The following is a 72,089-nucleotide window of genomic DNA, read 5'->3' on the forward strand; positions in this document are numbered from 1 at the left end:
AAAATGTTATACACCCCCAATAAGGCTACATATTTTAATTTTTGTAGTTAAATTTTTTTTTATGGGTCTATATAATGAAATGTGTAACAATTCATTCATATAGGCCCGATCTTAGGAGATGATCAACATTGAAAATCCAATAGATTCTTTTTTTTATTATTTGAGTGTCATTTACAGATTTATTTTCCTTTATCGCATTCTATATAATTTTTAAATATAAGAACATGGTTTTTTGAAAAACAGAATGCTAATGTCTGTTTACTATGGCAATTTAAACAAAATGTCAAAAAAAAAATATGTAGGCTTTTAACCCATCAATAATATTTTGCTTGATTCTAAGCTGGAGTACTACTTAATATGTTTATCTCAACTAATATCTTTATTGTAGATAAAGGTTAATGACAAAATTACAAAACTGATAAACTCTAGGCAATAGTAAAAAAGTCAATATAAAAAATGGTCATATAAAGGCGAATACAGTAAAGTTGAAAACGACTGCAGTGGTTCTGACTTGGTACAGACATGTCTACCAAGTATTTGCTGGTTGTCTGCACTCATATACACACACACAAAATATTAGCGGAATATATGCTTTGATAAAGTGGCTTTAATAATTTATTGTGTAACAACAAACATATAAATTATATATATATATATCTTTAAAAATTAATACATACTCGTGTGTACATGGTACATTTACATTATTTTTCATGTTTATCAAAATGTATAAATAAAGCACATACAAATACGTCAAGATTGTATCCATGGAAATGTTTTTACTAACTAATTTGGTACCACATGTAACATGTAAATCAAATGTACTTTGAACATAAACAAGTAAATTCATCAAGTAGCACTCCAGCTAAGAATCATGCAAAAAATGAAACATGGTTTGAATTAAAGCATATACATGTTTGTTTTTAATATTTTTGTTTACGATATTGTAGTAAATAGAAATTAATATATTGCTTTTCTTTTAACCCTTTGTCTAAGGAAATGAAATATAAAATATATAGAATTGGTTGTAGATTTCATATTTAAGGGAGATAACTGTGTAAATGACACTGAAAAACAATAGAACCAATTGGATTTTCGATATGATTTATCTCAGACCAGACATATTGGAATTAATTATAATAAATTTCATTATACAGACCTTTACAGCAACATAATAACATACATAACACGATTGCTATGCAACCATATGTCCCCTGCCGCCAAAAACAGGTGCAAAATTCCCATAATTCCCGTAATTTGTCTAATCAAAATGGCGGCACAATATAATCATAACATAATCCATGGGCGGGTTCCGATTAGTTGCTCCCACAAAGTTTTCTTATAGTATAGTTTGTACAAATTCAACAATGTCCCATAACTCCTGTACAATTTGTCGATTCAAAATGGCAGCTAACTATAATCAACAACTTATATTGATAACCCTACAGAATTGGAACAAAATCTGTTCAGGGGTTTCCGAGTTGTTGTGTGCACAATGTGTGAGGCACGGACACACTGACACTGACACTTTATGTCCTCATCCTCGTAGCGGCAGGGACAAAAATGTGTAGCCTTTGTCGAGGTGAATCACATATGACAGAATTTGCTTGAGTCTTAACATTTTGATGTGTAAATACTCTCAAATAATCAACGACTTTTATTTGTAGGGTATGAAATTACAAAGAAACAATCTGGTACATTTGTTTATGATTTAAATTATGTCATACGTGAGATCGGGCTTTGTTAAAATCTACCAAACTGTTCCAAACCAGTGTACAGGATGCATTAGACTGCAATTTCCTTGAACAAAATGATGACCTTTCTAAATCAGGAATTACCACAACACTTATTGACTTCATATTTGAATCACAATCTTACAAGGATCCTTTTAAAATTTATCTATTGTGATATAATGTGGCTCAAATATGGTCATTATTTATTTGAAAACTAATCAAGAAATATATTTAATGAAATGGAAACAAGACACATGCTTACCTGCGTATCCGTTATTGTTATTTTTACCACGATTTAAAGTAGTTCTTCTCTGATGAAAAAGCGTTATTTTCATAATATTCTGAAGTTGTTATTGACATTAATTGCTTCAATTGCATTACTTCAAACTTATTTCATAGAATCAGCAAAAATCAGCAAAAAATCAGTAGAGTCAAAACAACAAATTTGGCAGCTAATGCATCTTTAATCATTATACAAATATAACTATATTAATTAATTTTAGCGGTTAAAGAGAGGCTACCCTTGTGTATTTTATTTCAATTTATTTTACTATGTCTTTAACATACGGGAGTCAATAAAGTTTGATTTTCCATTAAATACAATATGACAATCATATACATACTGTACGCTTCAAGAAGTAACTTCTTCTTTGCGGCATTAGAACGACGTACTAGAGAAGAAACATTGAATAATCAATTTTACACAAAAAGTACATGAAACCAAAAAAGGAAGTAAAATCCAGCATCAATGAGTTCTTCCGAAGTATATCAAAGGAGATTGCATGTTGCATAAACAGTAGAACTAGTTTTAACAAAACCTCCTATCCAGTGAACTACCATTTGATTTGTTTGGGGGAGCTAGGATGAACTTTGACATATAAAAGCCTGATCATAACTTGTTGTCACTACAGACGTTTTATGGTCGTCATCAGGAACTCGTGGATCGTTACGGTGTATCCATCTGCACCATGAAAGCTGATCTGTTCAACGTTCCCTTGCCTCTTCTGACTACCCCAGAATTGATTTTTTTATTAGCAACTCGACTGGTGTTTCTAGAAAGCAGAGGATACTTACCCTACTGATGCACCATATCCATGCTCTCAGTTTTTAGTGGAGTCCGAGTTACTTATGTGCTTTTGTTACTTTGTATGTATTATTTTAGTTACTTTATGTTCTTTGTTGTGTATGTCTGTTATTTGCATGTCTGGTCTTTGTCCCCGGATTACATTCTTTTGGTTACCGCTAAATTCTCGGTTCCCTTGATTATTCTTTTAGACATAAAAACGCAGGGAAAAGTAACAAAAATAAAGAACATCATATATTATACCCCAAAACGTTTAATGTTTCGGTGTATAATATAATGACATGTTATTCCATTGAGTTTTTTAGGTATGAGCCCAGTATATATGTCCTGAAAGAGAGCATAAAATGAAGTTAAATCAAGGCTTCATAATATTTTCATCATCACCATTCAACTCAGGAGACCATGTTTACTGTATTGACCACCTATCATTGAAATCAAAGCAAGTATAAAAATCAGGAGGGAATGGCGGCCCAGAACAAAATTTCGTCATCACCATTTAACTTAGAATACCATATTTCCTGTGGAAGCATATAATCATTGGAATCCGAGCAACTCTAAAAAATGTTCGCAAAATGGCAGCCATTTTGAAAATGGCCACATAAAAAAATTTCAATACTACCAGTCAACTTAGAATACCATGTTTATCTTATGAGTTGCTTTCATCTACTATCATTCTATAGTTGAGGACAAATTGCAAATAAAGCATTTTGACACTGTTGTTCTATTTTTAGTAACGATGTCCATGGTTTTGTAACCGATATAAAATTTAAAACAATCAGTTTGTGCAACATTGTCGCATTGTTCCATAGAAGATTTTTTAAATTGTACACGTGAAAACGACAACGAATTTCTTTCAGTGGCAATTACTCCTACATCGGACGCCGAATCATTTTGAAAATATCGGCATAGATCCGTCTTCTGTTGAGTGAACAACAATTCTATTTAAAGTAAGGCACCCATTTTTTGACGGATTAAAATCGAACATCAATTCTATTTAAAGTAACGGCACCAATTTTTTGACGGATTAAAAATCGAAGAACAAACTTTGTGCAGTATACCCTAAGGAACAATCATGCTACGTTTTATCCAAATCCATTCGGTAGTTTCAGAGAAGATGTTTGAAAATTTGTCAACAACAGCGACGCTGGACGCCACGTGATGGCAATAGCTCTCATGGCCTACGACCAGGTGAACTAGAAACGGCTTAGAACCAAAGAAAAGAGATAGGACGATATTTTCTGCAGCTAAAAAGACAAGATAGCAAATTTCGCTACAGCCACTCATATGAATTTGCATACTATGACCAATGCAATACTATTAATATATTTGACATCCTGTGTTTCAATATTGTTATAGTGATTCTATATCTTTCAAGTCGGCAGACCGAGCTACTTAATGGCATAAACGATAATGTCTCGATCAACGGGAATATGCCAGACTGTCTGAGACATCTGCTTTGTGCCTACGTTAAAAGTTAAAACAATTACTTCCGAATTATGTTCTTTATTTCTGACCGAAAATGTTGAGCCATTAATGTTTCAGATCTCCCATATAATTACATAGACACTTACATATAAAGACGTATAATAGCATGATGAAAAACCCTTTCATTTCCCCTTCTCTCTCTCATATTTGTTAAAACACTGGTATGTTTATTAGAAATGTTGCATTTGCGTTAGTAATCTTACAGTTAGGCTTCTGGAATAAAATTATGTTGCTACATAATTGAAGTCATCACTACAGAAGTTTTATGGTATTCATTATAAACTCATTTATCGTAACGGTGTATCCATCTGCACCATGAGAACCGATTTGTTCAACGTGTCAAAGTTTTCCTTTCATCGTTCGTCTACCCTAAACTTGATTTTTTTAGCAACTCGGTGAGTGAAAAGCAGAGTACTCTTACCACACAGGTGCATCTGATGCATGCTCCCAGATTTTTGTAACGCCCGAGTTGTTCATTTACTTTTGTTGTTTTGTACGTATTATTTTGGTTAAATTATGTTCTTGTAGAGGGTCTGTTTTCCCTGTCTGGTCTTTATCATTGGACTACATTATTTTTATTTCTGCTGGACTCTTTATTGGTTCCCTTGATAACTCCTTTAAAGAAACAGTGTCGTAGTCTACTCAGAAAAGGAATTTGTCTTTCTCTATGATTATCTCGGTTGTCCTATGGTAGCAATCTCACTTTGGGGGCAGCAGGTCGTTGGTTTGTTCACATCTGAAAATTTTAAATGTGTAGTCACTTCTTTCCACCAAGCATGGAGTATTAGGAGAGAGTGAAGACTGGTTGACTCGGAGTCAAAATAGTCTGTCCGAGTGGTGGCATGCTTACCTGACAACGGTTTCGTCCCTATCCAACTAGTAAAAAAACAAGGCATGTTTAACCCTAATAAACCCAAAAAGCCTTTGTGTTTTGCCTTTCTATTACGAAAACAATACATTTATCCAAACCAATTCATGAGGTCATGGAAACAACCATAACACATCTATAGTAATGCCTTTAATATTGTATATATATATATATATTTATCTATAACGTCTCAGAATGTGACGACTCTATTCTCTACACTGCTCCATCGGATCAAATTGATACAGGGAAGATAACGTAAACTTATAGAAGGGTCTGAAAAATTTCCAACGATGTTAGAACTGTCAAATTTCTGTCGTTCCCTCCGCGGGACTCGAACTCGTACCGCTGTGACATCTATGGCAACACCGCCTGCACTAAGTCCAGCGCCCTAGACCACTCGGCCAGCTAGGCTATATAAAATATAGCTTTCACTGGCCGGTGGAGCAGTGTAGAGAATAGAGTCGTCACATTCTGAGACGTTGTATAATATTGATTTGTTGTGACATGCATCATTAATTTGATCCTCTATCCTACATAATAACACCTAGATGATCTGTCCCGTACTACCATACATCGTGTACTAAGTTACAGCCCTAAATTAATCCTACGAGGAGGAATCATCCGGCCAGCGAAAGCTATATTTTATATAGCCTAGCTGGCCGAGTGGTCTAGGGCGCTGGACTTAGTGCAGGCGGTGTTGCCATAGATGTCACAGCAGTACGATTTCGAGTCCCGCGGAGGGAACGACAAAAATTTGCTTCGCAAATTTGACAGTTCTAACATCGTTGGGAATTTTTCAGACCCTTCTATAAGTTTACGTTATCTTCCCTGTATCAATTTGATCCGATGGAGCAGTGAAGAGAATAGAGTCGTCACATTCTGAGACGTTATATATATATATAACCCTTTTCCAGAAGCACAATGTAAGAAGTCAGCACGGCAATTTTATTCGGATCCTTACACTAGAATGCCAACTCGGATAAGGGTCTTGACGGTCTCTTACTGCCCTATAATACAACAGAAAATTAATCCACAAGTGACAATAAAAAAAGGATTTTTGAAAATTATTTGCATTAAAAGGACACACGCGTCATTGATTTTTTTTATACAAATATACTTTGTTTTGAACTATGTTGTTCTTTATAATACTACAGAGTTGATAATTTTGGGAAATAATCACGACATAAATTGATACTTTTCAAAGTGAGAAAACAAAACATACATATAGCATCATAATTCATAATTTTATTACAAAATATTTGTTTAACTTACATTAATGAACAGACAAGATTTTAGTATATTATATACAAAAAACATACGGAACAACAAGTTCCATAAGTAGACATCTCGCACCTCATACTACCATTTGTAACTTCTACAAATTGTAGTTAAATATTTAAAGGTAATAAAATAAATAATTATAATATAGCAGTTATCTTTCTATCTCCTAAGATGGGAAAGCCAGAACTACTCACGCTGATTTTTTTTATATTAAGGAAAATATACGGGAAACTACATGTCGTAGGTCTGTCACACTCTAACAACTGCTATCTAAGAACAGTATTGTACTTATTTTTGCACTTCAGGACGTCAATCCAATTTCCCGGGTTTTTGGGGTTTTTTTGCGTCTGACACGGTTTAACATGTGCATTATGTTATCAACAAACTATTTGCTGCGGTTTATTTTCGTGTTTTTGAGGTTTGTTTCTTTTTACTAGCAAACGCAGATGGTTTAAAGTATAAAAATGCAGATGCAGTCGATATCACGTGTACATGAAAGTTAATTTTCTTTAAGTGAGGATTTGAGCATTATTGTGTAAAATGTTCATTTCGTAAGAAAATATATATAGTTAGATTGGGATTAAAAGAGCACTGACTTGAATACATAAAAACAATTAAGTACCTATATAACTTCGAATACTGTTATTCTCTAATTTTACGTATTTTAAATAGAAACGTTAATAAGGTCAGACATTAGTTTTCTGCTAAATGGCTGCTGGAGCAGTCTATCAAAACGTTAAACAAATTAACGCAATAGATCTGTAAGTAGGTTTACTGAGGAAAAGAATAAGACTATAGAAAATGCAAATGGTATAAAGAAACCACATTGACATTAGGAATATTTAGTTTAACGTGGCAGTGCTTGAATGAAAAAAAAAAATTTCAATACAACTATTGTGGGGAGTAGTTTTAGTGAATAGCTTATCATAATTAGGTCGGGCTTAGAAAATAATGAAGTTGGATTCAGGATGTGGGGCATTATGGTGGTAAATTTGTAGTACAGAAACGGGAACTGTAGTTTGGGATTTGTACATCCGAGATTGTTTACATGTAAATGGAGGAGATTAACTAGCCATCAAGCATTTAGTGTCATGAAACATGTTTAGTTCATAGTTGCTCGGTTTGGAAAATAAACGGAATTATAAGCTTAACGGTATAAAGTTCTCAATTTGTTTTTTTATGCCTCAATTCACAAAAATGCTATTTAAATTTATCCTGAAGCATCTATGATATTGATATTTTTGACTGCGTATACAGGGAAAAGTGCAAACAATTTTTCCCACCATATTTCAGTAGTGCATATCAACAAACTTTTACCTATAAATATTTTTAAAAAAAACTTTACAAACACTTTGATGGTTATTCCTAGAGGTAATAATGTATAAATACTTTGAAATGCACTAAATATCTGCGTTTTTTTTTTCTTCATGTGCCACACCTTATACACATTCTGCCTGATTCTTACACAGAAAAATATTTAAATAACACTAAAATGAATGTCATCATTATTTAGTGAAATGAAAAATTTTGTCCGGGCTATAATGTGTTTTTTTTTTTTCATATTTTTACATTGTCTTACTTTTAGTATTGTTTGAAAAGCTTACTTGAATAGTTCATGAATTTTTAACTTTATAATGTTATTATAATGTTTAATGTATAATCATAAAGTTTGTTGTAGCCGTTCATGGCAATTTCATATAATATCGGAAAAAAACATAATAAGTAACAGCTATGTAAATTAAAATAGTGATTTGTAAACGTAAAATGCATTTTGTCCTCATCATTGATCTGATTTTCCATGCAACCTTAACCTTATCAATATCTATTATCATTATGTTATGAACTGGTATCGTTTATTATTCACAATTATTGATTTTTTTTCACACATAATGTATAATGTGAATACTCGATTAAGAATAACAAAATACCAAAATTTTTGGGTATTGGAAAACTATATGTTTCATGTAAGCGCAAACACACAATAAAATATAGAATGGCTTACGTGTTTGTTATTTATAAAGCTGGAAAATAGTAATAAAATCTAAGTATTTTTGTACAGAAATATAAAATAATTTTATGAAATTACTCTCTTAATGAGATCAGTTATCAATAAATGTAACTAACAAAATACTTGTATCATCAATAACAATGCTTTAAGTTTACTCATTCAGACAAGACTCGGTGGTCCTTTTCACAAAATATCGTAAGTGTAAAATTAGTCGTAAGTCATGACGTCATAGTAAATCAAAGTATTGTGACGTAATAACTTACGACTAATTTTACATTTACGATTTTTTTGTGAAAAGGACCCAGTTGCTTAAATTCTTATTATTTTTGTGTGTATCTAAACGTATGTACTTACTACTCCATAGAATCAGGCATGTAGAAATACAACGACATTATAAGTAAATGTTTCAATAATGTTTCGTATTTTTACACAAATCTACCGTTTGAAATTGCACAAATATTATGCCTGATTCTTAGATGAAGTTGTTATAAAGTACTGAATGTAGAAATAAATAAACGTTCAGTGTCAATCCAGAATAACAGTATATCCTTATAGAATGAAAAACAGAGACAGATACGTTCCTACGTGGTCCTGTAGCATGTTCAGTACATTGGCAGTGCAAAATGATCACATGGGTCCATCACAAATGGGGTGGATTCAGAAATAATAGGCCTGCTAAAGTAACTCAATCAATGAAGATGTAGCACTTCGTTTAAGCACTTTCCATTTTTCTATGCTCACACTCTGCATTTTGTTTTTATCCTGAATCCGCCCCGAACAAAACAAGCCATCCTTGCCATAAACTATCATTCACAACTTGATTACCAGCAGAAACAACACGGGACACCAGGGCTTTGTTTCTATGCACGAACGTTCAGCTCAGTATAATTTCTATTCCGTATTTGATTTGATTCTGCATTTGCAAATCAAACCATGCCCATAATGGGACTATTTCGGTTTGGAGACATATAAATCGCACATACCATCAACCTAACATACATGGTTTTTCCTTTATTCCACAGCTATATGTTATAGTTTATTTTACTTAAGACCCATTTTAAAAGTAACTGTACATTGTTCTCTAGGTTTTACATCTTTATCATGAGTGTCACCATCACAACGGTTTGCACATGCGCTTTCAAATGCCAGCGCTACTGCCTCAGCACTGTTCGTTGATTCCTCGGGTGTTTTCGACATTTCATGTTCGTGATCGTGATCACTATGGTGATGGCGATGTTTATGATGGAATGCTTGCAGTGAAAACCTGCGATGGGTTTGTTTCCTACCTCCTCTCCGTTTAGAAATATGCGGGTTATCCTTTCGCATTGTTCGTGTTTTGTATATTTGTAATTGAGTATACAGTCGTTTAAGTTCAGCCTAAAAGAGTCAAAGCAAATAAATTAATGCATTACTAATCTGCAAAATTTTGTAAAAAGCAGACATTTAAAATCTAACAAGTAAATAACATCGAAATGATAGCCGAAATTTGGTAGTCTTGCAGTTTCTGAACGTGTCGATTCTTTTTCACACATTTTATACTGATTTAACTCGGCGGGTGTTTCTAGAAAAGCAGGGGACATTTACCCTACCAGTGCACCCGGTCCAAGCTCCCAGTTTTTTTTTAGTTTTCTTTGTATGTATTATCTTAGTTACTTTATGTTCTTTGTTGTGTATGTCTGTTTTCCATGTCAGGTCTTTGTCCCCATATATAAGCAACGAAGTAACTTGGACTGATTTCATTGAAGCTTGATAGGCTTTGGTGAAATATAATATAATACAACCATATTACTGATTTCATGAGTTATGTCCCTTACCCTTGGTCTACCTCCTTAAGAGAGAGAAATTTATGGTGACATAAAGCGAATGATCTTTATGAACAAGTTGATTTTACATAGTGATATTTGGATCATAGCCTTTAAAGACAGGTTATTGCTGAATACAGGTTATAACTAATACAGATTTTTCTTTATTTTGATTTTGTTACCAGTAATTATTCTTTATATTTATTGCATGATGCGTACAATTTTGATTGCAGATAAAAGAAAACATTAAAACAACCATATTCAAGCGCGCTCTTCTATGGCACAATGCATTACGGTTACACCACTTACTCTAATATCTTCTGGGTCCATGTCAGCCAGGCTTATCTCCCCTACATCGACATCTCCATTTGAGGAGATACCTACATTTAGTTTCAGCGTTTCTGGCGCCATATTGTCAGTGGCTTCAGAAGGAGCGCGATTTCTTATATGATGATCATCCGGTGGCCGATGTGCATATAAAAGCTTCAAAGGAAAAAACTTTTAGTTAGAACCTTGAGGTGTGATAACTCATTCGAAAATGCTTCATGTATTTTGTTATTGGTACACAGAAGAGATAATGTAAACTTATAAGAGACTGTCCACGTAAAAATTAGGCAGATCCTATGATATGGTTCGCAGATGGTAAGCTTAGTCCTACTGAATTTTGATTTTAATGTAACGTTTATAGCATGTGTATGTTAAATAATAAAAATATTTGTTTAATGCGACAATGGAAGGATCGGAATATGATTTTAAGTTCCCTTACATATTTTCACAAAAATGAAAGAGTTATCTCCTGTTTTCAATACATTGCAATGTTTTCTAGTAGTTCACTACATAGGAAAAGGTACGTCAATTCAAGTAATAAATAGAGCTGGGTTAAGACGTGTTATCCCTGTCCCTAATTTCGGTTTGACATAAAACATCCGAATACTTTGAAAGCAATTTTAACTCATGGGTACCAATTTTCGTGATTTTTTTTAGTAAAATTTGAGTTCGTGACATCTTGAATTCGTAAATTTGACAAATGATCATACAAATGAAAGATAAATTACCGTTCGGTGGAAACCAAATTTCGTGGTTTGCAAAATCTACGAAAATAGCAGACATTGATACCCCACGACCAATAATACGTTTACAGTTATGTAACGAAACACTAAAGTGAGTATTGTACTAATAAATCATTAAAATTTTTCAAACATTGTACGACGGTAAGAATGGCGAGTTGGCGGAGAATCATTGCTTAAAAATAAATCACGGAAACTCCATTTTATTATTGTTTTACCGCTGGCTAAACATTTATGTCGTATTATTTTACCCCGAGCAAGAGTGTGATTTATTTAGATTCTAATAGGACAATAGCGATCCGTTTTTTTACATTTTCGTGACCTATTACGGTCACCTAAGACGCGCCATATTTGTCCATATTTGACAGTACACTTTACTTAATTTCATAGAAAGGACATTTTACCAATATATCATATTACCGGAACCATGTGATGAAACATCGAAAACCTGTATAAACTATATCCTTTTGGGCTTTATAATTGGTTTGGTTTAGACAGGTATTTGGTTAATCAAGGCTCAAAATTCATTCAAAGTAAAAAAAACTTAGTAAAGTGACTGGTTAATAGAGGTTTTTGATTTTTCAGGGATTAGTTTAGACAGTTTTCACTGTAGATTCATACGATAAGTTACTTATGTTTGGAATACATACTTTTGGTCCATACACTAGAAGTAAGGTTACTGTTACAGTCATCTGACATCGCACAAAATACATTAAGAATAAATAATCAGGATGCAGATTTAACCAATAGACATGCCTGAAATAGAATATATAAATTATTTGTGAGTATATTGTGTCATTATATTTATATTTAAGAGTACAATGTATATTACCATAGTTTTCTAGTGAAAATTGGGCTTTAAATGAATGACGTCTTTGAGAATAAATATCTTCAGACACAAAGGTTAGTTTTACATTACTATCAAAGAGTTAGATATTGTTAGGAAAAACCAACCCTTGTATTTCATAAATTGTAGAGTCGTGCTATTTTTTTTTTCTTCTGGATTTACCCAATTTTTCATCCTGGAATTTTTTAGCCATGAATCTCCGCCCTGCCTTTTATTTCACATTTGATCCAAGCCTCCCCAGAAAAATCAAATGGTTGTTCCCTAGTGTAGAATGTACCATAATAATGTATCGCATTGTTTTTGTTATAACTAAAAATTCAGTAACACTTTGCTCTGTGCACTAGGTTATGCCAAATTGAAAGAACCAAAACATTACTATAATAATTATCAGCCACAATCAGAATTCGAAATATGCCAAACAACATTAAATATATGATAAATCCATGTGGCCTACGATTATTTTGGTTTGCGAACATTCAAGTTGAGACAAGCTCATTGTTACCAATAAATAATGCAAGACACGCAAACAAATTAATTAAGTAGTGATTTAGATCAAGCATTTGTTGTTGTTGCATCTCTTCGATAGAGAAGTTATTTGTAAAAACTGCTCTACGAAACTGAATTTAACAGACTTCCCGATACTTGTGTGCAATCTATCATTCGGTATGACAGGTCTTTAGATATGGTGGTAGGCAATGGTTTAACCAACACTCTGTTAGTGTTCTACATTCAAAACGACATAACAAAATATCGATCATACAAAATGTGACAATCAGTTTGAAAAGAATACGATGTTTTTTTTAATCAGAACTAATGTACTGACAACTTATAAAACTTTTTTTGAAATGCAAAAAGTATTTGTCTTAATCATTTAAGGAGGTAGACCTATGGTAAAGGACATAACTCATGAAATCAGTGATATGTTTGCATCATACTCAATTTCACCAAAGCCTCTCAATCTTTCGTTTGAAGCAAAAGAAGATGAATCCACGTTAAGTAGATGCTTACATAAGATTGAAGTAAAATGCTGAATACAAACGTTCCAATGATTTTTAAGAGTTATGTCCATTACCCTAAGTCTACTTCCTTAATTCTCACTGTAAGGATACGGAACTGACTAACCAAAAATAAATCGTCCTAAACCACTTAGTTTCTACATACATGTAATATGGTTTTAAATGTTTTTTAATGCTATGCTGCGTTTCCTCGATTCGAAATAAGTTATCCTGTACATATTGCATAAAAACATGAGAGAGGATATCTATAATCCTAGTATTATGGCAGGAAAAACTGGTTGATCATTTTCAAATTTGTCTTAAGTCGATCTGGGGTAGATGCAATTATCAAATCCACGAAACTAGGATGGTTTAACTTAATACGTGATCTGTATAGCGGATACTGAGTTTAAATGATCTAGCTAAACACTTCTAACCTAATATATCCCTCAATCTACCCATTTGAAACATTTCATCCGTACTTCATTTTTTCTAGTTTATAAAAAGCAGAGCCGCTGGTGGCTGACATATTTGTTCTAGAGTTAAAACCCTTTCTTGGAGTCATTTCCCTTTAACATCAGTATCACTTTAAAGCTTGCATAATTCTAGTCATTAAAATGTTCTAGTAACTAAAAACCTTTCAATTTTAATTACCTCCCTTTCCCCATGTCTACTACCTTAAAGCAAGTTATCCTTGCCTTCTTGAAGAAAAAACGAAACTGTAAAATCCTGCGCGAAATTATGCATTTAGAAATTAAAGCATATTTTTCCTTTTTTTAATACAACAATTACTTTAAAGCTCTTTTAGGTTTAATGAGATATATATTGTGAAAGATGTCTATTTTTAGAAACGTGGTACACCCCCCATTTTCACATAAATCTACAAAAAATACTATTTTACGTCTAGGAATATATATCTAATAACGAAACATGATAAATCAACATTTGTATACACGAAAAGAGCCGCCATTTCATCACGTAGAAAAACGACCGTTACTAATAATAGAACAATGCCTGATCAATGTCTTATACATCCATATCTCGAATTGCCACTTATATGTTCTTACCTAGTTACATAAAATACTGTTGAAATTACTGCCTCGTAGCTTATTGCTGCAGATATATAGGTTCCCTCTGAGTAATCCGAGGGTGCTGACCTTATACGGTAACAGAGGTATATACCAAAACATAAAAATAATAATTCAGCTGAAACAGAGAAAAAAATTAACTTTCATTGATAGTTAATAAATACACATAGATTATTTTCTACGGATGAAAATATTTAGATAAGCTGTATATAGCATGTTGAAATCTAAATTTTAAATTAGAGACGAAGAAATATTTTAAACTCTGAATAGGATGAAGAATCGGTTTCTTCTATGAAATATACAGAAACCATGGAAAACGTAAAAATGAAAAAAACCTATCACAGATATAAATCTCAGCCCAGTTATTAAATAGTCACACGCATTTTTAATCACTGACTAGGAATACCACTTATTTGGAAGTAAAACTTCATGTTTAGAGGTTTAAAATAAATAGGGTGAGTTGTTTCATAAGCCTTTTGAAATATCATCTCCAGAAAAATGTCAGATTGGTCATTCACATAATCTAAGTAATAAAGAACGAACTATTTTCCTTGATGCAAGATCCAATGGACTGTTGTTGGGAAATTTGTAATGCTTTATCTATCAATTCATCGCGATAGGTGTTTGTAAAAGTCCTCATATGTTGTGTGTGTGTGAAATCTTAAATTAAGCATTATTTTAAAACATAATGTCTATTTTTAAACGCACATGATACAATATGTTATATAGTAGTATTTCTGTCCATTTCACATTATGTTGATAGCTTCGTCTGACTCATATTTCTGCTTTAACTCGAAAGTAATCTGTCGTGAATAATATGGGGTACGCATTGCCTAAATCAGCGAGCACCGAGAGCTTTACCATACATGTACCGTATGTGCGAGATTCGTAAAAGTAAGACATTACAAAGAGAGGGGTTCGGGGGTCGACCCGGGTGAAAATTTTTGCTTCGCAAGTGCAATATTAATTTTTATTCATATTTTAGCAGCAAGCAAAATCAATATTTCTATTTGAAAATTTGTCTTGTTAATTAATGGGGGAGTTTTTTTTTCAATAAATGAATACTTTCTTCCCCAAAATACCAAACCCATGAGCATACCCCTTTCCCCTCGCTCTCAAAATGGTCAATAACTTTATATCACTTCGCAATACTTTACATTTTTTATCCCTTAAGGGCATCTCTAGCAACATCCATTTCAGTTTTGGCCTGTGAGGTCAATCTGACACTGGAAATATTACAGTTCTCCACGGATGGTGGGAATATTTTACACATATCATGTGACGTAAACAAAATTCAGACGACAGCTGCAAATTCCAAACAAGAAAATGATTGCCTTTCCTATCTTAGAAAAGGAAATGATGAATTTTCTGCGTAAGGTCAGTCACTTTTTGTTACTTCCGGGACATTACTTTTTTTTCCCGTTAGTATATTGGGGAACCTTAAGGGAAATTTAGAAAGAACACGTAATAACGGTAGAGCTCACACCGTTTCGCGGCGCTCGCTATTGTTTTTTTCGAAGGACATCCCAATACGATTTGTGGAAGGATCGCGAATTTAAAAAAACTCAAATGCACATTGATCGAAGAAATCACAAATTGCAAAAAAATGAGTGCAACGAAACTTTCCCAATTTCCAGTATTCGTTTCACTGATTATTCTGAATTTGCTTCTACGACAAATTCAAAAGGAGAAACCTGTCTAAAACGAACACTTTTGGAAGTAGAGATTGGTTCGATTTAGATAAGGGTTTGGTTTACGAAAGTTTAAAATACTTTTTAAGTGATTAAAAGGACTTTAAAAAGTGTATATGGTTCAGACAAGTTTTGATATTTTTCAGAGTTCGGCTAAGATTGGTTTTACTGTATAGTATTGCAAGGTTTAAAATTTTTTCACACCAGATAAAAAAAGTTTATTAAAATAGTTAAGTATTAGTCTCTGCAAGAATCAGGCAGTCGGTGAAACATGTTATGAAAAAAACATCATTTTGATAGTGTAATTTGACTGCACCACCAGAATAAAGGAAAACAGACAAGATTTTTCCATATCATTCCGGATCATTGAGTTACAAATTGAAATGCGCTGAAAATAATCATTTCAAGGGCAAATAACTTTGTCAAAAACATCATTTTTCTAAGATTCTAAAGAAAATTAAAACATTTCTGTGCAACGCCAGTGATGCAAAGGACAAATAATGGTCTTTTCAAATAGAGAACGTATCGTTGGGGCTTTGACATGCATGTTTCTGATTTTCCCATTTTGCCTGATTCTTACAAACACGTGCACTTAATATTTTTCATGGTTCGGATAAGATAGGTTTCACTGTGTAATATTGTAACATATAATACTTACCAACTTCTATAACGTATTCCCACCATCCAGATTTACACACTAAATACTTTAAATTACTATCAGGGGTAACCCCCGTATCTAATATAGTCTTGCCTTCCTTTATATGATCTAAAGTTACAGTCGTCCATACTGACATATAGCCTAAAACTACTATAATAACACAACATAGATATTTCATTAAGTCTTTATCTCGCACATGTACTCTGTGTGCCTTCCTTGACTGAAACTCTCCGAGTAGTCTGAAATGAAACGAAAACAAACGTAAGAATATAAATTTGTCAATCGTCATGTATAGCAGAAACTGTAGCTAAAGTTGATTTAAATTACAATACTAGACCTAAACAGTGCAAGAAATTTTTCAGCCAAAGTTTGTCAGGGGCCTACCTAGGCCTGTTTTAGTTGTATGCAAAATCACGGCGAGGGGTCTTGAGGGGGACGCTCAAGGCCCCCAGTGAGTCCGGCAAGGCAAAGCCCTGAGGGAAACACCTGATTTTTAACGATTTTGGAGCCAGTTTTTCAGAGCCTATACTACGTTCATGGTATGCATTATTTCATCTTTAAAATGTATTTTTATTTTTGTTACTTTTTCCGAAAGTACGTAACTGCGTATTTGCGTATAGGCAGCTACGCTCCTGTTTGTACACAACTTTTACGCTCTAGTAAGCTATATTGAAGCTTAAAATATGCAGTTTTCCTATGAGGAATTTTTTCTAAAAAGTCTTTTAAATATAAATTCATGCTTTTTACCTAGAGTTTAATGTGTTTTCACGAATCATCATGTGATATACGTTAGAAAATAGAAAAAGGGCCAATGAGTAAAAAACGATATTCGTACACTAAGAATTTATACCTGTATACTTTTAACGTTAATGCACCATAAACTACGGCAAATCCCAGCTCTCTAAACCACGGGACTATCAAACATATAGTCGTTGTAGGTTCAAAATATTGAATAATGACCTGAAATAAAAAAAACAAATTAAGAAATGACAGACGGATTGACAGACGGAAGGATAGACATTGCGTTATATTGTGGTTTGAGAATTACCTAAATAAAATTTTAAACTTTTTAGCCTTTTGCAATATACTTGTCATCCTGTGCTGTTCTTATTCCCTCGACTTAACCTTCAAGAAAAAGCATAGTGGATGTCTTGAAATAGGTACTGTCAATCCTACGTTGATCTCGGTTTTACAGGGAATTGTGTTGTTTGCTTTTTTCTGTGTACATTTTTTGTGACCATATGCTAAAGTTAACACTTAAAAAGTTGTGTACAGGTTATTATTTTTCAGCTTTCCCGGTACATTTCTCGAATTTCCTCTTTCGTCTATCTCGGACTTAACTTTTAATGGGCAACTCGGTCGGTGTTTCTAGAAAAGCAAAGGACGCTTACCTACATGATCACCTGGCCCGTGCTCCCATTTTTAGTGGAGTCGGAGTTGCTCATTCACATTTTTTACTGCTTATGTATTATTTTAGTTATTTATGTTCTTTGTTGTGTTTGTCTATTTTCAATATCTGGTCTTTGTCCCTGGATTACATTCTTTTGATTTCCGCTAGAATCTGAGTTCCCTTGATTACTTCTTAGTATCTTCGGCATTTGTTGTGGCGTCTTTTTATAACACAATTTGAAGGCTACGCAGAATGATTTTCGAGAAACGATTACTGAACATCTTACGTTAAATCGGCAAGGAATGAATCTCAGAATTGTGTTTCAACATTCATTATCCTTGATTTTGCGTATAAAATTGACAGTATTTATTTTTGTCTTTTACCGTCTGAGAATAAAATTGAAAATAGCAAAACCAATATTGTCAGTCTGGAGCTTATCTGCGTATCGATAGCATTGCAATTAGTGTAGAAGCAGTGTGCCGTTAAAGCAGGGTTATCTATCTACGTTTGAAAGTCATTGAAGTAGAAAATTGATCAGAACTAATAATAACAGTCATCGATTCTGACCTTGGTAGCTTATCTAACTATGAGAGCAACATTTGAAGGGCACTGAGATACCTAAAATCGACTTGTGTTCGCGAGCTGTCTGTTGTCGCCAATTTCGCAAAAAAAAATATTAGCGTGAATGAGTCGCTTAATAATGTAATACATGTTTCAGAATAAGCTCCACGCAGTGGCAGTCGTTTGTTTCCTCTCTTACTAACCGCTGCAGACAAGCCTTTCGAAATACTTGGACGTTATTCAAATCAAACGTTATTTGACAATCGGATGACGTCACGTAATATCATTCATTTTTGTCCGACTTTGCAAGATTCTTGCATTTTTGGAGAGGGCTCTAACGTCTAGAGTGAATTTCGAACGTCAGACGCTGTTCGGAGCTTGGTTTCAGAGAGTGTAAGTTAGGACAAATTGGACTGGCACGCTAAAACGCTTAAGTCCGTAATTGTAACAAAACAATCACAGTATATAGGCTGTACTAGGCGATGTGACACAAAAAGCCAATACAGCACACAAAACAATAAAGGAAGTCTGCAGGACAATTAGATACATATACAGATAGTGTGCTAAGCTGATGTATTAAATTAATATCAGTCTACAAGCTTTATGTTTACTGAGTTCATAATACTAAGTTAGACTTGTACAAGAGAGTAATTATATAAGCAATTCATAAACGCCAGTATGAAATTATCAAACACTGTCGAGTGCAGCAGCGAGTACTCGTACAACAAACCCTGAAAACATTGGCATATAAAGGGCATTGAGATATGCAGTTGCCACTTATACCTGTTCAATTTGAGTAATCAAAATGCATTGACCGTATATTTATAAGCAAAAAATACGGTCACTGATTGGATATAACTTTCTATTGTGCCAGCATACCGTTCTTTTTGAATAATTAACGCTTGTTTTTGCTTAAAAACACACTTTTCCTTACCCTACCGGTACACCTGGTCCATGCTCCCAGTTTTAGTGGAGTCCGAGGTGCTTATTTACTTTTGTTATTTTGTATGTATGATTTTAGTTACTTTTTGTTCTTTGTTGTGTATGTCTGTTTTCCATGTCTGGTCTTTGTCCCTGGATTACATTCTCTTGATTACTGCTATAACCTTGGTTCCCTTGATCACTCCTTCAAAATGCTCTTGCGTTATACTGTGCACTGACGAGACAAAAACTGTGATATTCGAATTCGGCTCGAACCGTAGAAAATGTCTGAGACAGTCTCTCATGTTCTGGCGGCTCTACGCCTCATATCAATTATATGCTAAGTCGGCGCACTGATATTGTATATAAAAATGGATTAAGATCAGGTTTGTGCAAAATATATACTAATAATTACTATCTGGGCATTAATACAATAATAAAAACATGTGAAACGAAACACGGTTCTTACAAAAGAGATGTTCCACAAGTTAGCCGTAAATATCATTATATAATACTCTTCATGGTAAGAGTATGTAGATACAGAATTTATACAAAAGAGACGTTCCAAAATTATGCTGCAATTACTCTGCGTAGTTAGCATCTAAAGGGTATGAGAACAAATGGTTTGTACAAAAGATGTAACAAAAACCATTATTGAAACCGTTTGCAGCTTAGCCTTTAAACAGCATAAAAATATAGATACAGAGTTTAAAAGAAATAGGTGTGCCAGAAAACGAAAAAATTAAAGTATTAAAGCTTGGATACTTTAAAGCATAATGATTTATTAAAAGGTCTGTAAAAAAATCAATGTGCCACTAAACGAATTAATAAACCTTTGTTTAGCTTCGCCTCGGAAGAGCATACAGAAACGGCTAGGGAAATAGAAAGAGAATGTCCCAAAATGAATGAATTAAAATCTAAGTAATTTCGTCCTTAATGGCTATAAGTATGCACGGTTTGAATAATAAGGATGTGTATTAAATGTCAATACATTTCAAAATATTGCTGAAGTATCTCTTAAGGTCACTTGAATCTAGAGCTGGTAACTAATGATTAGATGCAAAACACAATTATGATAAGAAACTTTCATGGCACTTTAAATCGGTTCACCTTGAATACATTATTGAAAATTATCAATACCACAACCACCTCATCAACTGATTTTTTATGAGATCCGAAGTGTATAGTTTTTACAAATAATGTTTTATCGGTAATTTTTGACATTTTTGTTTGATGTTCACAGATCGATCATGCTTGTCACATCGTACTGGCCCTGATACAGAAAAATAAAATGTCATTTTAAAATCAGGCATGCGTGAAAATTCGTAACGTCACAGTGGGGTTGAATGATGTTGCCTCATCCTGCTCATCCTGACAAAAGAGGTCATTTGAAAGTATTCTTTTGCCAGGTCAAAATTTTGATTTTTGTATTTTTTCACAACAAAAAAAAACGAAAATAAAATGTTGCTTATAAATTACCGAACAGAATACTGGTTTTTGATACTGGCTTTTCACGGGGATCTCAGGCCCGTCCTAACAGGTTCAACCTGAGATACCAGTGACGAAGCCAGAATCATAAACCCTTTGCCTAATATTCTGTATCACTTGTCCATGTAACTCTGGAAAAAACCTCTGTAGGATGTTTAATTTCTAGAATTGAGGTCAATGTAAACAGATGAATTAATATATCAACTATTCTGTACTATAATGATGTCATAAAACTTTGCAGGAAGCTTTACAATGAGGAGGTCGGACTGAAAAACTGATGTAAAAAGGTAATGATAAAACTACTGAACTCATAATTTCTAATCAGGTAGAAGATATTTAATAGTACAAACTGGCAAATTGAGGATAAACCGGAACAAGAGGCTCCAAAGAGCCTGAACCGCTCACCTGGTTAATTTTTTGCCTTTCAAGGGTAATAACTCTAACAAGTTGTCCGACAATTCTGACTCCATGACGACTTTGGTAGAACTTATCATAACGATCGTTTCATCAACAGAAAGTTTCATTCTAACTATTATAGTTTTGAAGATATTGGCGGATAATACAGTTTTTTTTACTTTCAATGACAATAACTCTTACAAGGACTCGTCTGACAACTTGTTCCTTGGAGACTTTTTAGGCCTTATAATAAGGATCATTTCAGCAATTGAAAAATATTAGCTAACCCTAACGATTTTGGAGATATATGCAAAAATCTGTTCTCTGACCCTATGTTCTATTTTTAGTGACGGCAGCCATGTTTTTTTTAACCGACCAAAAATCAAAACGGTCATTTTGTAATGGAATCCCAAAAAAACAAAATACCAACTTTCATTGAATTCTGGAGAGCAGTTTCTGAGAAGAAGATTTTTGAAAGTAATAACATCAAAAACAGCAAAAATCGTCCAAAAAAGGGCAATGACTCCAACATGGGTCAACAGATTTTCACCAAAATTTGACCACAGATAGATCTTATCATGCTAAATACTTTTACCTATGTCAGAATTTGGCTAAATCAAAAGGTTTTGGAGATATATGCAAAAATCTGCTCTCTGACCCCTATGTTCTATTTTTAGTAACGGCGGCCATGTTTTTAACCGATCAAAAATCCAAACAGTCATTTTGTGCAGGATTATCTAAGAAACAATTCTAATAAGTTTCGTACAAATCTATTGAGTATTTTCAGAGGAGAAGATGTTTGAAGAAATTGTTGACGACGACGGACGCCAAGTGATGGCAATAGCTCATATCGCCTACCCCTAGGAGAGCTAGAAATGCAATAAACCACTATACTCCTGATTTGGTGCAGGTATTTCAAAGTGAATTAAACCAGGTACAAACCTATATATATAACATCCTATGTATAAATACCTTGATGGGATATTTAGAACAAAGTGAGAGAAAGTTGCAACTCATTAGAACAATGCTTATATTGAACGCTTACTTTTTTGGGAAACCAATGAAGCCATATAAATTGCTTTGTTTTTGAAGAATTGGAAACGTCAGTCGTAAGATTTGGTGGTTCCAAATTAAGTAAGTGATCGATGCGTCAGTAACTTAAGGAATTCTGATTTTGTGCATTAAAACAATTAAAAAAGATTCCAATTGAAAAGGGATAATCTCATTCATAAAATATCGTAGATTTTGTAAACAATATCGCAAATTCAGGAAGTGGAAATATACATCATTAATGCATCATTGCAATCTATGCAACTTAGTTCTTATGCATCTAAAATCAGCATCATAGAATGATGATCAAAATCAAATCGGGATTTGGTTGTTTATTGGGCAGAGTAAAAGGATAGTGGTTGTTTATTGGGCAGAGTAAAATGATAGTTGTTGTTTATTGGGCAGAGTAAAAGGATAGTGGTTGTTTATGAGGCAGAGTAAAAGGATGGTATTCAGTGATTGAATTTTCGTGAAAAGTCATGCAAGTCGATCTTTTTGTAAATTTTCATGTAAAGTAAATTGAACCTTGAAATCATATGTTAATCATATGTATATAAATATTATCTTTAGTTCATCTAATTTTACAAAACAAATCAATCATTAGGAAAGAAATCAGTGGTCCCTTTCACAAAAAATCGTAAAGAGTAAATTTAGTCGTAAGTTATGATGTCATAGTAAATAAATGTATTGTGACGTCATACCTTAGACTAATTTTACTCTTACGAATTTTTGAGAAAAGGACCAAAACCTATACTTACTGTAGCATAAAGAAAAACTGCACCAATTAAAATAATCTCTAGTAACACCCACATTCCGCTGACCATTACCTACAAACAAATGATATGAATTTTACACCTGTGTATTGTGTTGTGCATATGACATTTTGATAGGTTTTATTAGGAGTAAAAGTTAAATACCACAAAATATCAAGTCAAGTTATATCATTTTAACTTCATATCAATTGTATCTCGGCGAGTTTGTTATGATGTTGAAATAAGTTGTAATATTTAACTTCCAAGAGTTGTGAAACCTTGTTCTCTTTTATTCATTTGCAATCTTTGGTTGGTTGACATTCGGCATCTGTCATGGTGAAAATTCTATCGATCGTCCGACCATGACGTCGCCAGTTGTAATAGAAAAACAACATAAGAAACGTCACAGAGTTACTTTTGACCATACATGTTTAGTAAATAATGCGACACAATCACAAAATAACCAATCGCAACGACAATTTGTCATATCACTTGTACGTGTTGTATCATCAATGATGTAATATTGCAAATATCTAGTTGTTAAAGACGTAGATAAGACGACCAAATAATAATTGAGAAACCACAAAAAACAACGAAATGTAAGCTTGCAATATCATATGGTTATTACACGAACATTTGGAAATATGGTCCCGAGTAAAATTGAATAACGCACCAACTTGCTAGTTAAACATATATTCTACGTGGATAATATTTCTCAATACTCGTGCAATAACTCTTTTATTGTATACCAAATACAACAAACTTATTTAAAATGTGTTTTATAGTTGACGACGTCATGCTTATGACGTTATGTTGCAATGCAATTTGGTTATATACAGCACGCTAGTTAAACATTGTTTTATATGGGAATAACACATAGCTATACAATAAATTGTCATATTGCACTAGCAGAGGTATGGTTTAACGTCACAGATAACATTTAAGCAATAAAAACAGCTTTAAAAGTTTTACTATGTACTTAAAGGATTGTTGCACAAATACTAATATTATCCGTTGAAATATCGGTTTTGCACTCAAAAGTTTTTGCAATATACAATACAACACAGCGCAGCTTACAACAATCCGTTAAGTCTGTTTTCAGCATATTCCTTGACGCGATACATAACGCAACCTATTCTCCTTTGTTTTCAAATTGACCTCAGTTTTGTATTTTTCTATAATTCATTTATTCATCTTTCTTTATGTTTTGTTTACTTTGTATGACATATGACAAATTTAAGGATAAGAGGTGCTGTTACCTTGTGTAGATAAAAAGGAAAAAATATTAGCCACTAACTCAACGAAGTTAACTTCAGACCGTAGAAGCACTGAGAGACCGCTTCGTTTTGTTTTGTTACATTCCATTTTTTTTTTCTTTCTTTCTTTTTTTTATGTAGTTTCACTACTTACTTTCGTCTTTCTGAGCCTCAGAATTGCTACTCCTATCACTAGTGTAACAGTAATACAAAAACTTTGTATCCCAAGTGGTATACCGCGTAGTAATATATTGTACTCAGCCATGCATGGCGTCTTGTCCTCACAGACTTCACACCCAGGTAAACAAGGAAGACACTGAAATTCACTATTATTAAATGAGGACTTGTTTAAATAATCATCCAAAAAAGAATTTTCCATTGTTATTCCAGAAAAATATTTGTTTGTGGCATTAGGAACCGGAAAATAGTACCCTTCCCGGCATACACAGTTATAACTTCCGCTTTTTAAACCTCCTCCTGGAATATGTTGGCACTGAAAACAAAATAAAAATGCGTTGATGTGACTACCATCGATCATGTACACATGTTATGCAATGGTAAATGCATAGGAAGTTCAAAAAATTATAAATAATACATAGGTTAATACAATGTTATCAAGAAAAAATTTCTCAAAAACGTGTTAGTTAATTGTCAATAACGACATCACAACATGATATAAAGTAATTGCGTTTATAAAAATTAAGTAACTTTGAGGGTTTCGTTTTATACATATCTGTGTGTATACATGATATTTTTCCCACATTTTTTGTGATAGTGTTCATATGGTTTTGTCTTGCCAGTTCTGTTTTGTCAACCCGATTTCTCATGAAAAAAAAATAAAAAATTACCTTCGCCATACATTTGTTGTCGGGGCCTTTCAGGGCTTCCTTGAAGGCGTTTTTACACTTACCGAAGACCTTTTGGTGGCCTCTGTAAGTATTTACTATTATGCCATGTAGGGGTTAATCTATCACTATATATACCATGCATATACGAAGCACTTTAATTTTATGTAAAACATATCATCTAAAGATGTTTGTATTACTATTATATACTTACCTGAGTAGTTTCTGTATAACATTTATGTGACCTGGAGAACATTGAATTGTCCTGAGCACACTGGTTTATGTCTGTCTTATTTAAGTCGATGTCAACCATGACAGCACCTCTGAAAATGTAATCAAGACACACGTGAAACCCTAATCAAACTAGGAATTAAACTCATTAAATAGTTGCTTGGGTGTTGTTGTTGTTTTTTTTTTTTTTTTTTGTTTTTTTTTTTTTTTTTTGTTTTTTGTTTTTTTTGTTTTGTGCATTCAAATTTTCTATGTTAACTTTTTCTCTTTTCTCTATAATTTCTAAACAATTCATGTAACAGCCACCAAGGTCACTCTAAAGTTTTTGTTATTGTGTGGAACCTTGTAACTTCATTTTAAAAACTTGTGCTCAATACATTAACTGAAAATAATTCAGTTTGAATTGTACCAAGCTTTCTGATTGGTTGTTCTCATTGTTCAAACTATGTTATTTTGTATAACCCGATTTGGTACTATGACGTCATTAATGTTGATTGCTCCGCATTCCAAACGAAATAACGTTTTGATTACGAATCAATTCTTAATATCTGGTCTATCACAAATTAAATTCAAATGTTAAGTAATGTTTATATTTTGGTGCCTGTTATATTTAATAACCTAGTTTGGGAAAGTTGTAAATTTTTGCCACTTTCATAAACCGCTTCAAGTTTTGTAAGTGTAAACTGCCCCAATCCAGGTTATTTCGTATAAGCTGTTCACAAAATCGGAAACATTTCCTTTATCAGGAAAATATATATTTCTGATCCCATTTTAGCCCTTAATTCCTAAACAACTGGGACAAACAATGCAATTTGTAGTTTTCAATCCCCAGCATCTTTTTTTCTGTTGGTACCCAACCCCCAATTTAATTTTATTCCTGGATCCGTCCTTGTGGAAGTGGAGAAGATTTGTTGACGTATTCATAGTAACTAATATCTATTATAGATTGTTGGCGAGTTCTAAATTATATATTACAACATTTTCCTTTTTAAATTATTTTTTACATTTTACATTGAATATAGCATGAAGTCTACATGTTATTTTCACAACACTCAAAATCGATTTAAATGGAAAGTGGATTATCAATTTTCACTTAATTTTTTAAAGATTCAAAAGTTTCTTGCTACAGTTTAAAGTAAAACTTAGTGCTTTGTGTGTTTTTTAAACAAATATATAATTTGCATGTATATCCGACAGTTAGACTATAATATTTGGGACATTTGATCATTTTAAATTGATAACTATACATTTTGTATTCAGATCACAAATGATTATATTTACAAAGGAGACGTCGTGTCCAAAACGCTATGACGTAATTGTTCCCAAAGCAACGTAATATTGAAGCTACAAAATCGATTGCGGAGTTCATTCATAAAAAAAAAACAAATCTACTACATTAAATGTAGTGGGTGGCAGTAAAGCTATTAAATATCGTAGATTTGTGATAAATCTGACAATTTGAGTGATTGGATGTAGGAAAGTAATTGTTGATTGCAAGGCCTTTTAGATTATGCAATTACCAAGGTATTTTGAGGATGTTTATGCAATAAGGGAACATTCATTTAAGTTTAATTGGGATGAAATAATAGACAAGATCAAAATTCATCTGAACAAAGTAGAATAATTGGGCATTATATAATAATTTGCATCGCAGGGCACATATTCGATCGATCGCAGAGGTTGTAAACTGAACAGTTGGGAGGGGAGATGTATGGACACAACCTTAAATTTGATACAGTTTTTAATTAATATATTGATGTTTCTGAAGAAAACCGCTAACTTTTCAAAATCCAGTAAGATAAGATTTAAGCAATTCATATAAAAATTGAAGTAGTCACCGCACTTTAAAAAATTGCAGTTAGACACAAAAAACAAAACAATCAAATTCTGTCTGATACCAATAAAGGAATGGCTTGATTGATTGATTGGCTTGAGACAATATTATCCTTAAATTTTAAGAAAAGGGATAAAAGTTACTAAATGTATGTATTTAAACTTTACTATGTGATCCATGCAATGCATTGTTTGGAAACAAGTGAAAGCTTGGTTTTGTCCCTTTAAGCAAATATGGACAACAACCAAGTCAAAAACCGGAATAATAAACAACAAACAAGAAACCGAATTTGAAAACTCTATGATAAATTCAGAGCCAATCTCTTCCGCAAACGTTAACTGCTTTAAGATATATTACGTATTACTCCTGTAACCTGAGAGCATGGTTTGACTCCCAAAATTATACGGCGCCACCGAGGATCGAACCCTAGACCGCTCGGTGACAAGCCAGCGACAAACCGATTCGGCTTAAGAATCAATCCTTTAGCCAAGGCAATTAACTGGCTATTTAAATCTCACTATACTCGGCGTCACATAAATAAGGTACTGTTAAAATTTGAATAAAAATATTTTCTACGACTTTATTGACACCTACCGTCGTTTAAATTGTCTTAAATGACTTGCTCATTCGTTTAATCAAACGGCTTCTCCCTAAACATTGAATCGTTAAATTCCGGTCAGATTTTAATTCTCGGTCCCAATATTTACATTGTCAAAAGTCGGCCATGTTTACAGTGATCGGGTTGCTAGGAGATGTTGTTTAAGTTTAAATGGTTTGTCCAAAAACCGAAGAACCCAGAATGCATTTCGGCGCTAATTCGGAAATCTCTGATTTATTCTACGTGAACATCGTACAACACCGAGGAGTTGATCAAGCAGACGACTGTCACCGGAGTTCGACGGGAACTTACGAACTTCGTTTATAAACAAATCGTCCCGTAGAAACCAACATGGCGGATATTAGTATAGGATTTTCCCGTAAGGATTTGTTACGCACGATTTCAGCCAATAATCGACTCGTTGGAACTATCACGTCATGCATATATGCGAACTATCTTCAGATTAAATAAAAGAGAGACAACTCTAGCAGTAAGTCCCGACAGTTTAAAAAATATAGCTTCAAATCGAAAATGTGCTGTATGTGACGTCGAGTATAGTTGATCGTAAGTAATGACAATCTAAAATAGCATTGTGATGTCATCATTTACGATCAATTTCACACTTACGATTTTTTGTGAATTCGAAGCCAGAGCATTAGTTAACGGATTAAGCGTTAGGTAAAAACAACAAACTGCTCCTGTCACGTGCCAGTGGAACAAGAGAAGAAAATATAAATCTAGACAGGTAGAACTGGTACGCACACACAAGAATCAAGGGAACCAGATTCTAGCGGAAACCAAAAGAATGTTATCCAAGGACAAAAATAGGCATGAATAACAGGCACACAACAGAGCTCATAAAATAATTACAATAATACATACAAAGCAACAAAAGTAAATGAGCAACTCGGTCTACACTAAAAAATTGGGGGCATGAACAAGGCATATCGATAAGGTAAGCGTCCTCTGTGTGTATGTTTTGTTTTGTTTTTTTTTTCTAGGGACACCTGCCGAGCTACTCATAAAAAAGTCAAGTCCGGGTTGACAAACGAGCAAAGGAAAATTGTCAAAGTAAACAAATTCTCTAATAAATAATAAAATGAAATATGATAACTTCATACCGCAATATAGATGGAAAGTCATGACAAATATACTCTAAAGACTTGCCGTCAGTATAAAACTAAGGCACATATTCATTTTAAAAGGTCATCAGTACTTTACTAAATATCTACTCAAAATATTTAAATAAAAACTACTTCATTTTAGCATATAAAAGTATCAAAATAATATCAAATATGATAAATTGATATGAGTTAAGTAGCATGCATTGATATCAAGAAAACTTTTGTCCGGAGTTCTCTTAGAAGTAAATATTTGGAGGGTTATATATATCGATATGCTATGCACGTGTTTCAAGGAGTAATATCTAATCAGCAGCCAACATTAAATCGTAAATGTAGAATGAACTAAATCCAAAATTTAAATGTGTACAAGAAATACTAAAAAACAAATCTATCGAAATAGAAAGCGAAATCTATAGGTTCTACCATGTGCAATACACGGAATGAAGCCTCGGTGTTTTTATAGATTGTAAGTCCTTCTTCATTTAGTTTTGATCTAGTTCGTAGAGCAGTAAAATTTAAACCTTAATTTGTAAATTTGAACATTGTAACAGTGATTTAATTGCATAGATATTCATAAATTTTACTTAGATATTTTGCTGACACTTATCAAGATAATAATCCCAAAAATAAATTCATCCAAGCTAAATTATGGTGTAATAAAACCCTTCGAAAAAAATTCAGAAGATCAATGCACTTTTATTTCTTAAGTTGTTATGTGGAAAACAAAAACAGATGTTTTAGCCTTTTTGGCCTTGTTTTCCATAAAAGCAAAAACCAAGCCAAGTCTGTCTTTTATTAGATGGATCAAGGTTGTTCAATGTAATAAAGATTCCAGTTATTGTACGAAAACCATAAAAATTGTTTTCGTTTTTGCCCCCTTTTTTTTAAATCGTTTGGAGAAGCACTAGATTTTCATAACGGCCCATTCATTTTCTTACGTAATTTTACAGAAACCAGCAATACTTTCCTTATTATCACTTACTTATTAACCATTCAGATCCGTTTAAGATGCTCTGGATGAAACACATTATACGGGTAACCTTTTTTTTCAAAATATGAAAAACTAAATGCCTTTAATTAATTTTGCAAAATACAAACTTGTATGATCTACCTTGATACAATATTGCGGGGATATTTTATTGCATACCTCACATGCAGTAAAATTTTTAGATGTGATTCTTAGTCTTAGATTGAACACTCCAAATTCAGTTAGTATCAAAGGTTTAGCTTTTACATGGTCATAATTCGGAACATTTCTTAACGATAAAAGTCATAGATAATGAACAACATTCAGCTTTGACTCGCAAAAACCATCAATACCAGTAAAAACCACAAAAAAATCTTTAAGATTTCTCATCTCGTCAGAAAAACCATAATTTTCACCAATCTTCTATTATGTCGCCAATGACACACGGCATAGCAGAGTTATGGTATTGATTACTTGTGTAATGTTCTGGGAAAATGTATTTGATTCCAAGCTCCTTTTTTTCATGGTATAGTCTAAAACATGGCCATGTCTCATTAGCCTGTTCTGGTATGGCCTGGCTTTTATATTGGCTGAACTGAAACAAATTCTTTATAGTGTCAAGTTTCCAAACACATTTCTATAAAACGGCATAAAAATAAAATTAAAATCCTTTTTTTCTGTTTAAGATTTTATTTCTTTTAAAAACGCGAACTGGAAAAAAAGGTAAAACCAAAATATGTTTCAACTAAACCAGGCTATCGAAATAAAAAGGCCAGGCCAATCCTACGCATTAGCATTTCTAGCCAAATCCAGGACAGGCCAGGTCAAACCAAAATGGAGGGCAGACCATAATTAAGGCTAGGCCAGTCAAGTCATTTTTAGAGTATGCCCTTTTCCATAGACGATTGAATGTAAACTTGTCCTGAAATCGGATCAATACTTTGACTGATTTCCGGAAGTTTTTTTAAGTACCAGACTATAGCATGCATAGCGGGCATAGTTGCATTAAACGTTTACACTTAAACAACTGTGTCGTTTAAACTTGAAATAGACAATCGAACTGGATAAAGAAATGTATCTTATTGTTTACAAGATTTTAACATGATAGATGAAGCATTCAATACACCATAGCAATTGTCTGGCTTGTTTGTTTCATGCTCTGGTTATTGTTCCATATTCTACACTGCTTGCTCTGTTTTGTTTGGGGTTTTAATTTTAGGGAGACGAGTTCTGATATTTTTTTCGCCCTGAAAAAATAATTTCTGTATAATACACTTCTTTTCATATTTTAAAGGGGAAACGCCTATTTTGGTTTCGTGCATTACAAAAGTAAAGGGAAATCAAGTGACCGTGGATTCGAATCATAATACAAGAATAGCGACTATAGACAAGACAACAAAAGAAACAGGGAACTTGGTTCACCGGTTGCTCGTTACACTGAGACTTCATTCATTGTATTGCACATGGTAGAATATCTTGGTGATGGATTTGGCTTTCTATTACTTTTTTAATACTTCTTGTATATAGTTATTTTTATAACTATGTTGAAAAATTGGGGCATAAAATATACACTGTCGTCGGTGAAGATTGACATGGCTGTATTTGGATTGCAATTCAGCGTTTGGAATAAATGTTATGTAAGGTAACATCCCGTTGTGATGTACTACAAATAAGAAGGCAACATACACCATAAAAACTTCACTTTCATTTCAATCGACTTCTTACAGTTATTTGTTTTTAGTTCTTTCTATGTATTTGATTCTAATCTGTTAATGACCGAGGGGAAACATTTAGAAACACGTGTATAGCATACTTAAATCTGAATATTCATATTTGTATATTTTTGTACTGTTAAATGTAATATATTATACAAAATACACCTGCAAGCATGGTAATTCATAATAAAAATCAACCTCGACAATAATTTGTATCATTTTTTATAGAAATCATTAAGTTAACAGAAGTGTTACATGAGAGAGTAATCAAGGGAACCAAGATTCTAGCGGAAATCAAAATGTATTACAGAATCCTGATATTAATAACAGTGCATATAAATGGAAATATATACTAGTATATATATAAAAACAACAGCAAAATGTTTTTACTTGAAATATAATTTTATGATGGCATAAAAACACTAGGAACCATTATATAACTGAACTTTAATCCATAAGAGGGCACAATCCCTGGCAGTCGTGGTAAGCGTACTGATTTTCGCAGCTGCGTTTTTTTGTTTTTTTGTTTTTTTTTTTGCGTGGATTCTTTCGAGTGAAATTATTTGCGGGTATCACATTTCGCGTTTCAAGACATTAGCGTTATTTAGTGTTTTAAAACAATCTCGAAGGACTATTTTCGCGCTTCTATGTCTAGTGCAATAACGACGAAATTAGTATGTTTACAGAACTTTATTGTTAGATATGATTTTTTACCATTGGTGAAATTTCGTTGAATGTCTATACTTTCGTATTTTGTTTATTTACTCGATCATCAAAATTTCGCATAGAATGCCTTGATCAAACCACGACAATCACTACATTTGTTACACAATGATCAAGATTTTATAGATAAACATAGAGCTAACAAGTACATTTTAGTTAAGGTTGTCCTATCTCAAAACAAATATAACCGTTCAAATTGTTTTCCCGATGCTTACCCTACCGAAGCACCTGGTCTATGCTCCCAGTTTTTAATGGAGTTGCTCATTTAATTTTGTGACTTTGAATGTATTATTTTGGTCATTTTATGTTCTTTGTTGGGTCTATTTTACATGTCTGGTATTTGTCCCTAGATTACATTCTTTTGATATTCGCGGGAATCTTGGTTCCCTTGATTACTCCTTCAGATTTTTAGGATAGCTAAAACTGTTTGATAAGGTTTGTAAGGGGGAACAAATGTGTACTTGCCTTATGGTTCCTGATATTTAGGTTTGAAGAAATTTTAAATAGTTTGGAAAGCTGTTGAAGTTTGAACAAGCTGTAAAAGGGTTATCATACTGTTTTATTTATTTAAAAAAGTTATTGTTTGTCGGAATTTAAAATAGTAAAAATTACTATGAGGGGAATTCTCCATGTTGTCGTCTTTTAAGATAGTTGAAATAAGGAAACTAAAAAAATTGCTCATTATTGTCGCTGCTTCAGATAACTTTTAAAATCTGTCAAATTGTAAGAAAGTTAGCATAGCTGTTTCTGTTTGCAACAGCTGTACAAAAGTTTCTTTCTTGTACTGTTTCAAATAGTTAAATATGCTTATTGAAGTTTCAGAAAGGTTAAAAGGTGGTTTACGTGCACAGAAGCTGCAGAAAAGTGTTTTAATGCTTGACATCGTTTTGGATTGTTGTTCTAATTTTCTGATATTGTGTTAGATGTTTATGTTTATCGGTGATAGGGTATGTAAGTCTCGTCATGTGAACCCGTGATTTCCCGAGAATGGGTCCTAGTCTACTATTCAATAGCATGTAGATTTGTCATTTACAGAGCATTTGTATTTAGTTAAGGACAAAACATCTTTTTGTGTAAAGAATACCGATAACAAATGACAAATATCTATCTCTACATGATAAAGGTATCAAGATAAAGCATAAAATAGAAGATTTTGCAATGTTATACACTGTTTCCAGTAACCGGAAGTAAACAATAAAATGCAAATTGGTATTCGGTTTTCAATAAGTTCTACATCCGAAATTCCGGTAAGGAAAATGAAACTAGAACGAGACTTGCATACCCTATTAGGAACAGAGACTTGAGGTAGTTACGTTTGTTGGTCATGTTTTTAGGAAATGGAGAAAAGTGTTTACATCTTTGTGTCTCTATAACGTTTAATTTTTGGTTGTTAGTCGAAGTTTGAGATAGTAACGTTTGCTGTCCAATTGTTTCTTAAGAAATTGATAAAGGTATTTACATCTTTGTGTCTCTTTAAGGTTTATATATTGTTTAGTTAGTCGAAGTTTGAGATGGTTACGTCTGCTATTCATTTTTTTTTTTTTTTTTTTTGGAAAAAGAGACAAGTATTTACACCCTTGTGTCCTTTTGAAAGTTAAATTTTTGTTATGTAAAAATACCAATCATATACATTGCAAATTTCGATACGCTGTACATGTGTTTCAAGGAGTTACCTCTCATCAACAGCATTAGGATCAACAATTTTGCAATCTTGTGTCATGATTAATTACCACGCTGACGTCACTTCCGTCAACATTCGAGAAATTTAATAAAGTCTGCTACACACAACTTTGGATGACAATGGGTGAGAAGGTTGTTTGTTTTTTTAAACAGGGCAAGAAAGGACCCAGCTTTAAATGACATGCGTTAAAATGTATAATTTAAAATGAAGAAAAATGCTTTTGTTTGGGTGGCTAAGAATAGTGATAAATCGTTTGATAAAGAAGAATGATCTGAAGACTAATCGTTTAAAATTTAAAAGCGGTCTGTTTCGTGCAATTAGTTTACACAAATTAACAAAACCAATTAGTGCATTTTAACACTAATTGGTTGTCTTTTACTTGTGTTGTTTGCCTCGTAAACACATTATGATCTTTCCCTGCGTACAGTGTAATATATAATGGAACATATCAACATATGTCTAAACTTTGAAGAATAATACAAAAACATTGTTTATTCAGATCAGTGCGATTTATCCTGGTTCCCGGGACTACGTTCCAGGTATTAGCTACTATCAATACACTCTCACGATATATATTTGTATATGTGTAACATACTGAATATTGCGATCGAGAACCAGTCTAAGTGCGATTTTACTCTGCAATCGATAATACGTTTGAGGAAGTTCATACAACATGACTGGATTTTTTTTTTTTTTGTATGTAAACATGGATATAATGTGTACAGCCAACAAAATGCTCACCTTAAGAAAAAATGTGATAAATCTACAAGCCCTGCAATTTACAGTGAAACATTGAGAAATAAATGCACCAAACGACGCAACTCGTAGAGGTCAAATATTGAAAAATTGGGGCATAAAATGTACACTCATTGGTGAAGCTTGACAGAGCTGTATTTGGATTGCAATTCAACGTTTGGAATATAAAAATATTTGACAAGAACCAATGCGGTCACTTTTGTCTGTAATTCCTGGACGATTTCAATGTGTCAGAACCATTTGTTCATCCCAGTCCTCATTTGGCAAATACACAATTCTGTAACAGAGGAGACAGTCTATAATCAGTATAAAGCCCGGAACACGATGGATTTTGTCGAAAACTTTAACTGGAAGACGAGCGATGAAGTTCAGTCCTCATATTTCAATAAATGTTATGTAAGATAACATCCCGTTGTGATGTATTACAAATAAGACGGCAACATACACCATAAAACTTCACTTTCATTTCAATCGACTTACGACTTAACCCACAATGCAATGTTCGTTTTGTATCTGTAATAATCATGATCACAAGGCTAGCCTAGCTACTCTTACCAGAACGACAGACTCTGTCACTTGCTGTATTCGGTCTATTTTCTCAATATAGGGATAAACCTATATTTTCTGTGATACAGAAACATTTAACACATTTTGATATGAGATGTACATGGGATTATTTTGAAGCAGGACATGCATACCATGGCAAAGGTCCATGTGACAGTATTGAAGGCACCGTTAAGAGAAGTGCAGATCTTACAGTTAAACAAATAGGGAAAGTTTTCGAAACGCCGATGATTTTAATAGTGGGCGGTAGAAGTAGTTTGGCCATTACATTTTAATTCAATTCGAAGGAAGACATTAGCCGTGACAGCATTATTCTGAATGACAATATAGCAAAATCTTGTAAACAAGTGAAAGGAACGTTTGCAGCTTCATTCAGTCCGACCGGACGAAGCTTCTACTTAGTTTATCAGACTGTGATGACTGCATTGACGGACAGTAAGATCACTGTGAATTATGGAAGAAAGTTAGTTAACTGTATATGTATATATTGTTTAAGATGAACAGTAACTCGATACATGTCTTTTATGTGTCCCAATTTATTTTGGATGCATGGATTTCATGTATCTTTCATGCTGCAACCATTGCATTATGCGAATATATGAATGAAAAGCGCTTTTCCGATTGTTTTGTTTTGTTTTTGTTTTTGTTTTTGTTTTTGTTTTTGTTTTTTTTTGTTTTTTTTTTTTGTTTTTTTTTTTTTTGTTTTGTTTTGTTTTGTTTTGTTTGTTTGGTTTTTTTTTTTGTTTTTTTTTGTTTTTTTGTTTTTTAATTGTTTTTGTTTCTTTTGATATGACTGCTCCATTTGCTGCGAAAAACGTAACGTCGTTGGTGCTGTTCTTAAAAAATGTATATATTTTATTTTCATTCAGTGATTCGGTACGTGTAAGCATGCTCATTTTTCGTCGAATCAGAGTTCAACCAAAGTTGAAAAAATTAGTTATTTTCTTATTCAATTTACTACTTTTTTCCATTTTAACCAAAATTTCAGATTTTTCGTGGCAGTTTACTGGAGGCGCAATTTTTCATACAAATTGGCAATCGGGTTTTTTTTATTGTATTTCAGTTAACCTGAATGGTGAGGTAAACCTTAACTTCATAAAACGTTCCGCTGGGCAGCTTGATACGACCTATAATTTATTTACAGTAAGACAATATATATATTAGCCGGAACTGTGTTAAAGGTTTTAAAACAAAATATTTAAAAAAAAAAGAATGTATTTTGCTTGTAATGGAATTTTAGGACGTTTTTGTTCCTAATAATATGATGGTTTAGTTTATAAACGGTTTAAACAATACGTGCCTTTTGTGGTATGGATTCTTCATGTGTATCTATCTACTACTACTCTACTAATAAATCATTGCATGAATAACGAGGCTACGATCAACGATTACGGAGATACAGTTGATTTTAAAAATCGCTTAAAAGAGTCCCAACTATATTTTTTATTTTATTTCATTATATTACTTTTTATTGGGGGGAAGGGGTTTCTTACATTACATGTCGGACATTATCAATCCTTCATCATGCTTCTCGGCGTCATCTTGGAGTGTCGAATGCCTTTCGAAACTAAATGTTCCACCAGAAAGTAAAGATTCTCATATAATACTACCAGATACGCATTTGAATTTGTACATATCAGAGTGCATGTGCATAATTTTGCTTCTAAAATATATTTTACAAGGAAGAAGTCCACACAAAATCCGGATAAATTGTAAGGTATTGTACGCGTCTGACGTTCAGAATTCACTCTAGACGCTGCAGCCATCCCTCTAAAAAATGCATGAATCTTGCAAAGTCGATAAAAACTTGATTTTACGCGACGTTATCCGATTGTCAAATGACGTTTTATTTGAAAAGTGTCCCAGAATTTCGGAAGGCCTGTCTCCAGCGGTAGGTAAGAGATGAAACGAATGTCTGCAGCAGCGTGGAGCTTGACACGTGAAGAGTTCAGTACAAATGTTATGTTTTGGTCAAAACGCTTCATCAAACTTGTCAAAGAGTAATCAAGAGAACAAAAGCTATAACGGTAATCAAAAGAATGTGATCCAGGGACAAGGACCAGACATGGAAAACAGACATACACAACAAAGAAATAAAGTAACTAAAATCATATATACAAAATAACGAAAGCAAATGAGCAACTCGGACTCCACTAAAAACTAGGAGCATGGACCAGATGCACCGGTCGGGTAAGCGTCCTCTAGAAATACCCGCCGAGTTGCTCATAAAAAGTCAAGTCCGGGGTAGACAAACGAGGAAAGGAAAACTGAGACCCGTTGAATAAATCAGTTTTCATGGTGCAGATGGATACACCATAACGATCCACGAGCTTATGAGAATGCAATGTAAATTGCTTACACAATCAAGCACAGCTTTCCTAAGTAAAATTACGGTGAAGCCTGTACAAAAGAAAGCTTTCAAACATAAAATGCAGTGTAAAAAAACACGTTGTTATGTGGTAATACAATAGGACATATTAATATGATGTTACAACAGAACATATCAATACAGAGTAAATGTCTAAAAATGGAGATTTATGTATATCTCACTCCGTAACCTAGACATATTTACATTGAAATCGATGTCATTTCAAATCGCTATATGAATAAAAAGCTCCGCAAACTGAGTATACCACGCCCGATTCTTTGATGGACTTGTACTTTTAACTTTATTGTCCATATTACAGTTGATCACATGTTTTTAACATGTTTTATAAATATATCTGTAAAAATCAAAATGGTATAATTTTGAATCTTATTTCCTCCTTGTAAAATATTACTTATTAAATTTCGAAGGGTGCAGCTTTATACGACGACAGAAGACGAAACCTGAATGAACAGATTGTGCAAGTAAGTAAGGAAGCAAATCTTAAGATTTGCACGGGTCCCGAATTTGGATTGTCATCAAATGTTAAGCACAAAATAGATTTTGATCAAACTTGAAGTGGTCGAAGTACATAAAAATGTCATTTTTTTGTATATAGACAGGCACACAGACAGATGGCTAGACTAAGTGATACCCATACACAAGGTTTGCTTGTGGTTAACAAGCGCTTAGCTGCCGTTAGGCAAAAGAGTTTTACCTGCACTTAATTTTGCCATTTTTTTTTTAGATAAAATACATCCAAGAGAGGCATAAATGATGCTCTAAAACGCTATCTCCGCGGAGCTTGGGGGGACTTCGCCCCCCTGGACTCCCTACCAGGGCCCCCCAGACCCCCTGCTGTAATTTTGCCTACATTTCAATTTGGCCTCAGCTGCGCGCCTGGTTAATATGAAAAAGAGCGAATAATTGCAGATGTTGTAAATTCTGTCCATGCAAACATAACCCTGAGTAAGATGAGCACGATCTTGAACTTTGACCCTAGTAACATTTGAAAACAAGTACAATGTTAAAAAAGATAGCCGACACAGTAAAATTTGTTCTTTTTACTCATAATTTTCTACATTTCATTCAGAAAATAACATATGGCACACAATTTCAATTTTCGATGAAGTTTATTCTCAAACCACTATAGTCGGCGTCACATAAATAACATACTGTTAAAATTTGAATAAAAATATTTTCTACGACTTTATTGACACCTACCGTCGTTTAAATTGTCTTAAATGACTTGCTCATTCGTTTAGCCAAACGGCTTCTCCCTAAACATTGAATCGTTAAATTCCGGTCAGATTTTAATTCTAGGTGCCAATATTTACATTGTAAAAAGTCGGCCATGTTTACAGTGATCGGGTTGCTAGGAGATGTTGTTTACGTTTAAATGGTTTGTCCAAAAACCGAAGAACCCAGAATGCACTTCGGCGTTATTTCGGATATCTCGGATTTATTTTATGCGAACAACGTACAATACCGAGAAGTTGATCAAGCAGACGATTGTCACCGGAGTTCGACGGGAACTTACGAACTTCGTTTGTAAACAAATCGTCCCGTAAAAACCAACATGGCGGATATTAGTATGGGGTTTTCCCGTAAGGATTTGTTACGCATGATTTAAGCTGATAAGCGACTTGTTTTTGAGAAGCTGTTTGGCTAAACGAATGAGCAAGTCATTTAAGACAATTTAAACGACGATTGGTGTCAATAAAGTCGTAGAAAATATTTTTATTCAAATTTTAACAGTATGTTATTTATGTGACGCCGAGTATAAGTTATCAGTATTTGGCCAAACGGGACACAGTGGTGCGATCAGGTGATTTGCGTTTCCACGTCTTTAAGGTAAAATAATAAAAAGAGAAACTATATCGACTGCGTCGGAAAAAAAATTTCCTAACATGGTACATATAACGGACCTCAACGACACAGGCGACGACAACGACTGGGTGATACCGTTAGACGTCTATATAATTAAATATATAATTATATGTATATTACTTTTGCGGTCGTATGATAAATTGTTATGTATTTACATGAGAATACTAAAAATGATATTTAAAAGGGCAGAATATACCAAACACCCTAAAACCGTCCTCAACAATAAATTTATATCAGAAATTTCATTTTTAATATCGACAAATGTTCATCTCACATTTACCAGACAAATTCTTTTGGAAACTCTTTTTTTTAAATACAAGTTAAATCTTGTCAAAATGTGCTTATATAGTCATATTTTAACGTTAAATAGCGAAATGTCGTTAAGCCAAGTCGTGAATTGATGACGAAAGAAACAGTCAATTATATATCTCTTTACCGGAAATTTGTCAACTTTAAAATCTAGCGACCAATACAAAAGTGCCCCTTTTTGTTTAGTATTTAACAAAGGACAAAGCTGCAATTATTATGAATTGTCAAGATATAATTTTTATTTCCAGTGAAGCAAGATGCTTTATCTGCGAAAACAAAAACGAACAACTCTTTGGTAATGTCCAATGACAATATCCTTAATGTTTCCATATAACTTCGCTTAATACTTTGCACTGTGCATTTGTCACACTTTACACATGCGGAGGTGGCAGAATATATCATGTATAGAACAAATACATTAAAATTGCCCTTGTTTATGATTTAAAGCTCAAGACTCTGAATAGAAAATTTGCAATGTGAAAGGGAAAATCCTTTCACGAAGACAAACTTTGTACAAAAAGAGTAATTTTACCTTTATCTCATTAGCTAATCCCCCCTAAAAAAACATTCACCAATTTTCCCAAAGTTTAAAGTACTCCTACTAATCAATACGGTTTGAAGCATTTTAAGATACTGGACACATAGACAGTTGTACCCATGCACTAGTTCAATGGGTCCGTAGTACCCTGTACGCCCACCATCACCTCGCTCCATTCCAGAGATGTCCTTTCAAATCCTAATTATTACAGTGTAATTACATGTTAATTGAACAACACTGCCGTACAAGTCGTACAACCTTGAGTCGACGCTATATGCATCGTTTGTTAATAAAGCTTTAAATAGTTCGAGGACTAAGTAATCAAGTACCCCCTATTTATATCGAACAAGTGCAATTCATACAAATTGCATCTTAGACGTTGCGCGATGTTCCTACATGAAAGCGTACCTGAAACAGAACGTCAGCATTATCAGTAACTCGAACTATTAGGGAAAACGTCGTTTTCAGCCAGTGGGACATTCTTGTAAGACTCCGAAAGTGACGATGCTTTAATTTTATATCACAGAAATGGATAAAATGTGTATTTTATTAATTTGAGAAAAATAACGTTCTAAATTTTATGAAATTAAAACCGCAAAAGATCATTACTAAACAAGTCATAGCTGCTAACTTCTGAAAGAGCGACAATCCTGCAAGCCTAAGTTGAGTAGCTCATATTTCAAAACATTATGTCTTGAGGGTAATTTTGCTGAACAATTATAATTTTAATCAAAATAACATATATTTAGCGATAAAATAATCACTCGTTTCTCATTTTAAATCTTCGGTCTTTGATTTTTCCGTTTTTTTATTTTTCATACGGGACAAATTTCCTCCTCCATTATGGGACGAATTAGTTTTCAGCGACATCACAAGAACATCATAGAAGATTATCAAAATGACTACCAGAACCTCCTTGTTTGATAAGACAATGATGTCTGTCACAATCATCTGTAATTTACTTGAAAACAGTGGTTCAGTATATCTTATTAATGAAACATGTTATCTGGGACAAGCGGAAAAGTCGAGTTACAATGTTTAACCGTCATGTGAGTACGTCGCTCAAGATGTTTGTGCTTAAGTAGCACTCCACATAAGAATCGTGCTAAACGTGATTCATGGTTGAAAAGCCTACATATTTTCATTTTTGATATTTTGTTTAAAATGCCATAGTAAACAGAAAGTAACATGTGGTTTTTCATACCCTTGTTCACAGGAGATAAAAAGTATATAGAATGTACTGTAGAATTCAAAATTAAGGAAGATAACTCTGTAATTGAGACCGAAATACAATAGAAACTATTGGATTTTCCATGAGGATTATCTTCTAAGAGCAGAAAGATTGGAATGAATAATTATACATTTCATCATATAGACCTATAAAGCAACTTAATAACAAAAATAAAAATATGCAGCCTTTTTTCAAGTGTATCACATTTTACAGAACTTGCATAATTCTTAAAAAGACTACTACTTAATATTTTTTGTTTTGTTTTGTTTTTTTCTTAAATGTCCTTATATAACGTAATCAGTACAGAAGAAAGTTGTTTTTTCCAACGAAGATTGTGATTATCGGGCATGATTCTAACCACAAACGCTGATTATTGAATGGAGTACGAACAATGCGCGCAACGTTTTCTTCGGCGCGCCCGGTCAAATGATCAAGTGTTAGTCTAAACCCCGCCACCTCCCATGTCCTAACTTCTGGATTATGACCCCCTTTTTTATATAAATGACTGAATCCAGCCTAGTAATACCTATATTCAGACTAAGCTACAATGTATGGTGCACCAATGCCAATGTACAAATGCACAAACAAGACAAAAAAATAGTATATCTGTTTCCTGCTGCCACTTTGGCTCAAGTACTGTAAAAATCTAGATTGTTTTCCAATTAACTTAATGTAAAATGTTTTTGAAAAATAAACGATGCTTTTTCAGTCTACATATGCTTTACTTTCATATAACAACAATCTTTCTGCATTCAGATCTACACTTTTTAGAAAATCATATATACATCTCCCACTGAAATCAACCAAATGAAACCAAATCAAGAACGATAACTCTTGCAAAATGCAAATTTCATGTACATTCTATATATTTTTTATCCCAAAAGCGCATCAACCAAATGAAAAACTAAGACTGGTTATATGATCAGTAACTGTTTCTGAACAAGAAATAATACAATGTTACTGAAATCGGTGGGTTTTTGAGATGCATGAATCATCTTCTGTGTGCTTTTTAGAAAGACTGCTACTCACGTAAATGTTGGATATGTCCTACTACAGAAAAAGTACGGGAAAATTTCTCGCCAGAATTTTTATATTATAACCAGTCAAGACATATTTCAAGGTAAGAAGCAGATCCAAGGACATAAACATTGCAAGAGTTGTATTTAGGACATAACAAAAGTTTTTAAACAGTTTCATTGAGAATCTTGAGATATATTGAATCACCCGTCTGTCTTTTTAAACAGAACAATAGAGTCGATTAAAATACAAGAAATAAACTCATTGCGGCAGAAGTTGGGAATAACACCATGACCCAATTCCACATATCGTCATTCCATCCCACATCCCTCCATTACATACACTAATACAGACAGCGGGGATCCAGAGGGATGTAGGGGTTTGTTACCCCCTTTTTTATTGGAAAATTTGTCATTTTCTAGTTTCCTGTGTAAAATTGACAAAAATGGCAAATACTGTCCTAGCACCCCTTTTTTTCTGGAACCTCGACTGGCAACCCCTACCCCTTTACAAAGTGTCTAGATCCGATAAACACTCTTCTACGGATATTGTGTATATGCTTGGACATATAAAATCAACCCAATATTCCGGTTCCATATATCACAAGTCTACTACCCTAACACATACTCAAAGGAACAGTTGTAAGCAAAAGTAAATCGTTCTTACTATCAAGCTACATTTACTTCATATTTGACAAGTTCCAAGCATTAATAGCATAATTCCTATTCCCATTAATAGTTATCACCATCCCCAACCTACCCCCAAATCAGTAACACACGAACATAAAACAAAGCACACACACACAAACACAAACACTTATAGGTCTTACCTAAACGCTGGTTTATTTTTGACAAGCCTGAAAAATGGCACGGAAAAAGTTAGGATCCATTGCTGTAAGTTTCTGCAATCAAAATAGGGGCCAGCCCAATGTCCTTCCGTAACGTTTATGGTAACATTACTCCCACTTTGTGAATTATAAGAACTCCACAAATTTGAATAATTTCTTTTTTGTAGAGTAGCAAAAAATTCCAAATCAGAAAATTTTGTTTGCACCGTAGTCAAGTTAGCAGTTTTGTCCTTAGTTGTTTTAAAAACGTATGGGAAGAAGCCAGTGGTAAATGCTATTCCAGCAGCAGAAAGGGTTTCATCATTTTCTACGCCTAATTTTAAAAGAGTTTCTATAAATGGCATTTGGGATGTATTAAACTGTTTTATATCCACATCTTTGCGTTGTAAAAATAATCTTGTGAGAATATTGGCAATGTGCACGGCCGTATTGGCCGCATTCCCAAATACTGTTAGGAAGTGTGCTTTAGATAGCTTTAGGTCAAAATCTTTAAGAGTGATGCCAGTCTTTTGCCTATCACAGTTAAGTCTACGGAATTCGCTCTTGCACCTCACATTTTCGATAAAATCTAGTGCTAACGACGCCTTCCGTGATTGTAGCCTAATATCGTGTATCGTCTGCTGGGTACTTCCGGGAAGCACCCGTGTCGTGGAGGGGGTATTTATTTGTTGCCGAGTGCCTTGGAAGCTATAGTACCTCATCTGAGAAGCCTGCGAGATAGCCATGCTCCCGTCTGTTCGTCGCGGTAGTAAACACAGAACCACTTCAATTGCTGCCATGCCGACACACAAATAATGGCACAATGAGAAAACATTCATTTTGACACAAAGATTCTGTGTAATAAGTTGAAAGGCTTCTTCAAAATGTCGAGAATTCAACATAGGTAATCAACATATTTCCTAATAATTTACATTACCCAGGCATTCTCCTTAGCGGCTAATCTCTTACTATAAGGCCTTCTACATACGATATTTATCAACGAGTTGTTGAGAATATTCATATTCCTCATATCTTAATTCCATTTTAACCAAATCGTTAATAGCATTGCTATCACAGAATATTGAAAATAAGCTTCATCAAGTTCGTACCAAGATGGCGGTTCCTCTCGTCTGTTCATCTAGAATCTGAGATCGCTGAGTGTCGTCTGCTTCTCGTGCGCCAATCGGCCATTACGGATAAAAGCATAGCCGTTACAGATCAACGATATAATTATTGATAACCACACATCAATTCGAGATCATTATCAGAACCATATACAAATTGTTCCATTTTGAAATCAACATTTCAACAACTGACCTTAGAACGTTTGAGTCCGCCATTGCTATTTTCAAAAGATGCGAGAAATAGTGTGCAGTACTCATAAATTATAATAATGACAACGATGCCTTACAATGAGAAATCTATTTTATAAATATTTACAATTGCTAAGGAAATGTTGAATATTTGAGAGTTTTTTTTTTACCGTGTATAATTCATATGCATAAAGTTGTTGATAATGCTTTATATTGGAAATCGAAATGACCAGAAGACTATTATTATTATTATGATTATTTTTATTATACAAAAATCAATCATTAGGAAATATTACAAATTCACAAAACTATGTCACTCGTGCAACAGCTTTGCCTACTTGCATGACGAGAATTTGAAACAGAATAAAAGAGGAATGCAACCTTCTGAATAGTAGCTGTTTATTTATTTCAGAGATTTTTTTCCCCCTAACACCATTTCAAATCAAATATTTTTCTAACTTTGCTCAATTACACTTAAACAATGACATTTTAACAAAATTGCTGTATGCTTGGAAAACATTTAAAAAATGAAAAATAATTCGTTACAATGGGAAAACGATGTTTCTGCAAAATTTGTGATATTTAAGTATGGAATTGAGTGCTAAAATCGGTTGAAGTTTACATCATATTCACCCCAAAAATAGCACAATCATAAAGTTTAAAGGATAGATAAATAAAAACGCATAGCTAAGGAAAAACGTACGGTAAAGAATCGATCGAGATTCAATGCGTTAATAGCGGGTTCCTCTCGGTGCCCTAATACACAGAGATCAATACCACTACCAAGCATGTGTGAATATTGATCGATTGGTCACGTGACCATTGCATTCTATTCTACTGTGGATCGATCATAAGATCCCAATCAGTTTAAGCATAGCGTTTCTTTCATGTGCCGTCTGTAGAACTATACGTCATGTAACAGCAAATATACCACTTGCAATTAATGAACTGAGATTATTGGTAATGATGGTAATGGGTAAATACTAGCAGCTTACGAGTCTAATCAATTCATTGGTCTATTACATCATACATGTATTAGATTCAATACAAGTATAATGCAATATAATACGAGTAAACACAACCTGCGAGATTTGTTGAAACTAGGCACCTGCTACTTATATATGTACCCAATCATTCTCAAGTCGTTTCTATACATTCACAACCTGCGTATACCAAAAACCTGTCGTAACTGAGCTAGCACATTTTCAGCCCAAACAATTCAGTTTTTATACTCTTGCGCAGATAACGTTGAAGCAATACTTCTAAACATAAAAATAAGGAGTAAAAGGTTTGAATTAATATGATTCAAATATCTAATAGGGGTAGATCCAAGAAATAAATAAAGGGGGTACAGTCCGATAAGACATTTGTCAAAAGGGGGTCCCAGACTGTCCATTACTCACTTTCACCCGCTTTTGCACAAAATTAATACAGTAAAAAGATGGTCAATCCCCGGAACCTCCCCTGGATATGCCGTTGTCTAACCATGGAAGACAAAAGGGTAGGTAAGAGATCGGTTTAATTTATATAAACGAATAAGCGAATCAACGACACGAAAACGAGAATTATGCACTAAAGTTAATTCAGATTACGATGTTTTTTTTTACCTTCCAATACCCAATATCTGAAGCAGTCAGAATTGAATTCTTTTTTGTTTCTATTTTATATCATTTAAGTGTGTGTTTGTGTGTTCTACTACAATTGTTTTGGTTTTTTTTTTAAACAGAATCACTTTTTTTGCATTTTGAACTCCAATTTCGGAAAAAAAAGAAATATTACGCTAAAAAAAACGTCATTTTTCAATTAAGTACAATCGTTCAATTTGTTTTAATGAATAAAATTTGTAAATATGGATGATGTCCATTATTGAGCGTAAAAGGAAGAGGAAAATTGAATGTAATGCCATCGCAAAAATGAATATATATCATAAGCACCTACATTAAATACCGGGAGCGCTATTAGTGACGCTGTAACGAATATGGGGCGCACACTCAGGAAAAGAGGGGAGTTACAGGATATTCTGTGCTAATTTTTGCCAAAATTTTACACAGTATATTCCAACAAAAAGAAGAGGGTTGTAATTCCTGGAAACCTCACCTGCTGATATACACAAAATATACCTATACGGGGAAAAAATCGCGCGATATCAAGAATAGTGGCAAGTTCAAAAGGGCGGTCAGGAATTTAATGCTCCCTTCTACTAAAAATTAGAAAATATGAATATTTTTGCAAAGTATCCGAACTTTTTTTAATTCCTTCTAATGACCCCGCCCTTATCTTCGCTCAACAGTAAGTATAATTTCATCAAATTTTATGGATACACACCCTACAGAACTGTACAAGGTATACTAAATGTCATTGTGGTTTCATGTAATATAGTTATTGTGATATGGCGTTACTATGTGTAGATGTGTTAGTGTTACATACAAGTGCCCCGGGCTACTAGTTTGTTCGCGTCACGCAAGCAATAGTTTCTTACGCCATGAAATCAAATATTTCCTCTTTCATCAAAGCGTGTTCTCGCATTACTCCTCCAACAGCATTGGGCTGCGTTGTCTCTGAATTTTAAGTGGCAATAGTTTGTTAAACGGCAAAATACACGATCAAGGTCTCCAAAGAGTGAATACTGCGCACTATCATATATCATTTCTATACTGTAGACCAGCGGTACCGTGCATGATGGCAGTAGTGGGTAGATAGAATTCTGAAATTGTACATAAGTGGTAAAGGCATTACAAGTTGCAGAAAACATTCACCTATAACAAACGATATGTACTGTAGTATAACGATGTCCTTATAGTCTACATACGCCATATTTTTACATTACCATAGTCTTTTCTGTGTACTGGATATATTGGACAAAACCATGTTTATACATGCATAATTTTTAAATAAACTTAAGAACGATAACTCCTGAAAGTGTCAATTGTATAGACATTATGATAGACTGCGTGGGTATTTAAAGTATAAAGACTGCTATGTAAACTTTTTATTGTCAAATTAGTGTTTGTCCCTATTCTTAACAGGATGAGAAAAGAAAAAAAAAACCCTTGTATTGCATGGCTCAAACGTCTATAGACGTCTATAGAACAGCATACTTCGCCAAATGTTACTGACAACAATAGAGAGGTACATGTACCAACAATGAAGATTTATAACGTATCATAACAAAAAATGTCCCAAAATACATGTACACAAGGACGAACGATACATACAATGTACGGTAGTACTAGTAAAAAACAATGAATGATAGTAATAGTATGCAAGTAGAATCATATAAAGATGTATAACAGTAAATGTTTCGTTTGGTCACAAAATATAAACGCCCAAGGGATTCAGCTGTGATGTTAATACACTGAACTGGGTTTCAAATTAAAACACATTTTGATAACCGTTTGAAAGAAATCAAAGAACATGCTCACATCACCGTGATGTGACGGTGTTTCATTGAATCACGCCGCGGTAGCATTGAGTTAGGTCGGCTTCCAGCTTTCGTACACGAGTCATTAATGTCAAATATATCAAACCTCTCAAACGGCCTCATTCTCATTCTGTTTGAATGAGATGTCGTTGGGCGCCGAAGTCTTTCGTTTATTTCACTTAACTGTTTCTTCGGAACGATGTTCGGAACTTGGTTCAACTCACATGGTCCACAAATGTCTTTCATTTGACGTGTAGCCTCTTTGTGACAGGTGAAGTCGGTTACCTGGCATTGAATCGGTCTAGAAAGCCTTCCCACAATTCTTTTCACTTCCGACGCCTTCATTTCCCGGAATGCTGGTGCTTTAGGTATTATAATATCGTACTCGGGAATATAAGCACTGGATCGCGCAGTAAATTTATCTAACGGTTTCAGTTGCTCTTCGTGGTAGCCATTCGTATGGTCGAGATACTGCACAAAACATGTTCTCCTAACTGGACGATGAATACTTCTTTCGCTGTAAACATGGCGGATGTTCCTATCTAAAATAGTCCTATATGTTGTGCAGAAAGCCATTGTAATTGAAGTATAATTATAAAATTGTCTCCTTGTTAACTGATTCGGAAAAGACAGCACTTTTTGTCAATTTATTTTAGCATACTTTTCCATTGTATACATTATCGCCCGTAAAATTAAAGCAGTGCGGTAAACTTATTTAAACATGTCTAAAATAAGTCCCTTAGAGCTGTCCAGCGTATATGGTAGCCCAAATATTATACCAATAAAGAAAACAGACTGGTCCAGACTACTATCTTGCAGAAATTTTCACTTATCATAAACAAACAAGTGTATAAAAGCTATGAAAAGACTCTTTTAATAATATCTCCCCTCTGATAAAGAAACCTACAAACTCCATTTCTACAATCGAGTTTGCCGTTAGTTTTATGCGATAAGGGGCAACTCATTTCAATGTATACATTCAAGCATCTTATCACATTTCAAGCATTATTGGACGGTCCAAGGTAACTTTTGACAGCAGTTAGTTTATTTGGACAAGAAAAATAATCTATGAAGCATTTCGGTTAAATTTCTATATATAATTCAGATAATATACGTAATCTGCACGTGTACCGTAATAACGCTTGTAACTTTTTTAACTTTTATCTATATATTTACATGTTGAATATTCATAAGTTTGGCATCAACAAGCCGATACAACATACTTAAAATATTGGAGTTATTCCTCTTTGTACCACTTTCACATCATGTAAAATATACGTTTGGTCGTAGCCCCTTGTACCACAGGTACAGCTAGATCAGTACCAGTAATTTTCGTTGGTATGACTTGCATCACCAATCAATTTTAGGCTGCTTCACCTCTGCTACGGCTAATTCATGCATTACAGCTAGGACGAGAAGGTATGAGTACTCTAGTCCCAACACTCGAAGCCTGGACGCAGGCCGCAGGAGATTTTACCCACTATAAAATGGACTTAAGGGAGCAACAACAATATGCTTTATATACGTTTTGTATGTCAGAACATGCAAGTTCGAGATATAATGCCACTACTGCCTGAAAAAAAAAACGAGGATGTTGATCACAACGGATTAGAAAAAAACAAAGGCTGAGAGGAGGGGGAACCAATTTTTTTCAGAAAATTTAACATAAAAAGAATCCACTGGTTCTATCCGAACGCATATTATCATTTACACAAAAGTATTACTTTAGCATACATATTCCAAAACAAAAATCACGTTCACGATGCTGCGGTATCCGGAATTCACCCTTTACTAGTTGGCGCAAAATAAATACAATATGCACTTGTCTTGTTCACAAAAAAAGGAAGTGGGACTAGCATGACTTACAACCCCCAGCCATTACAATTCAACAAAACCTCTTGGACAGGTATAGCATCTATTAAGTATTGCTCACAAAAATGAAATGGCCAGTCACAATTTTATTTTAAAAAATATATGGCTGGCGCGACATCTTTGTACCTGGAGATTAACTTTGTATAAACCAAACAAGTCTCTTCAGTCCCAAATGGGGTTTGGTTTAGACAGGTTTCTCTCTCTTTCACTCTCACTCTCTCCCTATATATATGCGTGTGTGTGTGTGTGTGTGTGTGTGTAAGAATAAATAAAATAGGATAATTAATTGGAAATAGGTCAGGGATAAACCAAAATATCATCACGAGTGCCGAAGAACGCCTAGATTTAACGAGTGCATGTGCGGAACTTGTTCCGTGCACGAGTTAAATCCTCAAGCGTTCTTGGCACGAGTGATCATACTTTGGTTATTCACGATAACCAAAAGTTTATCCTATTTTTTTATATAGATTTTCTTCTTATCGGTATTTTCATAATGAATTTTAAATTCTTTGATTTGCGGATTGATATCAAAGTTCTGACGTTATGATGGGAGTAAGTGCTAGAGTGAGATTACCAAATTTATTTCACAGTGCGAATTTTACAAATTCATTACACTGCTATCTATATAATAACAAGTAAAAGCTATCATATTTCACAGGATATTCTCTTTTACAGTAAAATCTAACTATATAAACCACATCCTGAATAACCAGATATCTTCTGAAGAATCTGGTCATCAATTTCAATGGGTTCCTCAACTGCATCTGCCCTGTGCGGGCCCGGGTGTCAAAAGAATAAGCTCGCAGTAGCGCCAAGCTTGTCATATAAGGCAACCAAAAAGTGTTCAGAAGCCTGGTCGAAATGCCCCAGACATACTAAAGCCCCGTGTAGGTCCGGGAGTCAAAACAATAGGCCTGCAGCAGCGCTAAGCTTGTGGTCAAGGGCGACCAAATAGTGCTCAGAAACCTAGCCGGGGGCTAGGCGCTCTGCCCATAGAGCAACTGGGTTGTGTGCCCAAGATGGTGGAATGTGGTACCCCTGGCATGTTACATGCTGTGGTTGTCAGACTATAATACGGAAAATCTGACCGCAACCCATAGTGGTGCAACGTTTTGGGAAAGGTGCCATGTTTCTCGCACGTTAAAGAACCCGGCTGGGGTATTTGATTGAAGTAGGAACCTTTGCTCTCCGCCACAGGAGGCTAAATTGCCCGATCCAACCCCCTCCCTGTTTCCAATGGCGACACGAAATTCGTCGACCCTATTGTCCTGGTGTCCTTTCCCATTTTTCGTTTTATAATAACTTCATGTTTACTAGACCAGATAGAGCTACTTGGACATTAAACACCAACAATCAATCAATCCTCAATTCTTATAATACCTTACAAATCCTTCAGCCTAAACCCACAGCAGAGTAGATTTTTATTAGTGATCATGTGATTTTTCATGAAATGGCCTCGAAGACTGACAAAGATATGAATTTTATTCAAATTAACGAATCGGAGGGAAACATTTTTCTTCCGAGAAAAATGGGGTGGTCGGAACCACCTATGCCCCAACTGCCGGGGTCTAAAACAGGTGCACTTTTCACAGATTTCACTACACTAATAAACAGCTGCGCCACAAGCGCATGACACGCTCGTCGTCTTGGGGGGAAATAAAATAAAGTTTTTGAAACGACACAGGGTTGTAAAAGATGTCATGTACATCAGATTCAATCCTTATTCTTGCTCAATAGTAACTTAATATAAGAGACCGACATCATCTTATATAATACCAAATTGCTGCAATCATTCTGGTAAAGGGAGCAAAGATTTTTGCATTGAAAATTTGGCAGTTCAATACATAAATTGAAAATTTCTTAGTTCCACAGAACAAAAAGTGGATAAAAGAGACGAACAAAAATTGTTAAAACGTGTTATAACACCAACAATCACTTCTGTGCGTCCATGGTATAATGTTTCTCCAAAATAAATTTCCCATTTTGGTTCTTTCTAAGGGCTAATTCCATCAATAAACGTATGGGAGGGTTGGAATGCATTTTGCTGTCATGGTACAATGTTTCTCCAAAATAAATTCCCCATGTTGGTTCTTTCTAAAGGTTAATTCCATCATTAACGCGTGGGAGGGTTGGAAGGTATTCTTTTTTTGTGACACAACCACCCATACATATTTTTAAAGAATTAATGCACCTCACACAGCTCGAAATGGGAAAAAAAAACAGCTCTTGTCAACAAATTACTCAGATAAAAATTCAAAAACTCAAAAATAAAATAATCATCATTAAAAAGTATAGATTTTCAGATCAATATCACTAAAAAGTGTTAAGTTTTATGCAATTATGATAAACAGTTTTTGAGATATGGCACCACATGTAAAAAAAAACACCCCTATTTTAGTTACTAAGTCCTGTAACTTGAACAGTTTTAATCTAATTTTCATCAAAAAATATACAGACCATTTGACCATCATAAAACACAACCATATTAAATTTCAAGGAATTCGGATAAGTTGTTCTCCAGTTACTGTGCTTCCTGTTTATGATGGAAAGGACAGACACCAGGACATTTGTATACCATAATATGCTCTGTCAAAATTTTGACACACATGCAAAACATGAAAATTAAATGTAAATTTCTTGTTAGTAGGAAAATAACAGGTGCATTTTTCTATGAGGCCGTCCAAAATTAGTGTATTGGTTCTCATACCATCTGTCCAATAAGTCTAGGCAATTTTATTTTTTTATTATTGCCTGGTCAATGTGTGTGCTATTTACACTGTACATGAGATGAAATAAAGAATGGGGAAAAATATTTTGTTGTTTTTTTTTCTATCTTGTGTTGACAATTGGACAAGATTTCAGGGGTGGATCTTGGGATTTGGATATGGGAGGGTTCAAGGTTTTATTTGCAGTGGTAGGTATATCCCAAATACTGGAAGTTGATAAAGAAATTAAAAAATTAAAACTGATAAAAATATCCCCTTTTCTTTCTAAAGCAAGATACCAAATTTGAAATAAATCTGTCAAATGGCTGCCTAGGAAATTGAAGTTAAACGGCATGATGGGTGGACAAGGTGATACCACCCACTGGTTGAACTTTTGGTATAATATAAAATATCTACAACATTTTGGAATCTTGCATATTGAAGGCTCAGTCTCTACTTAGTGTTAGAATTATCTCCCATGAAAAACATTTAATTCAAATGGTATGGACACTTTTACATGCTATGTACAAGTTAAACTGGCAATTATGAAAATTCAAAAAGCACATGGTTTGAGTACGAATATTATGATACAGCTGAAAGTTTTTTATGATTTTATCCACTTCACTTGTGGTCATTTTAAGTACTGCAACTGAAATAAGTTAATTTTGCATTGAAGTCTCAGGCACATTCAACTTGGGACAATCAAAGAGTAGTTTGAATGATTTCTTGAGTAAGTTTAGGTATTAACCAAACTTTTTTGGCAAAACTTAATCATGTGAGACAATAGCACTTCTGTCTTCATCTTCTCGGCATACCACGCCCCGCCATTCCATTCATTGGTCGTTGTTGGTGGCCTCCCCCTCTGCTATGATGTGGGTTCATCAGACGAGGGTCTTGTGGAGGTGGGTTATTCAACCTTGGATCCTGGGGAGCCATTCGTGGGTCCTGTGGTCTTTGATTTTGATGAACATTAACTCCTGTATGAAAAGACATTTCACACTTTCCTATTAGACAAAATTCTGTCATAGATGTTAGAGAAGAACTTTCAAAAATCATTGGTTAATTCTAACTTTATTTCATTTCTGATCATCTCTGAATGCATTTCACTCAATATCAAATTTAGATAGACTTTTAACTGTGTGTGAATTGAAGTTTGAGCAAGTATCAACATTGATATTTTCCACAGACAACAACTTATATCCAGGATTCACAGCAAGAGAAATATAGCCAAGTGTAATCTAGATCTGTAAGCTTGGCAGATTTATTTCAATGATGAATCGAGAAATTTCTAGAAATGGTGGTTTCCAATCCCAATATTCATAGACTCTTAGCTATCATTTCAGTGTTGTAGGATTTTTCAGAAATTGAGGTTTCCTCAGGAAATATCCATATAAAATCAACTTTCCCACTGTCAATGACTATTTTCTGAACAAAACAAATCCTTTCAGCATATGAAGTTTCCAACATGCCACGGGAAAGTGTAACTAAGTACCTAACTTCCCCTGACCCAAAGTTCACATGCCCCGGGTAACAGGAAATAGGACACTGCATTTACTGATTTTTGCCCTAATTTGCACAAAATTAACCAAATTTTCTAAGAAATGGGGACAGTGTTCTAGGATTCCACTTCCTGTCCCCAAGCAAGTGCATTTTTTTGTGGGGATTTTTTTAATTACAATCCACTTTCCCTTTGGCAAGTAGAAAGTTGAATTTTTGAAAGGATTTGTTATGTTAGAAAAGCAAATAGTTAAAGTGTGGGAAAGTTGATCTTGATTCTGAGTTTACTCATGGAAACTTAAAATTCTAAAAAATTCTAGAACACTTGTTGCTCCAATCCCTGAAACCATCCTCTTGAGCACTACTGGAAATACACTATGTTCATTTTCATTCTAATATTTCCAGTGGAAAATTTTTTTTTTAAGCAATAAAAAAACCTCGCATACCCCACGCGTCCCCATGTTGGATACTCAAGTAAATTTGTTTATAAGAGAAATACATGTAGAAGGAGAACAATAAAAAAAGGAATAAGAGTGTTTTTAGGCTAGAGATCTTTATCTTCTAACTAAATTCTGTTACTCAGTATGGTAGTTTCAAACTCCAGACTGTGATTTCTTTGAGTTTTAGTTAATCCTAAGTAAATATCGTAGTGGAACGAAACATACACTTGACCTGTAACTTATCATGGTGAACTTATAAAACAAAAATCATGTCATAATCTGGAAGCGTTTAGAAAAAAAAGTCTGAAAAATTTTATTTCTGTGAATTTTGCTATGTTCAAGGCCCGTAATTTTGGTAAAAATCATCGGAGCTTAACAAACTACAAACTTGTCCTGTCACTTATCATGGTGAATTACTGTACTAAAAATCATGTCAATATCTGCAACGTTTAGAAAAAAAAGTCTAAGTTCAAGGCCCATAATTTCGGTAAAAATCATCAGAGTGGAACAAAACGTAATCTTGGCCTGTAACATATCATGGTGAACTTATATACCAAAAATCATGTCCATATCTGCAGGTGTTTAGAAAAATAGTCCGGAAAACTATTATTTTTGTGAATTTTGCTAAGTTCAAGGCCCATAATTTCAGTAAAAATCATCGGAGTGGAACGGAAGTTAAACTTGATCTGTAACTTATGATGGTGACCAATATACCAAAAATCATGTCAATATCTGCAAGCGTTTAGAAAAAAAGACTGGAAAACTGATGATGGTCTGACGGATGGGTCAAAAACGTTATACCCTTCGCAACTTTATTGCATGGGGTATAATAAACACATGCAAATTGCATGTTCGAATATTTGGTTAGTAACATAGATCTGATAAATTTTACCTGACACTGTCTACTAAGCGTATAATTTACCACTCTTTTTATTACACACTGAATCTACTGGTAAAAGCAGCTTAATATGGGCGAGATTAAATGTAAATTAAATCTACCTAATGTATTGGAATGCAATCTGTATGTGTAAGTAAAACAATAGTATCAAATTTGCTCTTATTACTCATATGGGTAAAAAATCCAACCAATTTTCATACTTAGGATTTCAAAATGATTATGTAATTAGTGAATTCATCATGTATTCAAATGAACCTAAACAGAGTGTTGTATGTACACCGAATAGGAACACTGAATACTTAATTTTAATTAGATGTGGGCTTTAGCTGACTGAGAATGAAAAGAAAGTTCTCCAGATCATGTCTCCTCACTAAAAGGATTGCATGACTGTAACCAAGGACAACTGCACTTCTTAATACATATATAAGGCAAATTAATTCTGCCTGTTGACCAAACCTGGTGGTGTTCCCATTAAAGGAGGTCTATTTGTAGATTGGGGTGGAGTCTGTTGCATATTTCCTTGTTGATTTTTATTATCGTTACTCTCTGTGGGAGATTTTCTCTGACTTTGTGGCTGATCCTTGAATGTAATTAAGATAGAGATGTATGTAGTTTTTTGGTAAATAATTTACTTTCATAAATTTCATGAAGGTGTAGAAATTCAAAAATTAATGGCTAATTATGATTTTTTTAGAATGGCATGTAGCAGAAAAATACAAATTCTGGAATAAAATGATAAAAGCAAAGTGTTGATGGAAAGATTTATATATTATTGGTTGCAAGTTAATTGATGGTACTTTTCTGAATTTGAAAATAATTGAAACTTGAGTTATCTTTCTTTGATCAAGAACTTACCTTTTGCAAGTCTGGATTTGGCTCGCTCATATTAGGTAGCTCAGTAAATTGGAAACAAAACCTTTGAGAAAAAATGCAACCACTTAAAAAACTACAGTGCCATATTCTAAATCATATATCTACATGAACATGGGTAAAAGTTTTTCTACATAACTAATTTTAATTCAAAACATGACAGTTGCCTTTTTTTTTTATTAAAAAATAAAGAGTTTGTGGTAAAATTGTGACATCCTGTCAGGCTATATGTACATGTATGTAGAATAAAATTAATATGTTAATGCATCTACCATATAACAAAAGTTAAAACTTTGACAGAAGGTTTAAACTGACTTCAAAAACCAAAGGTCCTGTGCTTTTCCAAGTTTAAAAGGTCTACTTAAAAAATTTGAAATCTGCCCATATGTGCCAATTTAAGGGTTGGAAGTTCAAGAACCCAAGTTCATGAAATTTCAAAAGCCCTTGGTCAGAAATTAAGGGTCTTGTCCTGGACCATAACTAATATGAACCCTTACAGTTTGTTTAGGTTTGCTTTTTCATTGTGCTAGAAGTGACATGCCCTACGATGGGCCATCATTGGTATGAAAGAGTAATCAAGCGAACCAAGGTTATAGCGGTAATCAAAAGAATGTAATCCAGGGACAAAGACCAGACATGGAAAACAGACATACACAACAAAGAACATAAAGTAACTAAAATCATACATACAAAGTAACAAAAGTAAATGAGCAACTCGGACTCCACTAAAAACTGGGAGCATGAACCAGGTGCACCAGTAGGGTAAAATGTTATTTTAGCTGGAAAGAAAGTTTTTCTTGAAATAAAGAAATATAATCTAACCAATCAAAATGCTGAATGTTAAATTTCTCTCATTTTAAGCTGGTGATAAAAATGCACGTGACTTTTCAGGAATACAGTTGGGATTAAATTTACACAATTTTACATTTTCTATGGTTTCTACAGATTTCATGGGAGAAATCGACTCTCCTCCAGCCTATTCTTGATTTAATTATTTCGCCTCACTATATGGTAAATTAAAAGATTTTAAAATGCTAGCTAAAGCTCCCATGTTGAAAATTTAATTTAACCATCTTGTGTGGAGAAATAATTTAAGCCTCTCATTAGGCAAAAAAAAAAAAAAAATAAGATGTGTCTGTTTCGGGTTTACCGCCTGACCCTAATTTTTTCTCCCGACCCCAATACATTTTTTCTCCAAAATTGACAAAATCAGTAATTTCTGCTATATTTCCGGTATAGTACAAATCATTTCAGGTAAAACCAAAAGTAAGTTAAAAACCAGGTAACAACAGCGTTTGAATAGAAGACTGATTTACATCACGTAAATACAGTGTACTTATATTTTGTTCAAAATTCCTACAAATAATAAGTGTACTGTAATAAAAGACATGATTAATAGGTGTGTAAGTTAAAAATTAACACTTTCTACTTAAAACCATACACTTGCATGACTTAATCATGATGCTATTCTACAAATATAGGCTCAACTTATATTTTACAAATATAGTCGTGAAAAAACAAAATGAAAATAAAAAATAAAATGAAAATGCCTACCGACCTACCCCATTTTTGGGAGGAATGTAACCCTAAACAAACATTTTTTTTTTTGGCCTTACTAAAGGACAATCTACATTTCTACTATCTTGAAAGTTGGAAATTGAAATTTCTTAGCACTTAAAAGTTTAGCTGCCTAAACAAAGAAATGCAATTGTCAATTGCTTGCAGAGTAAGTATCTGTTTAGTATTTGGTGTAAAAATTTACTTCCCTCTCTTATTTGCTGTCTTTTTTTAAACACTAAAATATTCTTAAATAAAGACTTACTCTCCTATTTTCATAATTTCTCCAATTTTTCCAGTGTACAATGTTAAACAATTCTTCCAAACATTGGAATATCTGAAACAGAATTGTAATTACAGTATAAAGCAATTAATTTATACATGTATGTACCAAATAACCACATTTTTATACATTAATATTTTGGTTGCATAGAAAAAGCACAAAGCTTAATTATAAAAATCTTGGGAAACAAATAGTATCAGATTCCTTTGTTTCTATAAATTTTAAGGTTCCTTGTGTTTCCTAAAGAACCAATTTACATACTAACTAGGGCCTTTTAAGAAAGAGAGGATTTCAAATTATTCTTTATATCAAATTTTTATATAACAGCTACAAAAGGGTATATTGAAATATTCTCAAACTATGAAAGTGCACTTAGAGTAAAAAAAGTAAAAAAGGATATTTGTTTTATCTGTTTCACCACCTTGAACCACTAAAAATACACATGTAGAATAAGGAAATATACATGTATATGTGTACATTTGTACATGTAAGAGAGTATTAAACTATAAGACTGTTACCCTTTTGTAAGTCTACAAATGTCCCCTGTCTGCAGTAAGTCCCCAGCTTCATCCCATATTGAGATATTAATAGAACCACTCTTATCGGCAACTTTCACTGATCTCACATCATGCCCATCTTTAGTTCTTGTTGGTTTCCCTGAGTGAAAAAATGTTAGTTATAAAATTGACAGTCATAGATATATGCTCACTATATTTATTCCCTTAAATCTGGGACATGTATACATATGTATGTCATTGCTTTACTAAGATAAATGCAATGGTGATTAGAAAATTATTCTAAATGAATTTTTTTTTTTAAAACTTTCCAAATTTATTTTAATGTTAATTGATTTCTTTTTTTTCTAATATCGTGTCTCTTTTTAAATGTTCAGTATATGAAAATAATGTTAAAAGGAAAGAAAGAAGCAGATAAATATTTAAATATTTTTTTTTATTTTTGTCAAAAAGTGGGATTAAACGGGCACATTCCTTGCTCCCTTTCGGTGCCCCAGAATAAAAAGAAAAAGTTGACCTTGACCTCATTATCAAAACGACATTCCCCCCAAAAATACTTATTTTCATACATTACCTATCTCCAGGACAATAAACATTACGTTTAGGTTCTTCTGTGAAGGTCGGATATCTTTGATTGCCATATACTGTAGATTATCTGTCATCTTCAATCAGTCAAAATTGTCACGATGTATCAACAAAGGGGTTCCCAAAGGTTCTTCAACTTTCAAGAAAATCCAAATGTCAGCTCTTCTCTCTTTGTCTGCTGTCTTCTTCTCGTAGATTCATGGAACCGTTTTATGTATTATGATAAATATAAGTTCGCGATATTTCAATTGTTTAAGGTTTTATCAGTTCAGTTGTATAGATCTGACAAAAAATGATGTGCTGACAGTAAAATTGAGTTATTTCCCTTGTTCCTTTGTCGTCTCGATTCTCTGTTTCAGTGTTTAAATACAAGAAGCGAAACGGTCAAAGTTGACCTAAAATGCCAGAAAGTTAGTGTTATGTATCAAAAACGAAATATTGAGTCAACAAGAGACTCTCTAACCGCTAAAAACCGCACGAATAGCAGTCAGCACAATTACACGTTCTTGTCGTAAAAAAGAATCCGGGTACTTTACAACAATTCCTTACTTCTTTTGGCGCCAAGTTTCAAATGGCAGTTATGGCGACATGCGTGAGAGAATCTCATTTGGAGTTAAAATAGCGACATTTTAAATTCTCATATCTTTTTTTTATAAATAAAATGTCGTTTATTGTAGTTACTAAACCAAGCAATCTCAGCACTTTTAACGTAGACATAGATTTAAATTTAAATACAGGGACTTAAAATAAATGAACACGTGTCAGTGCACGATGTTTAAGATTTACGCGTACGAAAGTCTTTTTTTCCGAATGCCTGGATGGCCAGGTCTATAAAGATGCATGTAACTAGTTTTTTTTCCTGGTTGTATCATCTACCGTGGTCAGCCTGCATGGTTTTGACCAACTGAGGGTTTTGATGACAGAATCCGATCTTTATAATGGGAGCGAAGGGTGAATATACGTTAAAACTATGTGCACAACTTAAGAGGTCGGTATAGGTGAGTAGATCAAATGACAGGCCTGTTGGATGGGGGAAAATAATTTGTTTCATGCCAAGAAATACCCCCAAAAATTTCTGGTCTGCCTCATACAGGCACTAATTATCTTTGGTAACGTGATAGTACAGATGTGGTCATTAATCTATCTATTATCTCAGCAGGGTGTAAAGTTGTATTTTGGAGCGGTTTGTCATGGCATGGTATCGAATCTTGTAATATATGAGGTCACACCGTCAAACAATGCGCATACAATTCGCATTTTTAAAAGAGAATTCAAATCAAGTTTCGCATTCATACGTAAAACGAATTTCCAATAAATTGAAACAATATGTGCATTATTATTATTCTCTTCTAGATACGTTTAAATCAATGTGAATTCAATAATCCGTTTTCAATTCGTATTCAAATGCCGTGTGAACGGACGATTTCGGCAGAATTACGCGAATTCTAAAAACAAGTGCGTTAACATTATACGCCAATCCAGTGCTACCTTAACATTTTAACGAATGCATATAAACGCAAAGCGAATTCAAATGCACGCCAATGCGAATTTAAAATCCGTGTGAAAGTTAATGACATTTCAATTTATTGCGAATTGAATGCGAATAACATTTGAACGCAGGTCATTGATTTTCAGCTACTCTATTCCCGACTCTAGATCTATCCTAGAAAATGTGTTACTTTTCAAATGAATTTTAATGTGAGGGGCCATCCTGCCTTTTTAGTGTGGCACGTTCTTGTCACACACATATAAATACATGTATATCTTACACATGTTACATTATTTTGAGAAAATATGCATAGCTGCTTTTATTTTCAAATTTGATCCTAGCCAACCCCTCCCCCCACGCACACATTAAAATTAAATTGTAGTGTAGGAGCAAGTCCCTGTGCTTCCCATAACAACTCCCCCATTAACTGGTTTCAATAACTCAAGTAAACTCTCCAGGAATCGACTTAAATTTGATTGGAATCACCACACTTTGCGTTAGAATAGCGATGTTAATTTTGAAATTGAGCAAGTAAAATCCTGGTCAGTTTTTAGACTTCTTTTATTAATTTCTGGACCCGCCTTCACTGAATGAATTCAATTCATCTTACAATGCTTTTCTTCTTCAAGTACGTAATGGCCTTTAAAAAAAATCCTGGTTTATTTTAGATCTTTACTTTACCAGTTCATACATTGTTTAATGTCCCTGAGTTTTTCCTTGTATCTTCTGTTTTAAGTGTATTGGTCGAAATTTGAGGGAGGATTCGAGGAAAAACCCTGCTGATTTACCGATTATGACGTAATAGCATGCAAATGGTATATTCACGTCGCATTGGAAGAGGGAGATTTAGCGTGCTGTAAAACCTATAGATTTAACCCACCATGCATTTCGTTTGAAATGTCTGTACCAAGTCAGAACCGTTGCGGTACCAGCTGCTCCGGTGGTGTAATATCTATTTTTCCAAACTTATTTTGGACTTGACTTGATTATGCATGATCGGATTAGCATAGATCTAATTAGTTCAATGGTTACACTTTTGTATTTTCGTTTAAAACAGGCTAAAACAGTCTTCAATCAATTTCCATGCATTAAATTTTGTGACTGATTTAACTAGCTTTTTTATACAACTTAATTCCAACAAGGCTAAAAACCACTAATTCCACTTCCCATAGGCTTCTATGCTAATTTCACAATATTCAATGGCTTCTCTGGACTTTACCTTAACTTTAACCTGCAGAGGACTATATATCAGCATGATTCTACATGTGTCAGCTCACAATCCTCAGAATGGCATGTGGGGTTAGCAGACTTGCAGTGCAGTACTGGTCACCGGAAGTGAAGTGTCTATAAATAGCATGGGAAATCCCAGTGTTTTCACAAGATAGGGGTATATTTAGAAATCATTATGGAGATTAGGCTTCACATCACATGAAGCAAAATGTACCTATCAAATGTACAGAAATGTTTTTCCTTTCAGAAACTGTTTAAATTTTTTAAATGAGATGACAACTTTTTTCACAGCACTATGAGGAACAGGGGTAATTTCTGCGTAGGACTATTTTTGCGTACGTTCCAAATGCTCATTGGTTGAATTGGTGGTCTGTAACCACAAGACCAATATTTACTTGAAAAAATCGCGATGGACCATCAAGTGTCCATTTTTTGTCTTAACAACTTTACTTCACCTGCATACAAATTTGACTGATGGACTGGTATACTATTTGATCAGATGTGCATAAAACACTGCTTCTACTTGAGTGATGCATTGGCAGTTGCATGATGTAACATTTTGGACCGGCATCCATGCCGGACTGGTCATGTATTTTGATGTAATGTACCCAAGTCTTAGGGGGTATAGATTTCCATTGGAGAAAACTATCCTCAATAAGGTTTCTTTTAACATATACCTTACTTTGTGTCCAACCATTTTGTTTTACATATTGTAGACCTAGGGTAATGGACACAACTCTTACAAATCATTGGAACGTTTGTAGTCAGCATTTTACACCAATCTCATGAAAGCAACATAGTAACTTGGACTGATTTCATTCCGTTTCAAATGAAAGCTTGAAAGTGAAATTGAATGTGATACAAACATATCACTGATTTCATGAGTTATGACCCTTACCTTAGGTCTACCTCCTTAAGAAACCTCTTTAAAATAGTATTTAGATCGCCAGCAATGTCACTTAATTACCGATAACATCTAAAATCCCTGCTGATGTACCTAATAAACAATTTAAAGTTTATTACATTTTTGTGTTTTTAGATAATCACACCTTTCCTCTCGGTATTTTAAACACATAACTTTAATTTCATTATTTTTTTTACCTTTGAATTAAAACAGAGTTCTTTCATGATTTCTTTGCCTTTGATATATGCAAAAAGTTTAATATATATATAGTTTTTTTTTTAATTCAATATTTAAATATTGCTGAGACAAAAACAAACAATTACAAGTACAATTTCATTCACAACTTGAGAAATTACATAAAAAAATTAACGTTAGCAGTATATGTCAACCATAGCTCATATACTAGTGGGATTGCATATTTTGATAGTGGGAGAAAGCCCATGTGCGTCACTCCCTGACCTTTATGTGGGAAAGTTTTTTCATGAAACAAGTGCCTGTGATATCAACCGCGTGTTTTCGGAGTTGGTGGAAATCCCTTTAATTTGAAGTTCCAAAACTAAAAATATGAACATGCGTTCAAAATATCCTGTGTTATTTTGCAGCTACTAGCAATTATTTTTTTATGACAAGGGGAGATAACTCTAAATCTCATGTGCGAGATTTCTGAAAAAAATGGCTGACAGGAGGCGAAGGCCTCATTCAGAAGCTGAAAGCGACGAAGAAAGTACAGAAACAAGTAGCAGTAGAAGTCCACGTAAAGCAAGACAGTCGGATTGTGTTAGTTCTTTTAAAATAACACCCTTGGGTTCGACTTTTCATTCAAAACATGCTTTCAACAGGTGTAATTCCCTCCAATCTCAGACCCGTTAACATCGGAGTTCTCAAAATACATGTAACTTACTAAGCTTTATCACACCGCTTCAAGATGTAATGAGTCACATAGTTGTAAACATTCATATCTATTGGCATTACTAATAATAAATGTAAATATATGAAATAATGGTGTTTGATTGTATGTTGTAAGTTACATTGATCATAAAGACTTCAACAAACTGGTTTGTACTAACTACAAGAGTGGCAAAGCCTCTCGACTGAAAACATAATTTAGGCATTTGAAGGGTTTTTCTTGTTTTTCTCCAGACTGGCAGAGTATAAAAATATTAATTAAATATATTCATTTGTCATCCATTTCTGCAAAAGAACACTTTGTTTATTATCAAAATCTGGTTCAAGGTCCTCCATGCTTCAATAGTTGACTTATCTTGCATGTTTGAGAGCTTGAGCAACATGAAACGGTAGTTGTTGGAAGCAATGCAAAAAGAAAACTTGCAACTTGGCGTACCTTGACAATTAGGTTTATCCATTAGTAAGACTGTTATGCCTTATGGGGAAAAAATGTGAAGAGATTTTTACCCTGAGTAGTTCTGAAAACCCAGAGAATATTTTTATCAACCCTGAATTCTTGGAGGAATTGGAACCTGGAGCATTAGCGTATAAATGCTGGTAGAAATGCCCCAGACATACTAAAGCCCCGTGCAGGTCCGGGAGTCAAAAGAATAGGCCTGCAGCAGTGCTAAGCTTGTCGTAAAAGGTGACCAAATACTGCTCAGAAACCTAGCAGGGGGGTAGGCGCTCTGCCTACAGAGCAACTGGGATGTATTCCCCAGGTGGTGGAATGGGGTACCCCTGGCATGTTAGGCTATAATACGGAAAACCTGACCGTAAACCAGAGTGGTGCGCCGTGTTAGGAAAGATGCCACGTTCTTCACACGTTAAAGAATCCTGCTGTGGTATTCGATAGGAGTAGGAACCTTTGTGCTCCGCCACAGGAGGCTAAATTGCCTGACCCTACCCATCCCTCCCTTTTATCTTGTGGCAATCAAAATTTGTTGACCCTTTCATCCTTGTGTCCCATCCCATTTTTCATTTCATGTTCATTTTATCATCCATTTCATGTTCATCGTCTGAATATAGCTAAAATATTGCTGCTCGAACGTTAAACCCCAACAAACAAGCAAACAAACAAGACGTACTAAATATAGTCACATGTACATGTAAGCTTGTCAGAATAGGCTATTGTAGGTCTGGCCAATGGTCAAATGTTCAACCACAAAGACTACTTGGTGTGTGTTACAGTATGAAGAATAGGGTACTCCTCACTTTTGGTTGTCATGATGAAAAGGACATTGACATTATACATGTACAATGTAATTGGTTAGTTGGTTAGAGAGTGTCTTATTTTGAAATTTTTGAATTTACTTTAATGATTGTCAAAACAATTTGATCCTGAACCTGTGATAAAGACCATTGATTTACTGCATTTGTAATGTAAGGAAACATTGCATGTCATCTTTCATGAGAGGAGATTCCATGGTTTAAGTTCAAATAAGGTCTTTTGCTACTTGTACAATATGTCCCATAAACAAAAAGAAAATCCCCTACTTCGAGATTTTTTTTAGAGGGATATCTCCCACTTAAGAATTTGAAGGTTAACATCTATGAATCCATACCTCTATACAGAGGTTTCATTTATTTTCATGGGTATCAGTTTTCGTGGTAAGAGAGTTCCTTGGATACTTAAATTAATGGTTTGCTTTTCAATAAAATCTTTTAAAAATTGACAAATTGTCAGCAATTACAGCATAATTATCACCAGAGCAAATCTATTTTTGCTCAAAATTTAAGATGAAAATTTTGAAAACATTCAGTTTTTATCATGTGGTTCACAAAAGACTTATAAAAGATGTTCTTTGCTCCCAGTACATTGGCAATTCCAATTACGAGTGAGTGGAAGTTACATACATGCATGTGTGGGCCATTGATTTGAAGCTTGGTAAAGTCTACAACCTTCCACATTTGAAAAGTAGATCTGAACACTATTTTTTGTGGCAGATGTCTGTATCACACAACATTTTTATGAGATTCAAGCCTTGAATTTCAAGGTTTCTTGTAATTGTTGTGCAAGAAAACACATATTGTCATATACTGTAAACAATGAAATTTTCATGACAGTTTTATTTTATTTTCGCTATTTTATGGTAAGACCTATAACATGAAAATGAAACTGTCATGAAAATTTTCTTCAAGAAACATACATTGTAACAATACAATATGAGGAATGTTAGCAAATTTAAAACTGCGCGAATGTCAGTTGATCACACAAACCATGAAATAATAGATGGGTAAAAATTTCACAGTTTACAGTATACTTCATTTCTTCATGGATGTGATTTTTTTCTCATTGCAAGGTATTAATGTTTTAAATTTTAAGTACATTCATACTTGATTTATCTGTGGAGAGTGGAGAAATTAGAATTTGTGTTGACAGTACTAAGTGTAAATTACTAAGAATCTTGCAAAATGTGATACATGGCTGGAAAGCCTACATATTTTTATTTTTGATATTTTGATTTTCAATGGTGATTATCTCCTAAGAGCAGGCAGATTTGAATGAATAATTACACATTTCATGATATTGACCCATGAAACAACTTAATTACAAAAATAAAAATAGCTAGCCTTTTTTGGGGTGTATCACATTTTTCAGATTTCTTGCATGATTCTTACAAAGACAGATACTTAAATGTTTGTTTCCCTGTACATGACCCTACCTCCTGGCTTTTGATAGGTAGATAGGGGAAATATTTATTTTATCAAAGTTCATCTGATTCTGTATAAACCATCATCATAGAAGTGAAAATATTGCTTTGAAATTTAAAAAAAAACATCTTGTCCATGTTGTCAGAGAATTGTAATAAAATTATTTGGATAGGACCAATTTTTATGGAAAGGTGTTGTAAGCGAAAAGAAAATTAATTTAAATTTTGGTCCAGTTCACATGTACATCTATACACATACATGTACATATATGAGGCTGACCAACGTGTAGCTCATTTTCCCTGTTTTAACGATTGTTATAAAAGGTAAGGGATCTTTATCTGGGTCAAGTAGAAAAGGAAGTTTTTCCAAAAATTAATCATAACTTTTTTTATATTTTGCAGGAAAGTGAAGGAGAAACAAAAGAAGCAGGTGAATTATTAAAAATAATGCTTCCATATCAGTGAAGGTTTTCTTCCATGGTTAAATTTTCATCTGTGGAGGACCCTGGATATTAACTTATAGTCATACTAACTGTATGCATGGATTTTTCTAACATTCAGCAGGGTCATTTAGAGGACAAAATTATATCAAAATCATGCAATATTCTTAAAATTTTGACTTTACCTCCCAAATTTTTACTTCCAAATGGCAAATTTGTCGATGATTTTTTTCCCATAATGCCTGAATAAGGCATTTCCCAAAATACCCAGATAAACTATTGGTATGGAATCATTTGTATTAGCTACAACTTCATATGATTTATTATATCGTTGAAAATGTCTAGTGGTTATCTTTTTTCTTCTGTTAACTGATTAATTATGTACTAGTTCGAACTAACATTGTATTAATACTCTTGGTAGTTGTAAAATGGGAGGAAAATTTCCATGTTTTAGAAAAAAATTAACAAGTTATGTAAATTTATTAAAAAATACTTCAACCAAGACTCGCATAAAAACTGATAATTACGTACCTGCCAACTGTCACTATTTGTGGGGGTGTTCCCCCGTACATGTAAGGACTCCACAATTTAAATATTCAAAGAGAAATATTAACCACATTTTACATTCCGAGATTCAAATAAGTGGTTCATTATAAAAAAAAATTCTTTTGTCATAAAAAGCAAGCAAAACAACACTTGTCATGAATTTGAAGTCCCCTGAAATAGTTTTCACGGTTGCTTTGGACCATTTCATACATAAAATCCAATGGACATTTTCAAAATTGTTGGCAGGTATGTAATTACATTTGAGGTATATATATTTCAGTGTTAATGAAATGTGCATGTAAATTTAATATCATATTTGATACTTAGATATTTATACTAATGGATAAGATCCAATATGAAATCAAAAACAGGAGGACTGCAGTTATGGCAGAATTCAAAAGACACGATCAATACAAATTTATTTGGTCCAAAAAATATTTTGGATTTGTATACTTAGTATGTAGGAAAAAATATCCATGTTGAATTTTTCTGACCTGTAAATCCCCCTTTTAAATGTAGAATTTCAAATCAAGTGGAGATTTTACTGTTTGTTTGTATATTTACCTCAAATTTTACCTAGTTACCATTTTTGGCCTTGTTAAATCAGCCTTTTACATCTGGTTGAAAGTTGAAAAACAATTTCCTCAAGTCTGAACATGTGACCATCATGATATATTCATGTAATTATTCTTTGCCATGAAAAATGAATTGTTTCACAGTGTAATTTTTTTTATTTAATTTATGCATTAAGAGTCCATGTCAACCACACTCAGAAAATACAAAATACGAATACAAAATATGAATAATTATTTATTGTTCCTACATGTAAATTATATTCAAACTTATTTCATCTTGTTTAAACATGCAGGGTTTTCCCTAAGAAGTGACTGGAGGCCAAATTGCATTGTTCAAGCACACTTTTGGCCTATATGCAACATTATTAAGTTTTGACCTGTTCATACATGTAGCTGTTTTTGGCCAGTTCCAGCAAAAATTAGGGAAAACTCTAAACATGTAAATTTTGTTTGTGTGTATGCTGTTGTTGATATTGATGTCAAAATACTTATAATTGTTCATGTATATTCATACCCTTTGAGTGCCCTTAATTTGATAATAAAATTTCTTCTGTATAGTTACTGCAGGGATGTAAATAGAAGTCATCAACCGGCAAAATTGGACGGCTACTTAAATAGCTCATCTTTTGACGGCTACTTTATATTCAAAAATGTGTTAACTCTTGCAAAATTTTCATCAATCTTACTGCTACTTTTTTCTTTTATTATGTACTACATGTACTTAAAATACTACTGACTTCCTTGTACTGTATTTTTATTTTCTTCCAGACATAGAGGTATCTGATTATGAGAGTGCAAATGAAGATAATGAAGAAGAGGTAACAATGTGCTTTTATTTATTTTAGATTTAAAAATATTAAGTACATGTTTGTGATCATATAATATGTTGGTGCAAAATCTGGTGGTTATCCTTAATGCTTGCTTTTAGCCTGAAAGGTCAAGTGTATCTAGTAGATCCTTCTATAATGGTAAAGCACAGATAAAATAATGTATGTATTCAGTTTTAAGGATGAAACTATTCATTGCAATATCACAATACTTTATGTCATGATTTTGATAAGGCCACAGTTATAAATATATATGTTTTCCTTCTCCCAACCCTGCATCACAGAATAGGATAGGTAGGTAGGCTTAAAGTTTTTTTCCGAAAGTACATGGAATATGATCCATGCAGAGAAAAAGAAAAATAGGAAAAAGATGATAAGAAAATAAAGACTTTTGGGTAGGTAGGGAGAGGGGAAATGAATCAAGTTCTAATTTTGGCCTAAAATGCCCGACACTACCCTATTTTCTATGCTTGTGACCCTCTGTCATGATTTCCAGCTGGAACACTTAAAAGCAATCAAACTTTTTTATGGCCAAGAATGATTTTAATGATGGAATCTAAAAACTAGAGACGTCCTTTTTTATTCAGGAGGAAGAGGAGGAATCTGAAGAAGAGGAAGAGGAGGAAGACGATGACGAAGAATATGAAGATGAAGATGTAATTGTTGAGGATTATGAGGAAGTTGGAGAGGAAAGGCAGAGTGGGGATGGAGAGGTAACTTAATTGATGTGGATAGTTAAAGTAAAAAAAATTAAGTGAGGCAAGTTTTGTGCCCTGCCAACCATTAAGCAACCATATAGGTTGACATATTTGTTTTCAATCTCTGCATTTACCGTCATTCCCTTTCTTTTTTGACACATTAATGATGAATTGGACAGTCACTGATCCAGTTAATCATGGGAATTGGTTCCAATTTTATCATTATTTGGATCATTATTTTGATTATGCATTATCGTTCATTAGTATAAATGGTTTTCAGGAGCAACCAGACAACCAGAAACTGGATGATGATGAAGACAGAAAAAATCCAGCGTTTATACCACGTCAGGGAGCCTTTTATGAGCATGACCTCAGACTAGGGGAGGAGTTGGAAGATGGTGACAAGTAGGTTTAAGAATTATCTTGCCTGTAATTTTGATTCCCGAAATCAAAAAGGTCTCCTCAATGTCGGCCATGGAAAATTGGGCATTCACAAACGGTGAAGAGGTAGTCTTAGGTTAAGGGACATAACTCAAACAAACATACATGATATTTTTTTCCCGCTTTTCAGCAGAATTCTGCTATTTCAAATCTGGATTATACCATTACAATTCTTTTTTTACTGTATGTTTACTTCCAATTTTGCCAATTTCCGCTTTTTTTTTTAGACCACATAAAATCATATCTGAACAAATTATTAGTATGTTTGTCTAAACCATTTTACATATTTACATATTTGAATAGGGTTTGTAAGGTGCGTGTCTGGATTCCATAGAATCTATATAACCTTGCTGCTAACCTTCAATCATTTGCTATATTTGAAAAGTAATAATTTTTAAATGTTCATGTTATCACTTTTGCAATTTTACTGTGAAACAGCTGTTTAATATACATGTAAGAATTTGACCTGAACTATAGAAAGTGTTTAAGCACTGCCTCCAATTTTGCTTTAGTTTTAAGTTTTTTTCCCAGTGAATTGGGTTAATGTGAAGTTTTGGATTATTAGTTTGTATTTAAGTAGCACTCCAGCTAAGGATCATGCAAAATGTGATTCATGGGTAAAAAGCCTACATATTTTTATTTTTGATATTTTGTTTGGAATGTCATAGTAAACTTAAATTTACATGTGGTTTTTCATGTAACCCGTGCTCTTAGGAGATAAAAATTGTATAGAATGCACTGTTGAATTCAAAATTAAGGGAGATAACTCTGTAAATGACACTCAAATACAATAGAATCTACTGGATTTTCAATGTTGATTATCTCCTAAGAGCAGGCAGATTTGAATGAACAATTACATATTTCATAATATAGACCCATAAAACAACTTAATTACAAAAATAAAAATATGTAGCCTTTTTTGGGGTGTATCACATTTTTTTCAGATTTTGCATGATTCTTACAAAGACAACTATTTAAATGAAAATGGTATGACTGTTCTGTTCATGTTCATTTAGGAGACCTAAGAAGAAATTGTGGCAGGATGAAGGAAAGTGGAATCATGATAAATATTCAGACTACATGCAGAGTCCTAAAACTAGAGAAGAACTTATTACAATGTATGGATATGATATACGACAGTCAGATAAACCACCAGAAGCTCCCCCTAGAAGAGGGGGTGGGGCACCAAGGTATGACCTACTTGTAAAAATTTTGATATTTTAAAGTCAAAATGGTGAGTAAATATAGAGCAGACCTGATTTTCTTCTTCTTCCAGACAGGATCATATCATACTGATTTCAACCAAAAAGCTCCCACAAATGTTACATTTTTATGTGAGAGATTTTTAATTTTTCATTGACTTTGTGGGATCTAACTGCCTATTGTTGGAAGGTTGACTGGTATGGTATCTTTTTGAAAAAAATTATCAACCTTTGCATGTTTCTTACCTGAACATAAAATTAAAATTTTGAATTCTTCATTTGAAAATGTCTTTGAATTAAACTACATGTAGTTCATAAAGAATTAAACTAACATACATGTATTATTCTTTAAAAGCAGTTTTTACCAAAACAGAGTTTTTTCTCTTCTTTAGTTGCTTGTACAACACACAAGAATTGTAAAAAATATGTGACCCTTAAGGAGATAGACCTAGGGTAAGGGACATACATTGTAACTCTTGAAATCAGTAATATGTTTGTATCATATTCTATTTAACCAAAGCCTATCAAGCTTTCATTTGAAACAGAATGA

General features: G+C 33.8%; 3 protein-coding genes across 6 annotated transcripts in view; 1 reads left to right on the forward strand and 2 right to left on the reverse strand.

Moving 5' to 3' along the window:
- Positions 1 to 6,392: 6,392 nt before the first annotated feature.
- Positions 6,393 to 44,994, reverse strand: LOC148599758 (metabotropic glycine receptor-like). Its single transcript, XM_088557409.1, has 10 exons — positions 43,636 to 44,994; positions 25,478 to 25,586; positions 24,573 to 24,911; positions 23,169 to 23,237; positions 17,455 to 17,564; positions 16,605 to 16,843; positions 14,235 to 14,373; positions 11,976 to 12,081; positions 10,568 to 10,741; positions 6,393 to 9,833 (listed from the first exon to the last, which is right to left on the reverse strand). Exons 1-10 carry the CDS (start codon positions 44,532 to 44,534, stop codon positions 9,498 to 9,500), a joined length of 2,520 nt encoding a protein of 839 aa, XP_088413535.1. The 5' UTR covers positions 44,535 to 44,994; the 3' UTR covers positions 6,393 to 9,497.
- Positions 44,995 to 53,412: 8,418 nt separating this feature from the next.
- Positions 53,413 to 60,128, reverse strand: LOC148599759 (SOSS complex subunit B1-like). Its single transcript, XM_088557871.1, has 6 exons — positions 59,578 to 60,128; positions 59,007 to 59,145; positions 58,471 to 58,542; positions 56,634 to 56,694; positions 56,235 to 56,358; positions 53,413 to 53,920 (listed from the first exon to the last, which is right to left on the reverse strand). The coding sequence occupies exons 1-6, from the start codon at positions 59,663 to 59,665 to the stop codon at positions 53,742 to 53,744; spliced, it is 663 nt and encodes a 220-aa protein (XP_088413997.1). The 5' UTR covers positions 59,666 to 60,128; the 3' UTR covers positions 53,413 to 53,741.
- Positions 60,129 to 63,838: 3,710 nt separating this feature from the next.
- Positions 63,839 to 72,089, forward strand: part of LOC148599760 (uncharacterized) — an 18,716-nt gene continuing 10,465 nt past the window's right edge. For 3 of the 4 annotated variants that reach the window (XM_088557368.1, XM_088557369.1, XM_088557370.1), the window contains exons 1-6: positions 63,867 to 63,988; positions 67,213 to 67,240; positions 69,140 to 69,189; positions 69,786 to 69,911; positions 70,177 to 70,301; positions 71,354 to 71,527. In XM_088557368.1, coding sequence (XP_088413494.1) covers positions 63,884 to 63,988; positions 67,213 to 67,240; positions 69,140 to 69,189; positions 69,786 to 69,911; positions 70,177 to 70,301; positions 71,354 to 71,527 — 608 coding nt within the window. In that variant the 5' untranslated portion in view covers positions 63,867 to 63,883. Of the gene's footprint in view, positions 63,989 to 67,212; positions 67,241 to 69,139; positions 69,190 to 69,785; positions 69,912 to 70,176; positions 70,302 to 71,353; positions 71,528 to 72,089 lie in introns of all 4 variants that reach the window. The other variant, XM_088557372.1, reaches the window with a different exon arrangement.

Source organism: Perna viridis, chromosome 13 (genome assembly GCF_037379345.1).
Source record: "Perna viridis isolate PV_CMFRI_1.1 ecotype Kerala chromosome 13, ASM3737934v1, whole genome shotgun sequence".
Lineage (NCBI taxonomy): Eukaryota > Metazoa > Mollusca > Bivalvia > Mytilida > Mytilidae > Perna > Perna viridis.

What these genes read in the sequence shown, in the direction of transcription:
- LOC148599758 (XM_088557409.1), bottom strand. Translation starts at nt 44,534, where the DNA reads ATGTTGAATTCTCGACATTTTGAAGAAGCCTTTCAACTTATTACACAG. An exon ending in GTTATACAGAAACTACTCAG is followed by an intron (nt 24,912 to 25,477) that starts GTAAGTATATAA and finishes TTTTGTTTTCAG; the next exon opens with TGCCAACATATTCCAGGAGG. An exon ending in ACAGTATTTTATGTAACTAG is followed by an intron (nt 12,082 to 14,234) that starts GTAAGAACATAT and finishes ATTCTATTTCAG; the next exon opens with GCATGTCTATTGGTTAAATC.
- LOC148599759 (XM_088557871.1), bottom strand. Translation starts at nt 59,665, where the DNA reads ATGACAGATAATCTACAGTATATGGCAATCAAAGATATCCGACCTTCA. An exon ending in CAAATCCAGACTTGCAAAAG is followed by an intron (nt 56,359 to 56,633) that starts GTAAGTTCTTGA and finishes ATTACATTCAAG; the next exon opens with GATCAGCCACAAAGTCAGAG. An exon ending in TTTAATGGGAACACCACCAG is followed by an intron (nt 53,921 to 56,234) that starts GTTTGGTCAACA and finishes CTTTTCATACAG; the next exon opens with GAGTTAATGTTCATCAAAAT.